Source organism: Mycena indigotica (assembly GCF_014461135.1).
Source record: "Mycena indigotica strain 171206Taipei chromosome Unknown Mind.scaff0005, whole genome shotgun sequence".
Classification (NCBI taxonomy): Eukaryota; Fungi; Basidiomycota; class Agaricomycetes; order Agaricales; family Mycenaceae; genus Mycena; species Mycena indigotica.
The window spans coordinates 792,245-862,961 of NW_023503004.1; the positions used below are offsets into that span (position 1 = coordinate 792,245).

The window sequence follows — 70,717 nt, forward strand, 5'->3', positions numbered from 1 at the left end:
CCGGGTCTGGTACATGGGACCTGGCCAGCGAAATGAGACAGTAAATTGACATGGAAAGCAGAGTCTTACCTGCTTCTTCTTCGTCAATCTCACCAGCAAGTACGCGCTCGATGAGAGTGTTCCGGGCATCGGCAAGTTCGGTCGTGCGAAAGTCGCTGAGGCAGTCGAGGAAGAGAAGTCGGTCGAGGAAACAACAGCCGTCAGAGCCCGCAGCCGCGCAATTGGCGCACGGCACGCCCATGGTGCGGAAGAGGCAAGCCAAGTTGCATTCAGCGCAGTAAGCGCAGCGCTGGAGCTCCTACCACAGAAGTTAGTCCGGAGGACAGCAAAGGCAAAAAGCACGCACGTCAAGTCGATGCTGAGCGGCCCGCGCGGCCTCGGCGCTACTAGCTGGCAGGGGGTGCTCGCTGACTACCGGAAAAATGACATCGCCCTGGCCGTCGAAGATGAACTCGATAGCCTTGGGAGGACGCGGGAAGCGCCATTCGAATGAGGGTAGCAGAGCGTCCGCGGTAGCGAAAGTCGCGGCATCGTCCCAGGTCGAAGACATAGCGCCGGAAGGAGGAGACGAGATAACAGACGGCATGCAATAAGAATGGGGGGCCGTCTCAGCAAGCGTAACCCGGTAAATATACCAGGGTAAGTGGCAGTATAGCGGGGACTGGGGATCTGCAATACACGCGAGCAGCGCGAGAAGCCAGAGAAAGCAAGAAGGACGTCAAAAGCTTAAGTGAAGAGACAGTTCCTGGGTTCTTTTACTCCAGGCGGGCTAGAAGTTTTCACAGGTAAACCGAGTAAGCCGCGGACAAGCAGCGAGGGCACACAGTGGATGGGACGACAAACAACCTCAAGTTGACGATAAATATACACAAATTGTGACACATTCTACACGAACCGGGAGTCGAGAGCGAGACAAACTACACGGGCTAAATGGTCCGAGTCACTGGGCAAGTTTGCAAGATCGTTGTAGCCCTTCACGCGCGAAGCCGCGGAAGGTCGAAGACAAGGTCTGAAGAGTGGGCACGGAATTCAGGACAGGAACAAAAGATCATGAGAAACACGCACCTCGAAAAGCGCGATCGCGCCCTGCGTGGAACGGTCGGCATGCTCCACAGCATGAGTACAGCATATGTCTGCACCAGGAAACAGTCAGCGGCTGCGTTAAGCGAGGAAATAGACAGTACTCACCAAGCTGAGCCTGGTCCGTGATCTGCCGGGCCAACTCGACCCAGATTCCTCGAATTTCGCCGTCGCGCCACTCCCGGAGTGAGCTCAAGAACACAGACGGATTGACGAAGGAGCATGTGTCGATGGCCCCGAAGATGCAGTTGGCGCACGAGACGCCGTTGGATCGAAAACGGCAAGACAGGTTGTTTTCAGAGCAGTAGGCGCACTTTCCAAGGTTCTATAAGCTGGTTAATGGGCCATTCGGACGGGTACATGAGGAAAAACGCACTGGGCCGCGAAAACGAATGGCGCGGAGCACCTCGTTGCTGTTTGGTGGAAAAGGATGCTCGTGGACACGAGGAAGCGTGGTCTCGCCGTTGGGGCCCACTGACGTGGCAAGCGCGACGCGGGTCAGCGGAATCGAGCGTTCGGTGACGGGTGTGTGAACAGGAGTGTCGTAGAAAGTTGGTGGGACGATGGTGAAGCCAGCATGGTCGAAGACGGCGGGATAAGACATGAGTAGCCAGAGGAAAGATGGACGAGCGAACGACGTGGCAGGTCTGGCCTTATAATAGGGCCTCGGCCTGCGGAGTGTCGTAAAGTCAAGACGCCGATCACGAAGAAGGCCTAGATGGAACATTGGCGGCTGTCAGATAATGAGTGAGGACACTCAGGATTTAAAATTGGGGGAGATGTCGTGCCCGCGACACGTACGTGCGTGGAATCGAACGCGCGGGGCCCCGCGGACACTTTTCGCGAGCTGAAACGCGCACCGGAGCGAACCGGCGCCGGCCGGCCCCGGACCGAGGCCGAACCACCTCCAAACGCGCCGAGAGGACGGATTCCGAGGGAGAACTGGTGCGGGTCGAGGCCCTAGGGGTCCGGTAGTGTGTGAAGGGGGTCCAGGGGTATGCTGAGACGCGTCGCAGTGGTGAAACGCGTCAGAAGTAGGCCGCGGAGGGCCGGAGGTCAGGCACGTGACCGCGGAGGTCCCCAGAGCCGCGGACGGGCTGGGGTATATAAGAGCGCTGTATTGTAGCAAGTAGGGCAGAAGAAAGCGCGCCCCCATAGGCGGTTTTGGTTCTCCTGGATTGCTGAACGCGAACGACAACGACAACGATTGGATTTTGAGTACCCGACAACGCTGAACCCGAGAACACGTGACCGCCGCTGCTTCGAACGCAGTACATAACTTCGTTGACCTATACGCCACGCTACCGACCGACTACAACGTTGACCACAAACCCTTCACCCACCTACCTTGGATTGTTGAACTGAGCATCTGGATTGCCACAGCCATATATTTTGGTTGGAACCCCCGTACTTGCGCCGCACAACGTTGGAACGACTACTGGATTGGGACAAGCCTTGACCTAGGGTTAGGGTTCGACTTATTGGAGTGAAGAACTATTGGATTGGTGTTTAGAGAGTGTGTGTGTGAGTGAGTTTTTGAGTTCTGTCTAGTTCCCCTTTTTTTCCACCAGTCCTTCCGACTTCTGCGTTTCACCAGGTCCAGGTTCCCAATACTTGGTTTGAGCTGCAACATGGACAGAAAAGTGCAAGTTGGGTGGTTCATTGATATCTGGGTGTGTGTTTTGGACATACTGTCCATATTTGATAAGCTCCTCTGTGAACATATCCGCTTCACTGTGAGAGACAGAGAATGAGGCATTGATATTAGTTGCTGCTACTAGATGATAGAACCCTGCTTTCATGTTTTGATTCACATTATCCTCTTCAGAAAGATCTGTTTCAGGAATAACAAGTGGCAAGACAGCAGCAAAAAGCACAAGATACTGATCTGCTTTGATTTTCCCATGCTTTTTCTCTCCAAGATTAGTAGGTAGCCTAGGAATATGAGATGGTGAATACATTTCTTGTATACAGGTTCTAATATGTTCAATGGCAGTCAGAAGTCTTGTTTAGTTTGAAGTTGCCAAAGACTGCTCCACCTGTATATTCCTGATCAAAATCATCACTGTTATTATCTTGACCATCATCATTCCTATCAGAGCTATTATCTGTAGAGCTAGATATAGCACTAGGATCAGATGTCATGACAGCTGATTGAGACCAATTATCATCAATGTCCATCTCATCACTATCTGGGGCTGGGGCTTGGGAAACACCCCTCTGCTGTGGTGTATCATCTGTATCTGCTGTTCTGAGAGTATTGCTCTGACTATAATTATCATAGAACTCTGCAAAGTCTTCTGGGTTATCTAAAGGATCATTCAAGAGTGCCTCTACTTCACTAGCAGTCTCAGATTGGGCAAGTTCATTATAGGTCTCTAGATCATTGAACTTTTGAAGTTCTAATTCCTTTTCATCTGATCTTCCCACACCCCATACAGTTCGGAGATGAAACCGTAAGGCCCCCTCAAGCCAGTTATGCATAAAACCTAGTATTGTGTGCTTGATAGGATTCCAGTATGGCAGCCTATAGAATGATGACCAATGTATACCAGTGGCAGTTGCCCTTTCATTACGACCTTTCAGAGTAGTTTCATCTTTCCATAGCTGAGCAGCAATACGTACTGCTTCTGCATTTCGTAGTTCCCAGTTCTGCCAGTCAAGCCTTGCATTTTCATCAGATGTTAGAAGGCAGTACCAACAATAACAGTTAGCTGAGTGTGAAAGAAATCCACTGGCCTCTCTTGCTGCCAACAGATCAGCAACAAGAGGGATAATTCTAGCTCTGACAGTAGTACCCTCTGGATGCAAGTGGGTAATAACTATCTTTCCAGGCTCATAGGAGAGAATTTTCTTGATGATTGGATCCAGGACATGAGGAATTATAGCTGCATCAGGCTTTCCAGGTGAGGGGATAAGAGCTGCCAGAAACATATTTTCTTTGCGATAACGTAGATGAGCAGGAAGATTAAGACAACAGAGGTATATGCCACCACAGGATACTGACTTTCCTATACTCTTAATTAATAATACTCTCAAAAAAAAAAAGGAGAGACTGTATATACCTGCAGTTTTATTTCCAAGAGGGTTAAACCAGTCAATATAAAGGCTAAACACCAGATTGTATCTGTTCTCAAGATATTCACCAAGATCTGCCCAATCTTGACTATCTTGAAGATCATCTATATCACTTCCAGGTGCTGGAAATTCCCTGTTGACTGCAGCTGCTAAAGCTTCTTCAATAGGTCTCTGTGATAAAAAGAACTGGAGCCATTGATCAAAATCCTGAGTATTAAAAGTTGTATGTGCCACATTCTTGGTACCCTTTGCATGACAGCGGGCGGGAACATGTCAGTCGATGCCCGTCATTTTCGGGCCGCGAAGTGTGCTGGGGGAGACGAGTCCTTCGGCGAGGTTTGGCGCGATTTAACCAAGAAATGCGTCCAGGGCGGCTGAGCCAAGTTGGAGACACTTGGAATTGGCAAGTGATGGCGGGCGGGAATGCGTTGGTCGATGCCCGCCGTTTTGGTGCCGTGGAATGCGCTGGGGGAGAGGAGCTTGTAGGCGAGGTTTGGTGCGGTTTGGCCAAAAAACACCCCCAGTGTGGCTGGGCCAAGTCGGGGACACTTGAATTTTGCAAGTGACGACGGGTGGGAACGCGTGGGCCGATGGCAGTCATTTTCGGGCCGCGAGGCGCGTTGGTGGAGGCGAGTGCGCGGGCGACGTCTGGCGCGATTTGGCCTAGAGACGCACTCAGGGTGGCCGGGGTATGCCCCAAGTAGCAAGTGATGGCGGGCGGGAATGCGCCGGTCTATGCCTGCCGTTTTCGTGGCATGGAATGCGTTGGAGGAGACGAGTTCGTGGGCGAGGTTTGGCACGCTTTGGCCCAGAGATGCCCCCAGGGTAGTCGGAGTAGGTCGGGGCAAGCAAGTGAGAACGCATGGGAGGATGTGCGCCGTTTTCATGCTGTAGAGTGTGTTGGCAGAGATGAATTTGAAGGCCAGCTTTGGCGTGATTCGCTCAATGGTGGCTAAAACAAATTTGGATTGTTTGCTCGTCCTCTCTGTAGTTAGCTAAAATAACATGCAATCAACTGATTCTCTAAACATAACAGAAGTGTAATTAGTCTATACTAATCTGAGCAATGAGTCTACTCGTCATCCATCCCTGAACCTGACGAGTCTGGGTCTAGGTTCAGTGCTGGTTCTTGCGAAGTATCAGTCTCACCATCGTCATCCTCACTATCTTGCAAATCAAACTCTTGCTCCTCACCATTCTCTTTCCGCTCCTAGGCAACTGCATGGGTAGGCCAAACCCGCGCGGGTAGGCGGGTTTTACCCGCAGGGGTACGGGTACGGGTCAGCAAGTTGGATACCCGTGGCTTTCTGACTCAGCTGGCTCTCCTCCTCTACATTGTTGCGGAGGTCCCCGGTTTGCCTCTTGCTATAATTGTGTGCTTTTTATCACATATTACGGCTTTGACTCACCTTGGACCTTTGACACAGGTTCATTTGTGACTGGTGACCCATGGGTAAACCTATGCCCGTACCCGCGGGTACGGGTATGGTGGCTGTGCGGGTACGCGTATGAGTACTGCCTCGGATACCCATGGGTTTACCCGTGCAGTTGCCTATCCGCTCCCGCCATTGGCGCTCTGCCTCAACTTCCTCCTCTGTCGGAATGTCGTAGGCCTGGACAATTTCGTCACCATGCTTCCGCATAAATTTCTTGCGGCTAAGGTTCTTCCACCCACTGATTTGGGTCCAGTCCGCGCACAGCTCTGCAGCTGGGAATGCAATGGTGGTGTCCTCCGCATATGCTGCTCGCTCTTGGACATCCATCCGGTTGTAGAAATCAGGCTCAAAATAGTCAAGCGGGAGGCGGACCGGGATTTGTTGTGCACCGGTGTAGTAGACGGGAGGTGGGAGGATACGTGACAGCCGTGATGGTTAGGGATGAGCACGGGTCCGGCTGACCCGCGCGGGTTGGCGGGTTTGACCCGTACGGGTACAGGTACGGGTTAGCTTACGCTTGACCCGTGCCTATTCAGTCTAGCTGGTTTATGCCTGATTTCTGCCGCCCTGCTGGTCTACACTTCGTCAAGAGGTCCTCGTTCAACTCTGCCTGCTCCACCTGTGCAGCCCAGTACCCACTGTCAATTGTCGGGTCCACCCCGGCGGGTTGGAGCAGACAATTCACGGCCGTTTTTCTCTCCACCATAGTAATGAATAATTAATGAAAAGCAGAATGAATAATTACGAGTTCCAAGGCTTTTTCTCTCTAAGTCCATCGGGTATATATAATTATGAATAATTCTGGCACTATAGGACTCGGACAACAAGATGTGACACTGGTATGTGACATCTACAGGCTTGTTATACTCATCTATATTATACTATATATATTGATAATCAAACACTAGTTTCAGCTTCCGGACATGCTGTTACACACTGTTATATGAGGTCACAGGCGTGACACATCTCCCAAAAAGGAAATTTCCGCCGTTTGACTGTATGATCATCAGAAAGTGTCACACATCGTCACAAAATCAAAGTTGTGTGTTTTGACTATATAAACAACTTTCATTAAGTAACCTATGGGAGCAGCTCAATAAGTATGTTAGCACTGACCCATCACTAGCTCATGTATAACTGACAGGCCTCTATATCCATACCTGCTTGAGCTAAAAGCATGAATCAAGTACTAGCAGAAAGGGTCTCAAAAGCACTATTGACTCATAAGGTATTTGGATTACTATCATTTGATATGATGGCAATATTGACTATTCAGTTATGAAAAATTGAATATTTAGTACTTTAAAAATGTAAGGTGACCAACTTGCAAGTTTGGCTACTCTAACATAAAGCTCTGGTATGTCTGCTCCGAAGTCCTAGTGAATATGGCACCAAGAATGTAATGCATTCATTTATCAGTGGCCTTTGATCTCCATCACCTCTGGAAGATAAGCATATATCACCAGCTAGCCTTGGTGGATAAAGCTGGGAGAGAGTTCATTGGGAAGATATACTATCCTACTATCTTCTGAGCTTCCTCAGCTATGTTTTTCTTTATCATTATCTTCGTTTATTCACTCCCAAGAATACCTAAATACTAAGTGGAGCAGTATTTTGCTGATATCTTGGGACTACATGCATGGAATCTCATGATCCAAGTTGATATGGAACCATAGTATGGTCTACCACATCTCTATCCATTTGTAACCACACAGCAACTGTGAGGATCAGTCAAGTCCCTGAGACCTTGGGTGCTATATATTCTATGATGGAGATCAGCTACAAGGGTGAGGACACCATTTTCTGGGAGGTGCATGGGACCCCTACCTGTAGATGTACTCAAATCAATGAGATTTGCAAAGGCCATACTATGGTGAACTCATCATTTTTGGGTTAGATAACACTGATAATGGGACTGTGAGAGATCCACATTAGCTATAAGGTTGATTCAAGTGCTGGACAGGTTCATTTGGGGGTCCATACAATCCTACATTCATATCTTAGATCATACTTGAAATTAATTTCTGACCAGTTGTAATAGCGAAGACACTCTCCTTTGCTCTATGGGTACCTACCCTCTCTTCAGCTACCTTCTGTGACACTTGCCAGAACCACAACTAATTACAGTACAGAGTCTGAGTAGACATCCAAATACCCCCATACATGCATCCAAATGTCCAGTGCTCAGTCTATAGACCCCACTATTCATGTAAACCAGTTCTGCACTCAACTTATCTCGGAATATTCACCCCAATTCAACCTATAAGAGTATATAGAGATCCATCAGAGTATGTGGGTAGATTTATACACTTCATTTGCCAAGTTTTACATATTTGATCTATAATCAACTAGCAGATTACATCTGTATTACTGATATGATGTGCAGTACTATTCATTATTATAATGGTGAATAACAAGATTCTCCATTCATATAATATGGTGTGGGAAATTGAATCTCATAGGGGGACCCCTTGGTTTGTTTCCTACCCTTATACCATTGGGGATCCCTCACTTCTAAGTGAGTTATTGGGATATTAGTGTGATAAGATATATGTCATATATAGAGGTAGATACGACACCTAAAATTATGGGGAGCTGCTATATCTATGATGGACATCCATTATAACATAGCACAACATAGATTATGCTTATCCATGGATTTCCCAGTGAGATATCAAGTGATCATTGAGTTTGATCAAATTTGACACATGAAAACTAGAGAAAAACAGTGTAATATCAGAGTCTCAAGATATAAGACCATGATCACATCAGATCATATGAACACTAGGTTATGATCTACCTACCAGTACAAGAATCATCTGACTTGATGCAGGATTGGTAGAGATACTGCAGCATCAATGTAGGTGATGAAATATCATCAGATGATATAGCTACACTAATGGCATTTGATTGTCCAGGATATTGATCTTATTACTTAGGCACCCTTGGTAGTGCTTCAATCACCTTTATAGGTTGTTTACTCAGTAATATATCACTGTAATAAGTGTAGATCAGCCAATCATTGGTTAATACCAGCACAATTATTCAGCTGCAACTATAGGTCACTTAATGAAAGTTGTTTGTATAGTCAAAATACACAACTTTGTTTTGTGACGATCTGTGACATTCCCTGATGATTGTACAGTCAAACGGCGAAAATTTCCTTGTTGGGACATCTGTCACCCTATGTGACACCTGTAACAGCGTGACTCGGGCGCTGAGTCCAACCCAAGTCTCTAGAGGCTTGAATTATTCATTATTATTCATAACATTGTATACTTGGATGATAGCCTCTTCGTGACATCACATACCGGTGTCACAGCTTATTATCCGAGTCTTACCATGTCAAAATTATTCATAATTCTTCATACCTCTATGGACTTAGAGTGAAAAAACCTTGAAAGTTGAAATTATTCATTTCGCTTTTCAATAATTATTCATTACTATGGCGGAGAAAAAAACGGCCGTGAATTGTCTGCTCCAACCCGCCGGGGTGGACCTGACAATTGACAGTGGGTACTGGGCTGCACAGGTGGCCTGCTCTTCTTTTTTCGCGACATATTTGTGTCGCCCTTCACCTTCTAACCCGGCGGGTGATCCGGAACCGGACCCGCGGGTCACAGGTCAGTGGCTGTGCAGGTCCGGGTCCGAGTCAGCCTCCGGTCACCCGCGGGTTGACCCGTGCTCATCCCTAGTGATGGTACAAGTAGCTCGTCGACCTTGTGCATTGGGGGTCTGCGTAACAGTGAGATTGTTAAACAAATAAATAGAGAAAAATATTACTTGTGTCCGACAGGATTTCGTACCCACTTTGCCTCAATGCAGACATCAAGCCAGCAAAGAAGGCTTGTCATTTTCGGATTGCAACCTGGCTTATCACGTGCCTGTGTGGTGTACTTCTTGGTCGCATCTTGTGATTTGCGCCTCTCAGGTGAGATAGTCTTGTCGTCAGAGTGGGAAGCAGGATGCCCAACCATCCGCAGAATAGGCTTTGGGAGGTCTTCGAGCACGGCTTGGTCAAAGCGGCAATCACAGAGCTGCAGAGTGATAAGCTGGGGAGAAAAATCAAGCTTAGGACGTACCCGCTGACGGCGTTTCTTATCAGCATCAAGCACTGCAGCTTCGGAGATTGAACCAGGGTTAGTCTCTTCAGCACGACTGTCAGGCCCAAGCGTTGATGCGATGAAGACATTGTAGACGTCGGTAAGAAAGACTGAATCAAGTGCAATGTCGAGAGAAACAGAAGACTCGGTAAAGCCAAAGAAGCGAGCAGTTGCCTGGAAAGTGGAGATGGCAATGTGTCGATGGAGCTGGTTGTAGTGGGATTGCGCAGGGCCGAAGACATCTGGATGGAATGCATTCAGACCAGCAAGGGAGATTGCTGTGAAGGCCGAAGCAATATGCTCGGTGTCAGGAACAGGGCCGGCCCGGGCCCACGTGACGGTCTCCTGCCAGTCTGACAAGTGTGGGAAAGATGGTTCAACCCCCATAGCTGGGTGGTTGGCAACCAGGCAGCGTAGATGGTGCCACTGCTGCAATAGAGAGCAGGGTAGGGACAACTCGGGGCGACTCGAGACGCCCCTCTGTCACGTTGTGTGACAGCGGTGTCACAGGATACGAGTAGTCGCCTAGAGTGTCCTACCCCTGCTGAAGGGAACGAGTCCATAGCCAAAGAGTGCTGCCTAGTAGAGTCGGTGCCCAAGACATAGGGCAAGGCATAGGCTGGGCCAGTTGAACAAGCCGTTCGGGCGGGGCGTGACGTAACGCGGTCACGCCCGACGGTTTAGGGGGTCGAGGGGAGTCGCCCCGCAGCAGGGGCTGCGGGCCCGAGACCCCTGGAGCGCGTGAGAAGGGTTGCCAGTCCAAGGGGCGACATATCTCCTTTCCTGGAGAAACAAGTCGCTGTGGCTCCTAGACACCGCGTGACGGCGCGGTGTGACGCGTGACATGCGGGCCCGATCGGGCCCGCATCCTCCCATCGCCCCGTACCAGGGGAACCCAGAGCTTGAGGCCAGAGAGCAAGAAGAAGTGGCTAGGACAAGGGTGAACATAAGAGACAAAAGCCTGGGCTGTCCAGCCCAACCAAGGGCTCAGGTCAATGAGGCAAGCTAGCCTAGAGTGTTGGAAGTCGTCTAGATGCCCCTTTCCTGGGGTATGGTCGCAGCAACCCCGCTCTAGGGGACCAGGCCGGAGTAGGGTTCAAAGGAAGAGACTTCAATGCTAAACCTAAGGTACAGGAGTAATACTGTAGTCTTTATATACTGTGGGCGCTAGGGGCCAATTGGGCCCGCTGAGGGTCGATCAGAATGGAGCAGGGGATGTCTCTGGTTGTCCTTGGTCGCTCCGCTAGGAGCCCAGGGACCATTCCTCTGGAAAGGAGCCATGCCAATGTCGACACTAAGGAGTGTTTGACAATGCAACAGTAAGGAGCTCCCTCCTGGACCCTGTGGTTGTCTAGGGCCGATTGGGCCCGCTATCAAGGGCGTCCGGCGGCGCATCATGATCCCTGATGGCGGGTCATGATGGCTTGATGGCTGACTAAAGCGTGATCCGTGATTATGTCCCTTCTCTGGGATATTAGTGTTGTTGCTCATTGCTTTGAGCTTGTGAATTATGAGGGCTTGTCAAGCCCTAGGGCTCTAAGGGTGGTGAGGGCCCGATGGGCCGTATAGGGCCCGTTGGCCCCTCCTGAACCCTGACACTCGGCTGGAATGTTGTCAATGCAGAGTGCGATAGTGCCCCGACTACCTCTTGCCCCACCCTCCCTATTTGTCTCGGCCGTCACACGGCTGAGGAGCTGGTGGGCATGGGCCAGCGCATCCTGCACTGGCCGCTTGGCTTTGACGATGAGATCATCCACATGCACCTGCAGATTTTCGACATGTGCGTGGCGCTGATCATACCACTCTTTCGCTACATCAGCCCGTCCAAGGACGTCGGTCTGTTTAAACAGACCACTGAGGCAACGAACCCAGGGGCCAGCTTCGGAAAGTTTGCTGTAAAACAAGCAGTAAGATTATTTGCCAGTAGATAGATGGCCCACGCACCGCAGTCGCATTCTCTAAATCTGATGGTACTGCCCGGTATGCATGTCTACGAGCAGCTGGCGCAACAGAAACAGCTGGTGTTGCAGAGGCACCAGTAGCACCGGCCCCAGAAGAAGTTGAGGTGCTGGCATCCGCTGTGGAGGAGGCTTGTGCAGTGTTTGCCGGGCTGCTGACCGTTGCTGTCTGTGCGCTTGCGCTTGTTGGTTGTCTTGACTCCAGGCATGAATGAAGAAGGGAGTAAGATGTTGGATGATCAAATATGCCCACTGGCATAGTATTTAGCATCGTCTTTCATGAAAGACACAAAGAGACTGAAAGACCATGAGGCACACAGCATGTTTGATCGGCCATCAAAGAATAATTGAAACATCTAATTTCATGACAGCGGTATACAAAGAGCTGAAAGAGAACTCCAATCCACCTGCCGCTAGGTCTGCCCTAGCCCTGTCATTTCCCATCTGACGCAAGCGTTGCCCCCGGTGTCACCCGGTGTCTGCCCGAGTGCAAGAGGGCCCGATTGCTGGAGCAATGGAACGAAGAGGACAACGAACCCCTGGGTAAAGGGGATTGCCTCTTTGTTACCCGGATATACGAAGAGGAACCGAACGCACCCGCCCATATCCGGGCCATGCAGAGCGTGGCCACCAAATTGGCCGCCGCCGCCTATGCCGCTGAGAAACCCCGTACCGTGGAAGAGAGCGTACCCGCGCACTATCTGGAGGAGTTCAAGGAGGTCTTCGAAAAACAAGACTTCGACAAACTCCCCGAACGGAGGAAATGGGACCATGCTATCGAATTGCATCGGGACGCCGAACCAGTTAAAGGACGCTGTATTCCCCTATCAGGAGAAGAACAGAAAGAGCTCGACGCATTCATTAAAGAACACCTGGCAACCGGACGGATTCGACCCTCGAAATCCCCATACGCATCCCCGTTCTTCTTTGTCAAGAAGAAGGATGGGAAACTACGACCCGTACAGGATTACCAAAAACTGAATGAAATCACCATAAAAAACCGATACCCGATACCACCCATCTCGGACATCATGCACAAGTTACGTAACGCCCGGTGGTTCACCAAACTCGACGTGCGCTGGGGGTACAACAACACACGCATAAAAGAAGGCGATGAAGAAAAAGCCGCGTTCATCACCAACCGGGGCCTGTTCGAACCACTCGTGATGTTTTTCGGCCTCACAAATTCCCCGGCCACGTTCCAATCTATGATGAACGAACTGTTTTCCAACCTGATTTCCCAGGGTCGCGTGATCGTGTACCTGGACGACATCCTCATATACTCTAGTGACCTCTCCGAACATTGCGCAACGGTGAAGGAGGTCCTATGGATTCTGAAGGACAACCAGCTATACCTGAAACCGGACAAGTGCGACTTCGAGCGAAGTGAAGTTGAGTACCTCGGTGTGATCATCGGGAACGGGCAACTCCGCATGGACCTGATTAAGGTTGCGGGCGTGCGCGAATGGCCCCGACCTCGGAATCTGCGGGAAGTCCAAAGTTTCCTGGGGTTTCTCAATTTCTATCGACGATTCATTAAGGACTTCGGCGCCTACGCCAAGCCACTCACCCGACTGACCCGAAAGGACAACCCATGGAAATGGGGACCGGAGGAGGAAGAAGCCTTCCAAACATTAATAGACCGGGTCACTGATGAACCAGTTCTACACTTCCCTACGGATCACGGGCATGGCAGGTCGAAGCGGACTCCTCCAACTTCGCCACCGGGGCCGTTCTCTCGCAAGAGCAGGACGGGAAGTGGGTGCCGATCGTGTTTCTCTCTCGGGCCATGAACGATACGGAGCGCAACTACGACATCCACGATAAGGAGATGCTGGCGATCATGCGGGCCCTCACCGAGTGGAGGCACTAGCTCCAAAACGGGGGAGAAAAACCTTTTGAAATCTGGACCGATCACAAGAATCTGGAGTACTTCATGACGGCTAAGAAGCTGAACCGGCGACAAGCGCGATGGTCACTTGAACTAAGCGAATACCACTTCTCCTTGTTACATAAACCGGGGAAAATGAACGAGCGCGCCGACGCATTATCCCGAAGAAACGGGAAAGAGGATAACCAGGACATTGTACTACTACCGGCGGGGCTGTTCAAGGAGCACGCGATCCGCGCAATGCTTACATTGGAGCATACTGAGGGCGATGGGCTGATGGATTCGATCCGACGGGCCGAATCGGCCACAGAAGAGAAGGTCCTCAAGCTCTGGGAAGGAGGAGTGCCAGACGGCTGGGAACAACACGATGGCTTTAAGACTTGAAACGGACTTGTGTATGTGCCCCCAGCTATGGGACTGAGGCATCGGGTGCTGCGACAACACCACAACATTCCCATCGTGGGGCACCCAGGCTGGCATCGAACCCTAGAGCTCACAACCCGCAATGAAACATCTCCGGGGAAGGAGTCGGCGCCTCCGACTCCTCAAATCGTGTTTGCTCTCGGGCGCCTTCCCCACTGTTTGCGCTATCGATATTGCCGGTCCAGACGATGCTGACGACGAACTCAGAGCTACTTCGGACCCTCTGAGTCCCTCACCAGATCTCGACGATGACGAGCATCTTGAAGACGGCGACCGCATATTCTACACCTCCTTTTGCCCAATCGAGGAGATTTGCGCCGGGAGCACCGTGTCCCAACGCCTTGCAGAGGCCTTCGCCCGTAACTCGGCCCCCCCCGCCTTCGGAAATTCCGGACTGGGCCAAGGAGTTCCAAGACGTCTTTGACAAGGAGTCCTTCGACACGTTACCAGAGCGGAAGGCTTGGGACCACGCTATCGAACTCGTTCCCAACGCCGAAGCCCGCTAATTGAAAGGTGTATCCGATATCCCCCCTTGAACAGCGCGAACTCGACGAGTTCATCGAGGAGGGACTTGCCACCGGCCGTATCCGCCCTTCGAAATCTCCGATGGCTTCCCCCGTCTTCTTCGTTAAGAAAAAGGACGGAGGACTTCGGTTTGTCCAGGACTACCGCGCCCTCAACGCTATGACGATTAAGAACCGGTACCCCCTCCCGTTGATTAATGACCTTATCAACAGGCTCAAGGGTGCCCGTTATTTCACTAAACTCAACGTTCGTTTGGGGCTAAACACTATAAAGTGTCAAACTGTGACAAGGCGCTGTCGGCACATGGAAGGAGTCGGGGTGGTTGTAAAAGTGACTAGCGTAAGTAGATGTAACGTTTCTAACAGCCAATGAAAATGGAACATGCAGGAGTTGCACCCGCTACCGGTCCGCTAGTCTATCCCATCATTGCTGCAATTTTACACTGTCATCATGCTGTAAGCGGTCACGCGACCCTTACACAAACCCTGCATTCAAGAAACCTTTTTCTTCACCTTTTAAACCCTTTATTTTGGCCCTGGTTGATAAGATAAGACAAGGAGGAGATAAGATGAACGATAAGATGATGATTGGATTATCAGATGTCGATGCTGATGTTGATTGACAGCATGGAGTTGGACATGAGGCAAACAGCACGTAAAGGCATGGCTAAAGTATGATCTCATTGCCTCTCGTATTAGGCATGGTAAACACATGTTAGTAGTGGATATAAGTAGAGTAGATTTCGTCTTGTACCATAGTCTTTGAATTCCATCATCTTGACGATATCCTTTCACGGTGCTTCTTGCTTGTCTTTACTGGCTAACTGGCATCCTCTGAATTGGTGTTGTTTGTGATATGAAGACAAGAATAGAAGGCTTCTATTGAAGGCTTCTATTCTTGTCTTCATAGTGTTTATGACCTGTGAATGTGAGTAAACGCCTGGGTATCAGAGGCCCTACTCATACTTGTACCCGCACAGCCACCAAACCCGTACCCATGGGTATGGGTATGTATTGGTCGTTGATTTGGTGCTGCCGCCCTTTGATTGATACACCGAGCGATGAGTGATATGCGTGGGAACGAGCGATCATGAATTATGAATGGATTACTCATCAATGATACTCATGGTTGACTGACAAACCACATAGCATTGTTGAATCAAATGATGTGAAACTCAATTTTGCAATTTTCCACTGGCATAAATGGGAAAGGGATGATTTGTTTGCTCAGCATGCATATACTGTCCAAGAACTGCTAGCCAAAAGTGCTGCTGGAGATTGTAGGTATTCTACTGCTGGTCAGGAGATGACTGAAAACAGTTATATTTGTATATAAATAGTAGTAGTAGTAGTACATTAATTGCTTAAGACTAATGTGAACTTTCTACAAATGTACTTGAAAGTCTATAGAAACTCATGGCTTTCAATAAATGCATAGTTTAAACCCAATTGCATAAAATAACTGCTTACATACTCATATTGCATGACTACATACCCCTGGGTCCATGGGTAGGTGACCTAAGGTTACATAGGTAGGTCTGACCCATGGGTTAAGCCTAGGGCTTGGTTTATATAGGGGTGTTTGTAAACTGGTTTATAAACACCCCTGTTTTATATGTTTTAAACAGCCTGGCTGGAAACCCCCTGTTTTATGGTTTTATATTAGTAAGCACATCAAAAGGAAAAAAGCTAGCAAATCAGACTTACTTGACACCAATATTGCTTCCATATACTGCTAGTAGGCTTGATCATACCTTATAGGTCTATTATGATATATTGCCTCTTATCAAGTAGGATCTGAACCTACTTTTGCCTGATATTGTCATATTGATCATGATTAATACTAGTATTAGAAGCTTGGCTGTGTGACTATACTATACTAACCATATAGATTTAATTATTATCAAGGTCATTATAATTTTTCAGTGGTATAAAGAATCCATAACAGGGCATCCAAGATCTGCTGATAAGATAACTTCAAATAAATTGTATATGATATATATATATAACTTAGCCATGTTATGCCAACTTACAAGTGATAGTTGATATATCCTGGCTGTTTCAACCCCTACTGTTTATGAATCTTAAAATCATGAAGTTAAAACACTAAAATTTGCTGCAAAATTTCCCAAAAAGGCAATTTTGATCTCTCCCATCATATCAGCTCAGTTGGTTTATAAAACCTAAAAACCGGTTTATAAACAGGGTTTCAGAGGCTATTTTTATCAAACCGTTTGATAACCCTCAAAATCTTTACAAACCAAGCCCTAGTTAAGCCAACCCATGCCATTGAGATGTCTGTATTTCTACAAAGTTTATGACTTTGGGGCTGACATATAAGTTGAGAGAATAATATATTATGCTGGAGCCATCATGATATAATAATAATAATAATCATATCATAATTTAATATAATATGGAATAATATAATATCTGTTCTGGCCCAGGCATAATATAATGGTATTAATAATAAATCAGAAGATAATAATGCTTCCCGATCCAACACCTCTTGTGGAAAACTCTAATTTTCTTGGAAGTCTCAAACAAACAAATCAATTGTTAAAGGTTTTTACTGAGGCAGAAACCAAATATTTCTCTGTTTGAAACTTATGATATTATATATATATATATATATATATTCCTTTGAGGAAACGATTTAGTTTCAACCTGTAAAACCCGTTCTAAAAGTGGTAATCTCCTTTTTGCCAAGTTAATCAAAGAAATTTATTGTTTCCACCACGTCTTTTTGCTGTCAAACACCATCTCTTTTTGGCAAACGGCAATTTACAACTAGTCCTTTTTAAACTAACTTTCCCTGCCTGAATTTTTATAAAACTCTGGTATGCAAGTCTTGGATTGTGAGAGAATTATTTTGCAAGGCAAAAGCTGGTGAGACAACAATAGATTGTGTAATTAACTATGCAAAAAGAAAAAATCTGGTTATTGGAAATAGTTTTTGAACCCAAGAACTCCCCTATATTCATTGTTGAACGAAGATGAAAAGAACTGATCTGGAAAAAAAGACAATTTTGTCAACAACTAGTTCTTTGGTAACTAAATTTCACAGCCTGAATCTGCATAGAACTAAGTCTTGGAGTGGATATAATGACCCTCCAGGTAGAAGACCGTGCAAAGATAGATATCCACTCTTATTTATTTCAGTGCATCTCTCGCATCACCGAATGCCTCGACATTCACGTCAATGCCAAGATCCCCCACCTCATCTAATACTGCCTTCCTCACTGGCCCCCCAATATTCCCAACATATCCGTTTTGAAAGTGGACCCAGATGGACACCGTCGGCATGAAATGCTGGTCCACCCATGAGTGTAAGAGGGGAGCCAGCTGCTCCGCAAAGTGCGCGAGCGATCGAATGAGTGGGAGCTCGGAGTGTCCGCTAAACTCGGAGAGCGCGAGATCGATGATCACATGTCGGACCGGGCCTGGAATCACAATGCAGCGCAAAACAGTCTCCACGACGCTATACACGCTATCGAACACAATGTCGGCGTCGACTGGCACGGTCAGCTTGACAACGTGCAGCTTTTGGAGGTGGCTGATATCGAGGACGCGCGTGTCTGCGAAGTCCAAACACCTCGTAAGCCACGAGCTTGCGATGCGACACACGGGGACTTACCATTTTGGACGTCGAACGTCCGGGCGGTTATGTGGAGATGCTGGAGGTCGACGGTATGATGCACGGCGTGCACCTGCGGCGGGCACTCCCCATATTCGGACTCCGGGTAGGCCACGTGGAGATGCCGCAGCCGCGCAACGTCGATGAAGCGTGCAAAGAAAAGGTCCGCCGCGGGCTCGTGCAGCGAGTCCAACTGGAGCTCGAGTGAGTCAAGTTCGAGCTTGGGTATACTATCCTCGCGCCCGGAATACTGGGCATCAAGTGCAAGCCCAATATTGACGTCAAAACACGGACGGTACAGGACCAAGCGACGGACTCGTGGTGGGAAGAGCTGCAAGGCAACATCGAGGTCGACAGCGTACAGCAATAGCGTGCGCATAGAGGGTAGCGCGGCTATTGATCGCAAGGCGGTGACGGTGTCCGGGTAGAAGGACTCCCAGCTGTGAGTGTCTTTGGAGAGGTAGCGGCAGTCGATGAGGAGGCTTGTCAGGCGCGTGAACAGCGCAAGACATTGCAGGATGGCGCCGACCCAGTTCTCGTAGTGGGGGCAGACGATATGCAGACGGCGGACGTGAAAGGGGATATGCGGGGAGTTCACCAGAAAGGTTGCAAGGTCCTGCGGAGGTGGAGCCACATGGGGGAGAGAAGGCGGCAGGAGGGTGAACGACGAAAAGAGTCTCTTCTGCGCGAGTGCACAAAAGCTGCGGCAAACCACAGTGCATGCCTTGAGTGTCCTGCGGTCGTCAACGTAGTTAAGAACGGTGTCTATCAGCTCCGGGGGTATGGGCTCTGTGGATTCATAAGTGGTTCCCCGGATGGAGCGCAAAAAAGCGAGAGTACTTGCCTGGAGGCATCGGACGAAATGCGCGTGGTGGTGGTTGAGGACAAAGAGGAAATGACTATGACGGGCGTGACGTGATGTCATGATCCGTCGGGCCACGGGGCTGATTCCCATTTGCGTCCAAGTTCCCGGTGCTTCTACATGGCGGCTCTTTGGGAGTTAAGGGACGTATCCACCATATAGATGATGTCGAGATCAACGAGGAATACTTGTCGTCGGAAGAGCATCGTGCCTTACACGGAACCAAGGGCTGTGCTCTGATCGCGTATCGATCGAATTTCACAAGCCCCTTGACGACCGTCACGTGTGACATCCTTCCTCAGCACCAAGCACCTCACTTTTTCACCACGACGACTGCATGGGCCTATTGCGTTGGCATCCGCGGGGGTCAGGCACGCCGATTTGTCCTCGCTGCGGAGGCGCTAGTCCAGGAGCGCCGGTCTAGGCGGGCTCGCCATGTGCTGGTATCGACGGTGTGTTCGACGAAGGGTACGCCAGGGAGACGGAAACCGCGAGAAAAGGGCTATATAAGGTGCGTTAGCAGTGCCTTCGTCTTCAGCAATATCCGAACGTCATCCCCAGGCGATGTACTACGACGCGCGACATTCCCAGACGCGGTCGCCGCCGACGTCACAATACTACGACTACGCGATGTACCCCGCGCACGGCCTCTCCTCACCTCCGTACGCTTACGCGCCATCGCCCCACTACTCCCAGCACGCGCCTCATATCCAAGAACACTCCCTCCCCCCGTCGTTCTCGCTCGCATTCGCGCCGATACGACGACAGAGGGTACAAGAGCAGCGGTTATGAGCTGGAGAAGGCCCGGGAGCGGGACCGTGACGACCACCATCGCAGTAGGAGTCGCCGTCGCTCTTCGAGTCATGGCCGGCATGTCCCCAAAGCATACCCTGAATACTCCCCCGAGCGCAAACGCGAGGCGTACACTAAATCATCTGTCTCCCGCTCGCGTTCCCGCCGCGCTACCATCAACCTCCCCTACGGCGACTACATCGTCCCGCTCTACCTCAGCATCTCCGTTGGCCAACCGGTCCTACGTTCTCCCGGGCCGAGCCAACAACACTCCCCGAGCTTGAGCCACAGCCGCGCGGCCAGTGCCCCGTCCGCACTGGTTGAGTACATCCGGCCCCATCGACAGTCGCTCCCCTCCGCTTCGGTGCTACACCTCCCCTCGCCCCCTGTGGTCAGTGCTGGATATGGGTATGGGTATGCGCCGCGACAGCGCAGGGTGTCGTTCGCTAGCGCGCCGACGTATATTCCGCACGGCGTTTATGGAGACAGGCACACGGGAACCTACTGGCGATAGCTCGGTGAGGAGAACTGAAAGTAAGAAGTCGGCAGTCCTAATTAATGTATTTGTACCATCAAAAAATAATGCCATGCTCGCGGAAAGCTCCACGAGGAGAGCAAGCCTGCTTCGAACAGACGTCGATCGACGATGGGGTACAAATTCCGTGTCTGTCGATTTGAGGTGCGTGGTCCCTTTGAAGACAAAGCACCGTTATCTGACTTTAACCCTCCATGATCAATCAGCTTTGTGTGCTTTGAACTCGGTCCTCCGAGTATATAAGACTCATCGTCTGGCCCTCTTTCCCTTCATCTGCTGGGCAGCATCCCTCCACAAACGAATCTTCCTCTCCTTATTGTGCCGCTCTTCCCCTTCACCACACTCGTTATGTTTTCACTCAAAGCCCCCTCGACTCCAGACCTATACTTTGTCCCTCCGTCCGTAGACCCGCACGCTCCCCGGCGCCATCGCGCCTTCCGCCGGGGGCCACGCCAATTCGTGCCCCACCTGTTCTTCCACTCGGTGCCACTTTCGGCCACCCTCGCCACTCCGCCAGGCCCATGGACGCACGTGCTCCGGGTGGCACCCGCGCCCGCGACGGGCGAGCACCCTAGCGGCACCTTCGCCGTCGCCCAGTCCGCACAGAGCCGGCACTTTCTGACGCTCTATGTCCCGGACGAGTCGGACGAAACGGGGCTCCTGCTCGGCCCGAGCCACCTGATGGCCGCGCGCGACTTCCTCGCGCTGGCGCTGCCCTACGAGTTCGCTGCCGGAGCCCAAGCTGTGCCCGCGGACCCGCCACGCGTCGTGCTTGTCGGCCCGCCACGGACGCTGCTCGTCATCGCCATGGTCTACCTCGCATTTGCCGCCCGTTGCTCGGTCAGGAAAGTCATGCAGGCTGTGGTGGAGGAGGACGAGGATAGAGAGGCGTGTGAGCTGCTGAAGGACGGCCTGGGCGGCCTGGGCTTGAGCGTGCACGACATGCAAGTTCTGGAGTATTTCGCCGCGGGGGCCATGGTATGATGCGAGCACTGTCATTATTATGAGGTATAATGTACTACCATATTGACCATAAAACCTCAGCCGATACTGTACGAGTAGACCTGGACTAATCACACGTTGAACTCTCATTCTTGATCAAATCCGAGTCCTCTTTTCATTCTAAAAATAATGGGTCAAAGACAAGACAAATTCTCTGTTTACTTATTTGTTGATTTTTTGCACATGCATAGAGATAAATAGCAAGTTTTGACTTACTCTTCCCTTTCTCCTAGACGTTTTCAAAGGGGGAAATGTCTCCATCAGTGGGAAACAAATGCAAGAGTAAATCCTACTGGCAGATTTATCGAGGGGGCATCAAGATGCTTATCAGGCAATGAGGTGAGGGTGATTTTTTTTTTTTTGATATTTAGAAAAACTACAGAGAGATCTTCAATATTTTTGCGCTTTTTTTTTTTTTTTTTTTTTTTTTCCTTTTTTTTTTTTTTGAGCGTTTGGAGTAATGAACTTCAGTCTGCAGAAGCATTCCAAAGAACATCCGCTGGGTGCACTGGGAATAGCCAGTAAAAATGCCGGGAAGTAAGCTCAGGGGGAAAATGCCTTTACACACGTTTTAAAACCAGTGTGGGACTCCTACTGTTAGTGTGGTTCATCCAACACCTTTCTTCAAAGGTAGAATACCCACTAAAACCCCCTTTTCATTTATCCAGTTATCCAGCAAGGAGTCTTCATCCAGCAGAAGTCCACTCCAAGTATTTAGAACTACTTGGTGATCAATAGCTAATTTATCAAATTTATATTTATTAGTCAAGATTCTATCTCGTTGCAGTATTGAATTTATCATTGTAAGCCATCGATTATGTATTTCATTAACTTGGAAAATCTTACGAGGATTTTTTAGACGTCTTTCATTTCGTATATTCCAAATCATATACCATGCAGCTGATACTAAAATGCTGAACAGTCGATCTTTATGAGGCTGAGGAGTACCTTTATTATTATGAAACTTAGTTAGATTATTTTTGCGCTTTGATCTGCAAGAGAAACCTATGGTTTCCTGACAGATAAAGTTGTCTTGGTGTTTCCAAATGGTTGAACAGTTTCTCTTCATTCAGGAGAAAAAAACCCAGGTCTTGCTTGATAAAGGTCCAGATGCTTATACCAATCTGAGATTTGTCTCCAGATTCTTCTTTTATCTAGATGTCAACCTCAACTAATACTGTCCCATTTCAATCAAGTGTCCGGCACTTTTTCAAAATTTGGGACCAAAAAATTTGCTTTTGATTTATGGTGATTTTTCACAAGGACTTTTTTGGTCAATGTAACGCGTAACGCAGACAGTTGACCTAAATAGGACAGTAGATAAATGTGACATTTATCTGACAGTTTGATCTGGCTTTTCCTATTCTCTCTCTCTCTCTCTCTCTGTGTGTGTGTGTGTGTGTTATATTTGAATTCAAATCCTATCTTGCCATGTTACCGGAGCGAAGTGGAGGCCTGCCTTGTTATAGATATATTGATATATCTCTTTTAAATTTCCTTCAGAGTCAAACTCTCCACTCCTCCCCTTTGGTTCTTGCACTGGCACAGCACCCAATATGGTGATATAAGTATGAACACGTGCCTATACCAGAAGCTTGAAGGAGTAATCATTATATATATGGCTGGGCTAACTGGGAAAAAGATGTCATATTGCATTCATGATATCGAAAAGGCCGATGCTCTCTGCTTTGAACAGACTATTAGACAAACAGCAAATCCATGTGCTCGCTAGGAGGCTGGGACCCTGTCAGTGGTCATAAAGGCAGCGGTGTTACTGTAAGGGCAACCCCAGAGGCTCCAACAAGAGTCCTAGCAGGGGAGGATCCAAAGGCGTGAATAAAACTCCAGGAAATACACGGAGGAGGGTAATATGTCTCCACAATTGGCATTATGTGATCAAAATGTGGCATAACGAATTCAATCTTTGTAAAACTTTTTCTTTGTTTAAAAAAAATTATGTATGTATTGACATGACAGGCCATATTAGCTCTTCAATATGTTTACCTCATATCAATCACCTGATCATGGGCCTGAAGTTAGAGGATCAATGGAGGAATAAATGCAAAAATTTATCTGTAAATTCTTTGTATAATGAAATCACTGTATAAGTGGTAATTTCTGACCCAAAGAAAATCTGTGGGCAAACCTATCCTTTTCCAGCAGAAAAACTTGAAATAAAACTATGTGATGCATGTCTCAATTATTCACTAATTTGACCTGTGATTTTTACAAAGAAAAAGACTGGAAATAAAATTTACATCTAAGTGGCCATCGATCTGTAGGAAAAACCTGGGTTTTCTGTTTCAACAGATTAAGCAACACATCAACTTGTCTTTGTCTTTTGTATTGCCTATTTTTCTGTACCTTCATCGAGCAGAAAAACCCCATGTTTTTGGAACAGATAAATGTCTAGATTTATCCTGGATTTTTCTGGAGTTTTTTCCTTTGTAGAAATGCCAGGGTAATTTGGTAAATGGATATAACAAGTTTTACCCTGGGTTTCTGTCCTGGAAAAAGGCAAGCTTTGTCCCTGAATTTCCTTGCGTCAAAAACTACGCTGTATAAGTACAACTGTTTTATGAGACAAAAAAAATCTAGCGACAAATTTGGGATTTCCATTTATTATCCTTTAACCTTCCTGGGGGGGGGGATTCCTAAATCAGCCCAGCAAATATTGTGCTGCTATCAAAAATCTTTTTAACTGAGATCTGAAAAGGACCTTTCTTTTGATCCCCCATACATCATCATAGTGTGAGGTTTTTTGGAGTGTTGAAGATTTGACGGATATCAGGTACAAACAAGAATTGTGAAAAACAAAAAAAAGTTTGGGTTGTTTGAAACTTGTTTCTGGACAGGAAAATTTTACGCTTTCCAGCTATACACTGTTTTGCTATATATATATACTAGGCGACAGCAATGTATTGCGACGGAGACAACTGTATTACTATGGACTGCTGCACTGCCAGTCTGTGACATGTACAACAACGGACATGATACTGACTGCACCAAGATTGCATTATTCAGATGGTGTATGACTTACACAGAACCGTGTCAGTGGAATTGGAGAGGCCACGCAGCATCTACAGCACGTCCATCGATTGGCCCCCGTCCGGCCAATAACGGTAAGATCGGCATCGCCACGCGTCTCAGCACAAGCCACGTCTTCCCACGCGCCGAACCATGCGGGAGCGCAACGAGATCGAGCATCAGCCGGCCCCCGCTAGCGCTGACCCGCCGGAACAGGTGTTTGTACGCTGCCGCTGCCGCCGCCTGCTGCGCCGACGAGTATATGCCGCGCGTGAAGCCCGCGAAATCTGCCGCATCGCGCAAGACCGTTACGCGGTTCGTCTGCTCTGGGGTGCCGGTCGAGCTGTAGTATACGAAATACGTGAGCGGGATGGAAGCGGGATGGCTGCGTAGCAACGCGGACGTGTCGTCGACCAGCATGGGGCGATTGCGCTGCAGCTCGACGTCCATCAGTGCGCGCATGAAGTCGCGGTCCACTGGCGTCAAGTCAAGGCTTTGCTCGTCTAACGAGGCAGTGCGTGAGTTCATACGCATCGGTGCGAGGGACGGGGATACTGACCTGTGTGAAGAAAGAGCAGAGATTTACACGCCTTCTTGTGTTCGCCCTCTCTCCAATCGGTCTGCTGGCATTTGGCGGAGCAGTAGTTGACCGCACGACAGCCGGAGCAGCGTTTGAACTCGGCTTCGCGGCCGATGAGAGCGCACTGCGCTCTGGTTAGACTAACCCCAACAGTGGAGGTGACCGGCGGACCTGCATATTATCACACATCTTCCTTGCAGGGAACTCCCCTGCGTCATACCGCGACAATAGCTCGAAACGGTCCACCATAAGGCTGTCCAGCTCCTCCCACGAGGCTAGAGCCGAGGACTGCCGAAACCCCGGGGCGCTGGCCAGCCGCTTGAGCTCTGGATAGCCCTTTTTCAATGCACGAATGAGGTCGACGCGAACACGGGCGTCGGGAAGGATGGTTTCGATCAGGCCCTCCCCACGAAACGGAATTCCGCGACAAGCTGAAAAACGCAGACTGGCGTGAAGCAAGCCGTTGGATACTGCGCGCGCCATGGAAAGGTGGCCAGGGGGGATCGTGAACAGAAGGTTTAGCATGCTAGACGTCTGGTGAATCAGCTCCTTCAATGCGGAGATCGTAGCAGGACGTGCGGAGGATATGTATCCCAACGCCGTCGTTGTAAGGCCCACGAATCCGCCGTCGAGCAGTGCCATAGCAAGTGGGTTGTGCCACTCAGGCGTAATATCCGTGTCGATGTCGAAGACGGTCTCGGTGATGCTGAGGAAGAAAATCGCCGAGCGGAAAAGCTCCGTGGCGTCGTATGCGTCGGCAGGAAGCGCAGCGACCGAAAAGTCGTATGGTTGAAGCCAGGAAAGCGAGAGCCGCATGTGCGAAAGGAGAAGTCGAGCGAGTCCCGCGTTCCCGTCATCGACCTGTGAGAGGAGCGCCTCGACCCAGCCTGCATCGTCACCAAAGCGCGTATCGGTCAGGACACAGCGCACGAGCTCCATTGCGTCAGATAAGAGGCTGGGATCCGTGATGAGGTACACGTATGGCCAGGCACGTGCGAAGAGATTGAGAAGGGCATCGTCGGAGAAGATAACATCGAAGAAGGCAACCGCTTGGGAGGTCACGCGTGCTGCGATGGAGATAAACGCGCTGTCCAAAGCCGCGCGTGAATAATTAGGTAGACGTGTAGTTAGCTCGCTTGGATCGTAGCGGCACTCGTCAAGAAAGGTAAGCCAAGGCCATACACGAATCCATAGGCCAAGTCCCGACCCTTCCTCCACGACCCAGACAAGAATGTCGGTGTCAGCGAGAAGACAGATAATTGTCCAGGCGTGTCGCAGGCTCCGGTCGTTTTGGGTGTTTTCAAGGGTCAGTGGGATCAAGGTCAGGTCCAAAAGTTCGTGAAGGACACAAGCAAGAGGGAGTGATGCGTCTTTAGTGGGCTTTGAGTGTAAAAAGCTGGCAATGGGCTCTATCGAGCCATCGCCAGCCAAAAGCGCGTTCGCAGTGTTCTAGCCGGTAGAAAGTAGGGTGAGTAGAAGGCAGGTCCATATGCGACACCCACGCGTAGGTCCACCGGAAGTTGCTCGATATTCTCGATGTCGAGCAGCGAGTCCATGGAGGCAGAAGCCAAGGGATTGATGGAGCACGTGTGTGCTGTCAAGTCGGTGACGCAATCACGTCACACCTGATGAGTCATATTCCGTTTCTTCCGCAACCACGATCATCGTACACAAACGTGCTATTCGCTGGCTATATCCGCAACGTGGACGACTGTGGGCGATAAGCACGGCGTCTATCTCCCGAGTCGCCGCCACCAAAGCCGTAAATCTGACAGCTTGACAGAGAAGGCTACCCACTCCTGATCCCATCGCGCACAGACGCCCACGGCGCTTACCCTCGCGCCCTCGCTCCTCCCGCGACAGCATCACTCCATCCAATCTACCCCACGTCCGTCTGTCGCTTGTATGTCTCTCGTCAATTGGGTGTAATGCTGGAATTTCCCGCACCGCCTGTGTTCCATCCGGAACGTCGGTCCACAGCTTCCTCCCCCGGATTAGTACCTTCCGCCGCTCTCACTGATTGTCCGCGACCACGAGGCGTGGGGTGACGGCCCCATATTAATACGCCCCCGGCTGCCGCTGCTCCTTCTCTCCTGCCTTCACGCGTCCACAATGCAGCACCAACTCCCCGCGGGATTCCATGCCACTGCATACGCGCCGACGTATGGCGCGCCACAGGTGGGATATGGCCAGCCCATGCAGCCCAATGCACCTATATACGGCAGCTATCCCAGTCAGCAGCCAGCGATGATTCCGTATATCCCACCTGTCGAAAGCAAGACCGAGCGGCGGTATCGCAACAGCAGCGCCACTGAGGGCGACTCTACGAGCTCCGTTTACGGCGGCTCCACTACACGCGACTCGTACGAAGATTGGACGGATGACAGCGACGACGACGAAGAGACGATTCTCTACGGTGGGCCTCGGCCACGTCATCACCGCCGCGCACGTGTCCTCGCGCCTGACCGCGGAAACGCCCGGACTCCAGCGCCGATCGCACGGCCGAAGACGCCGATGATCGCGCGGATGCGGACACCCGTGCCTGCGCCGCGGCATGCGAAACGTGTGGCCGACTGGGTCATTGATGCGCAGGCGCAGGTGGACAGTCACGACTATTCACGGCCATCGTCCCGCTCAGGCAAGCACCATTCGAGCTCGCATTCGCACGGCCATTCGCACTCGTCCCACTCACACTCGCATTCGAAGCACGGCAGCCATCATCATCACGACGACAAGCATTCTTCGTCCAAGGACAAGCACCACGAGAGCGAGAAAAAGCATGGCAAGTCCAGCAGCCATCACAGCAGCTCGAGCCACAGCAAGTTGAAGAAGGACGACAAGTCGCACAGCTCTAGCACGAGCGCCAAAACGGTGTGGGTCCCCCGGCCAAGCACAAGTGCGCATGTCAGCCGTAGCCTACCAGGGTATACGCCCCAGTCCGCGCACGTGCAGGTCAGCTACCTCAACCAACCTGTTGCGGCCCCGCAGATGCAGCACTCGATGTCGATGCCGATCTACCAACAGCCCATTTATACCCAAGGCCAGCTATACCAGCAGCCGCAGGCGTACCAGCAAGTGCAGGCGTATCCGCAGCAACAGCAACAGGTAGCATTTGCGCCAGAGCCCCCCGCCTACACAACCGTTGCGCGGTATTCTGAAGAACAAGACTAAACCGGCGTTCGTTCCACCGCCGAAGACGGCATATCCTGGGCGGGAGGCACCATCCGTAAGTGGACATCATCGTAGAATCGGTTCACTGCTAACCGCGTCTCAGCTCTATGCATCCGGACGGCGGGGAAGCTCTTGAGGCCGATGACCAGATTCAGATTCAGATTCAGATTCAGATTCAGATTGATGATATGCTATAGCGCTCATTTGTTATGATCCAGTATTTGCCAGTAATATTGTCTCGCTGTACTTGTAGGTCATGTGGAAACCATGCAAATCATTACTAGTATTTTTCTGTTTATTACTTAGTACCCTGACCGGATGTTTGGAAGCCAGTCCAGCGGGAATCCACGCCACTGCAAAGCGATATCCACGATTGCCTCCTGCTCCATGATTTCGATGTCCAGGGTGTCCTCGTCCAACTCCCGCTCGTCGGTGCCAGTGGAGTCGTCGGTAGAGTCAACAGAATGCAACTCTATGAGCTTCTTGTCTTCCTTGCCCAGGGATAAATGCCTCAGCCGTTCATATCCCGCGTACGCCGGTGGGTTTGCGCGTTTGATGATCATGCTCCGGAAAGCTTTCCGCACGCTATTGGATGGCGTCCTCGATTGTGATCCATAGCCGTTGTAGTAGGAGCTGGACCGCCGGGCTTGCTTTCCGCAACCGAAGAGGAAGTGTGTGAGGCGTGGGCACAACCCCTGCTCGCCCTCCAGTGCCTCATATAGTAACTTGAGCGTGTACTCGTCCGGCCCGGTGTCGCGGTCCCTCGCGGGGCTTGTATAGAGGAGGAGGTACTCGAGCGCCGGGCACAGACGGAGGGTCGGTGGGAGGTCTTGAGGAACAAATACTTCTTTGTCGCGGGTCCCCCAACGCCTTATACCCTGCGACCAGATGCCCATTTCGAGAACGAGCGTGGTCAGAGGGGGCGAGGAGCGCTCGAGAAAGTCGTTAATAATCGACAGTCCGTTGTTCGTGCTGCCGGCCCAGGGGAGGACGGCCATAACTTGCAGCGTCGGGGCAACTAGAAGCCGTAATATCTTGGTATACGACCTCGAGAGAAAAATGCTCCGCAGGTGCGCCATCCTGATCGTTGACTTGTCCAGCTCCGAGTCCATGCTTTCGAACGGGCTCCCGTCGACCGCAAAATGAACAAGATTTGGCGCGTTTTTGAGAACGTAGACAGGGTCGATGTTAGAGATATGACTGGCGAAATGCGTCAGCTGGCGCCAGGGAAATATTGTCGCGACTGGGGATGTGAAGATTCTGTACATGCTCAACCGCCGCAGAGCAGGAAACATAGCTTGGACGGAATACTCTTCCCAGGGAAAGATGTCCGAGTAGAGGATAAGTTCGGAAACCTTTCCAAACGTCACGGCGGGAGGCACAATCTCCTTGATGAATACGGGGTCGAAGGTGTGGCTAGTGTTGTTGAACTCTGCGTAGTCCGGGGAGCCAATGAGAAGTGTACCCCAACGCGCTGCATGGGGAAGGAGGTGCTCGAGGTGGGCGTCGACTTCCTCATCCGTGCGAGGGGTGATCTGAACTCGAAGCAGCGCATTGCCGCTCCGCGCCAGCTGTGTCGCCGTCGACACGCCCGGCGTCCCAATCGTCGTCCACAGCGATGAAAAGCGAATGAGCGCGTCCCGCCAGCCTGCGCAGACTTGTGCCATCTCCCACGGTGGCACAATAGCACCCCCTCCCCTGGCGTATATGCCCCGCAATCTCGCCCAAAATCTCCGGCGGAAGGCGGCGCACCGGAGAGAGCGCCCGTCGCCACTTCGTCATCGTCAGCTGAAGCGCCTCTTGTCGCTCTCGAAGTAGCTCCATCGCATCCTCCATAGCGCAACTGCGCTCCTCGCACTCCTCCAGGAACACGTGCATCGCTTGCGCCTGTGCTTCGCTCGGCACGTTGTTGGACCGGCGCAACGTGTTGAGTGCGCGCGAAACCACTGGGAGCGGCGCAGTGAGCAACCTACATAGCAATCAATTGACGGTGTTAGCGGGAGTGGGTCGTGCGCACTGGTTCCAGTCCAGTTCCAACTCTGAGTCGGACATGACGGGCAGAAGCAAGTTGTTGACAGACACGTGCTCCGCATAGCAACGATCAAGTCCCCTTGCATCATAAATTGATGGACGAGGGTTCGACGCACAAACCTGGTTCATAAGCAGATATAATATAGATGAAGTACAATATTTTCCTCAGTTTGCATGCCAATATTGTGCTGATTTTCTTTCATATATTACACCATTTTACTAAAAGTTCAGAGTTCTTGTGCCAAAATGGCAATTTATGAGATCTAGTTACATTTTATTCATTGCAATCCATGACTCTATAAAATGAAATACTATGAATGGTGTATACTGATGCTCAGCCTACTAGATAAAGAGCCTACATATCTTGCCCAGACTCATTCAGCTGTCAGGTTTTCTAGACAATGCCTCAAGGGGGGTTCAAGATTTGAAACATGGATATAGGGTCCAAGGGTACCGCGCAAAAAAAATCCTAGACATTGGGTCGAAAAAGTGAATTAAGCACTAGCCAGCCCTCCCTACCCTATTGACGTAAGCATGACTAAGCTATGTGACTTCCCAAAAAGGAAATTGTTTGTCATCAGTATCTGTAAAAGACACAGCACTGGGCTCATTGGATTCTCTGCCAGGGCTATTTAAGACATACCATATGGGAAGGAAAGAAGAAAATGTAAATGACATGCTTGCATGTCATTATTTAGGACTGTACTTATTATCAAAATCCCGATTGGGATATAGGCCCTCAAACATTCCATATTCTTTGGCAACGAGTCCTCAAAACATATAACTGTGCATTTCTGGTCCTCCTGGATGTGTATGCACCTTCCCCAGACACAAGTCCAAAAAGTGAATTTTCACCCCAGTGACCCCCCCTACCCTATGTGACATGTGTGACTTAATGTCACCAGCTGATGATCTGCAGTACCCTTGATAGGGTCGGAAAGTTTTTTTCTGACTGATGTGATCAAAAATCAATCTTTGTGAAACTTTTTTTTTGCAAAAAATCTTATACATGTGTATGTGTATATTGAAACGCGTGAAATCGGAAGGGGAGGGGAAAGGAAAGGACAGGGAACAATGGATGGGAAGGGAAGGGGAAGGAACTGCTAACTGACACTCACTCACACACACACACTCAAACCAAACCAAACCAAACCAAACCCAACCAATGTAGTAGTCCAGCCAATACAAGTGTTCGATGACTAATCGCCCGCGTGTTCGGGGGTTCCACTTGAAGTATACGAGTGTGGCAACCCAGAGAGTATATACGATGTAGGTAGGGGTTGAATTAATAGGTTGAAAGCCTTTCCGCGCAGCGGCAAAGGTCGTGGGAACGTTTCGGCTGGCGTTGGTCCGATCTCGGGTTTCAAATGAACAACGTGGTCGACGGCGACGGCGTTAACAGCAACGGAACAACGTAGATAGCTTCTCAATATAGTACCCCACACGGGGGTCGTTCGATTGTTCGTATACGGCAATAGAAAACCCCACCCCTTTGGACGCAGGCCTGATTCCAACTCCGGGTAAGAGTTCAATGACTATCTAGTACACTCGCGCCTAATATATACTCCTCTCATTGCCGCGGACAGCCTCCGCATTGCCCTCCATCACTAGCATTGCCTCCCTCGTTGCCTAGCGCCTCACTGACTCGCTCTGACTCGCGCTGAGTCATAGCGGCTCCGTCAGCATCGCCCCGCTCCGCCTCTGACTCGAGCCGGCTTTGCGCTGGCTATGCGCCCGGCTGTGTGCGTCCCGCGTGCTCGCGCGCCTCCCAATACCCTAGCTAGTGCCACTTCTAGCTTTTGTTGCTTGTTCTGGGTGGTTTATGGCACCCTACGCGTCGCCGGTGCGTCATGTCCCCATTTCAAAAATTCTGAGTGTCCTCACTCAGGCTTAAAATAGCGCTGCAGATCTCTCTTCTTACGTGTCCTGATCCGGCCTGTCATTATCGTAGCAACCCATTCCTGTGCGTTGTCCAGTGCACATCCTATATTATGCGTGCGTCATGCCTCTCAATCGTATGGAGATGGCTTATCCCACATATCATGCTTCGGGGCGTTACGAACGCGGTCTACTGAAAGGACACACTCCCCGATAACTACGAGGCCTGGAAGGCAGAGGCCATCAAGCAAGACGGGGCACTCCGCCGCTACCGCATCTTCGACGAAAGCCACAAAGTCAACCACCCACGGGCCAAAACCCCCCCGACAGCGCCTGCCCCCGCCAAGAGCGGGTTCAGCAACCGCAACTCATTCACCGCCATGTATGATCCTGGAGGCTTCGATCGGTCCGAATGGCGAGACGATTCTCCTATGCTTCCACGAACATCCTGCAGCGGCCAATTCTCTCAAAGTCCAACGCGCTATCCGCTGGCGTACCACTGTCCGTGATATTCGTCCTTGTTTCTCATTCCTCAACCCTCTACAGGTCCTCGCCAAATGCGCCTACTGCATCACGTACGACTTGCCTTGTTGTTTTCACATCAACGGCGTATCTTGCCCAAATTGTCTCCTAGTCGCTCATGACAACTGCTCCTTTACCAACGTCAACTTCTTCATGGAGTCCATTCGGGACTGGCGCAAGGACGAGATAACCAGTGTTTGCCGTGAGTTGGCCAGTCAGGTTGAAGACCCAGCTCAACTTGGTGAGTTTGTTAATATTCCCATTCTTCCTGTTCCTCATGGCCAGCAATATGCTTTAACCACGCCGTAGAGCACACCGATCGCGTGGTCCAGGGAGCAATCACGCTGTTTGAAGTAAGGCCTTTCTGCCAATGTTCTGAATTCTTCTTTAATTCTCCGCTCAGGCTACGACTCTCTCACTCCGAGGAATCACCGCCACCGGCTATATCGACCTCGCTTCTCTTCCCAACGAATCAGACCATTTGGGACGGGTCATTGCGCTGACTCTGGAGTCACGCTATCTTGATTAGCCTAGTATCTCTCATGTCGTAGATCGTGTCATGTCAATCTTTTTCTCGGCTGGTCCGATTTTCCGTTTATAAAGAGTCCGAACATCTGTCCACTTGTCTGATATGCCTGTCTCGCGAAGTTTCTCCAGCACGCGCGTGCGTCTTTCACTTCCCAAGCCTGCCATGACCAACTCTTCTGAAGCAACATCTGAATCTTCTGACCGTGCCGCCACTTTTGTTACCGCCGAGCCTCCTTTGCCGTGTTGGGAACCACAGCTCACATCTGAAGACCTCAGTCTCTTCATCGACTCTTCTGGTCGTGTGGCATTCTCTCAAGTCAGTCCTCAACCATACCCAGCTACGGCTTCCGATGTTTCTCGTGCATTAGCCCTTTGTCCCCCGGTGCGTAACCTGTATTTTCAAGACTATATCTGTTATTGATCTTGTGTCTAGATGCTGCACCGTTGTTCTAGTTGTGCGGAGCGCAGTCTTGCTTGCAGCTTCCGTTTTATGGGCATCCCATGTGGTCCTTGTGCAGCTGCCGGAAATGGCCTATGCTGTTTCGTAGATCCTTCCCTATTCTTGGAGGCGCTCAAGATTTTTCACGACTTGGAGCTTCATGATGTCCAACAAGACCTCACCAGTCATCTGTCAGACGATAGTGTTGACCGCGAAGATGTAGGTATGTGCTCCACATCCTTTGTTATCTTTCTCCTTCATTGTCAGATTCCTATTACCAACACGCGGTCCGTCGCGTTAACCGCATCGTTCAGGGTGTCATCATTCATTTTCAAGTGCGTCTTTGCTTCTTCTATTTCCTTTCGTTGACTCTCATCAGGTGACTTCCTCCGCGACCAGGGATCTCGTCCTTGACGGCTACCGCGCGTTCATCTCAGCTTGTGAACATCCCACCGTTCTCGGGCAATTCATTGCCTTGGCGGAAGAGTCCAGCGTCATCTTTCCTGAAATCACCGTTGTTGCCGCCAATCGTGTCGCCGAGCTAGCACAGTCACAAATCGAGTAGTCTCCCTGTTGTTTTAGTCTCTTCATAGTGTTATTTTGTCAAAGGAATATTATTCCGTGGAAACAACAAGGTGCGTGGCCTCATTTATTATAAGATGACCTCTTATCGTTCCACTTCTAGTCCAAAGCGGGAGTCTCTTCTCATGGCAGCCTTCTGCCGCCATCGACTCGTCACCTCCAACTGAAGAAGACTCCATCAACTGCCTCCTCGTCCTTGAAGCACGAATCCGCCAGCTCGAGCAGCAGCGCGACTGCGTTGCCTGGCAGCTCGACACGTTCTGCCATGGCTGCGCGCCCAGCTCCACGTCCTCAAGCCCAGAAGCGTCGCCTTGCCGCTCCACTGAAGGCCACGTAAGTGTTCCGCTCTGTCTGATGTTTTGCTGACAGCTTCTGCAGGCCGCGTAAGTGTTGCGCGTACTGCGACTCTCTCGAGCACCTTGTCCGGGGTTGCTCCTTGTTGAACTGAACCCTAGTTTATTGCCTGTAATGCTATCTTGTTGTGAATGAATCCATTGCACCTGGTGCGCGGGTTTTCATTATATTGTGCTCCCTTGCTTGCTTCAAGTCTGCTTCTTGCTTAGTCAGCGGTCCAGATGCGCCCCCTTTGCGGACTCATAAATTTGCTGTCCCAGCAAATATCAGGCTATTCTTTCTTTTCCCCCTTCATCCATTCACCCAACGACACGATATTCTCCAGTATTTACGCGCTATGGCGGCTCCAGCGCCTACCCCTCGACGCTTTCTATGCCACTTATGCCCTTGTTCAGCTGTATTCGGTTGATCACTCGCCTGCTCCTTCTAACACTTCCACTTCTCGTCCCGGTGTGTGTCCTTTATTATCTTTTCTTTCTTCTAACCGTGTTTTCAGCTTTGTCTCCAGCTGCAAACGTCTTTGTTCCCCGTGGACAGCATTACTCTCCCCACGGCACCCCTTCGCGCTTCCCGCAAAACGACTCTTCATCTTCGCCTGCCTCCTCTATTCTTTCTGGCTCTCACTCTGCTCCGGCTGCTTTCGCTCCATTCCACCAACTTCCTTGTGGTAATCCTTCCGGTGCTCATGCTGCTGTCGGTCCTCCCCTCTATGATGTCCATCCTGGATGGATCTCTGGTTCGCGGGTGCGCATCGTTATGATGCCAATCCTGGTTGGATCTCGGGCTCGCTTGACGATAATACGAGTTTGCCTGAACATAACCGCCACGGTAAACGCCCTATCCATCAAGTCGCCGACCCCACGTCCGGTCCTTCTCCTCGTATGCGTGGTCCCAATCTTTCTGGCCCGGGAGTATCTGGCCCTCATGGTTTTGTTCCACACTCGTCGCCTCCCAGTACGTATTCTGTCCTTGCTTGTTCTTCATCTACTGACCCTTTTCGTTCAGTTGCTGGTCCTTCTGGCCACGTCTCTCCGCCTATCAACTTCCATGTCATGCCCCGCATTTACTCGAACGCGCAACAGCAATGGGGCGAGCAGATCCTTGCTCAGATTGCCACCATCGACCTTGCATATTGTAATTTCTTGCTGCAACGGGCTCAGCTCGTTATTGAATATGCCCAGTTATATGGCATTCCAGCAGTTATTCCGCTGTATTCCACCGTTCCCCTTCATCTGGTGGGTGTCGTTCTTCCTCCTTTATTGTTTCTTGTTGCTAACCTTTCGACAGCGTCCAGTCGGCACTCATGACTATGTCTTCGACATCCATAACCAAGAACCCTCTTATCGCTAATCGTGCTCATCGCTCATTGCATCTCAAATCTCGAATCCACTTGTATCGCTCTAGTCGCTGATTATTCTGCTGTGTTTGCTGCATATCTCACCACATATCTCCTCGCATATCATCTCGCAGTGCCCCGAATGTGCCCGCATGTATTTTAGTCCTGATCTGTACCCAGTTTGTCCTGCATTTAGTGTACCGTTGTGTTACTGCCTGTATTGTGCTCCGAATATGGCCGGGATGGCCCAATATATCGTACTTTGCTGTTTTCCTAGCCTGATTTGTAAGTTTTCGGCCCAATTCAGTGTGATGCTTTCCGAATGTTTAAGTCCAAGTGTGCACATAAGCTGCTACCCGTAGATAGTCCTCTCCAGATGTTTCGCACACCTACTACACATGTCGTATGATCCTTGTTGATGCAATCGATGATACCATTGCCTTTCTCGCGGCTTCGGAGGCCTTCGCGAGCGTTGCAGGCCATCTTCGGGCCACTCCTCTTCCAGCTCTTCCGGCTCGTGATCTTAGTGATCCAGCCTTTGTTCCTCATCATCTGAGTCTGATAGAGGTGTTAATGGTGATCCCAACTCCTCGGCATCTCCGGCATCCTCGGCATCGTTGATGCGAACCTTGATTCCATCAAATTGAATATCTGGACCATGATACTCCAGCTCTTTCTCAGATTCTGTCTCAGATCCAAGTGTCCTCTTTCTATGATTCCATTGGCTTGTGAATTGTATGGCGCAATCTTGACTCCTTTGATGCCATATTTGGACTCTAACCATTTGATGGCTGTTACAAATGGAGTTCCATTGTCAGAGACAATTTCTTTAGGACAGCCCCATCTGCAGATAACATCTTCCAGCAAAAACAGCCCAATAGTCCTAGCATTTTGCTCCCTTATAGCCCTTCCCTCTACATATCTGGAAAGAGCACATCTGGCATTTACCACAAAATGACATCCATGTGACTTTTCAGACATGTACATCATATCTGTGTGAATCTTCTGACATATTCCTGGAATGGCAGCTACCACTGGTGGTGCTCTGATCAAATTGAGTCTTCTCTTCTGGCAGAGGGTGCAGGTCTTGATATACCACCTGACATCTCCCTCTAAATCAGGCCACCAAAACCTTAACTCCAACAGAGACTTTGTTGCAAATGCTCCCCTGTGACCTAGAGCATCATGAGCAGCTCTCATCATATACATCCTGTATGGTTTCTCCACCACCAACTGATGCATAGATTCTTCTCCACGTTTATAGAGAGTTTTCCCTCCTTAGTCAGGAAGAACTTTGAAGCTAGCTTGACAAATCTCTTGTACTTGAGGTTGTCATTCATTCCAGAGGGTCTCTTCAAGGTGTCCTGTAGCCATTCCTTCACCAAAGGTATCCTATCATCCAAAACCTTCACACTCTTGCTCCTATGCTCCTCATCATATGGCTCCCTTTCTGATTCATCTTTCTTGAGAATTTCATCTGGTAAGAGCTTGTCTTCCTGCAGGTCTGCCTGTAAATATGCTGGCATCTCCAACTCTTCTGCTTGATAAGCTTGTTGAACACAAATCCTATATGCTTTGTCATCCTCCTGAGCTTGTTCAATTTCCAACCTAAAGTCCTTAACAGATTTTGCCAGATTTGAGACTTCCTGAACATATCCACCTCTTGTGTCAATATCAGCTTTGAAGTCTTCAGAGTCCAGTAGCTGTTCTGCAAAATAGTCCCAGTCATCATGTACCTCAGGTGGGTTGCTAGGTTCAAACCCATCTAGATCTGGTGGCCAAACTTCATCTCCTGGTTGAGGTTCTCTCCTAGACAGTCCATCTGGTGGGAAAGCAGCTCCCTTGACATGCTTGAGTTTGAACTTGAACATCAAAATCTGTTCGATCCATCTGTTGATGGTCGCGTTCGGGCCCATGCCTGGATTGTTCAACATGCCCTGGATATACTTGGCGTCTGTCTCAATGACCAGTCTCCTACAACCCAACAACCAGTACTTCATAGCTTCCAAAGATCTCTTGAGACCATAAAGCTCCCTCTTGATACTCCAGCTCTTTCTCAGATTCTGCCTCCAAATCATCTAGAACTTGTTTTGATGCATCAACCAGCTCTTCAATTCGTGTTCCCACGGTCCGTTTTCTCCTCTGATGGAAGGGAATTACTCTGAATTTCCCTATCTTCTTCTGCCACACTGCTCCATTCATATCACACACAATGTAGGCTCCACCCTTGGTCCTTCTGATGACCACAACAGGTCCAGCCCAACAGCCTCTGTTGCGTGCGCTAGGAGAATCTTCATCTTCAGAGTTCCTGACTAGAACAATGTCCCCAGGTTCAAATTTGTAGTCCTTGATGCTCTTCTTGTACTTTTCTGCATATTCCTGAGCAGATAGAGCTCTCTCCTTGAACATCCTGATTTTCATATCCTCCACATGAGTGACATGTTTTAGAATGAAAAGGAATAGATGTAATATAAGCACGTACAGGGTGAATTAGTGTGCGTGAGGGCTCATACGGGGGCTGTGTTGTTGACTAAGCCTATCGTACAAATAGATCCTTGTCTTGGGCCTCCAAATATGAATCATTATATGATATATATGATATGATTCTCATATATCATTGTAGACGATACCTTAGTCATGGTGGTGAATGACTGAAATAGCTACCTACTAATAAGGCATGAGCTTCATTATTGATGAAATTGCATACAACCTACCGTCCTTGTCCTTACATATATATATATAAATATTTGGCTACAAAGGGTGAAGCTGGAACATAACATCTACACAAACATCATATCTGCCACATATATAGTACAGAAGTGTTAGTCTGTGTGTTCTGGGCCCTGGGTGGCCCTGTCAGGGGAACCCCCACTTTGGCTTCCTTCGAACCGTCCGAGCGCATACGACCGGTGCCCCCCTCGGACGCTCCGACCCATCCCGACCATCGTCCACAGCCTCCTTCACCCGCACAATCACCGATCCATCAAGGCCCTCCCAACAATCACCTTGGGACAGAGCCTGCAACACTGCTCAGGCTTCTGCGCTCTACATCGGCAGTTACAGACAACCAGTATATAGTTGGCACCATAGCAGGCGGACCTTTAGAGTTTCTTCTCTGTGGATCCTCCCCTGCTAGGCTTTCGTCAGAGTCTCCAGTAGGGTGCTGTGAGTAATTCAAAAAGAATTACTCACCGCTGTTTCGAAACCGGTTTCGAAACAGGCCCGTTTCGAAACAGTTTCGAAACCCAGCGGCTTGATGAGGTAAGTCACCGCCGGTCGGTGACAGCCTGACGGGTCCGATGACAGAGAGGCCGGCCCAGGGAGCGAGCCCGCGCATAAATGCCGTCCCGCATATCAGAACACATGCTCATAGGCCGCACATGTGTCTGTGGTTACTGCTGCAGTCCCGGGAGACCGATTCACGTGCCAGACACGTGTCCGGGCATCCCGGATATGTCACATGCCTGTTTCGAAACCGCGGTTGGGCCGCGGACATTTCAAAACTCACACCTGTTTCAAAACCGTTTCGAAACGGGTTTCGAAACAGGTTCAACTCACAGCACCCTAGTCTCCAGGGTTGCCCGTACAGGCCCGGCCTTATCTGTGACAAGAGTTTGGTGATTATATATATATATATATATATATATCAATTCCCTGATACTACTGGTACTTGTAACTTGCCTCACATGTTGAAAAAAATTATCTTTTCACAATGAAATTTTGGGCAAAACAGTGTGACATGCAAAAGAAATTCAAATTTTAAAGTCAGTGTGAACAGTACACACAAAGTAATAAAATACTACAGAATTACAAGCCCTGTGCAAACAGGACAAATTATTTGACCCAAAAATTTGCTAGTCTTACCTAATTCTGCCAGAATAGTATTATTATCTGCCCTGTGAGACCTCTGCTTTTTCACTAACTATTGTGACTTGTCAGGCTACAGGTCAGGCTGTGCAAGGCTCTTCTATAAAACATGCACTCAGAAGGGCCAGAACAGAAGTCAGTTCTGGCAGTAGTTACCAGACTAAGGATAAAACAAAGGGGAAGTAGGCTGAAAAAAGTGTCTCTAAATACTGTGCACTATTGTCATGGCACTTAAATCCTGTTCCTTTGCCTTTTAAACCTTTAGCAAGATATTTGAGAATTATTGCAGCATAGCTATTTTTCAGTCATCTCTTCTAAGTAATTACTAGTAGAGGTGAGACCCCAGTGTAGCCTCACTTCTAATTAGAAGAGATATGTGGGATTAACAGGTGACCAAGGGCATAATATATCATAATAGTCTGAATATATTCAATATTTGATCAACCATCGTATGATTCTGGCTGGCCTATATGCGGGTGCGGCTATACCCGATTTAGACCGCCACCAATCATGATTAATTATTAATTTATACCTTCAGGGGTTTTAACGACAGTGTACCAGTAATAAGAATAACATGGCTCATTGAATACATGACACCCAGCTGGCAGGGATCAGGAACCAAGCATTCTGGGTGCCGCTATTGGAGATTTAACTATAACAGCCATGGCCAGCGATGCTTCCCCTCACAGCAGCCCCCGTCGCCATGGTCAGCGGTCTTCAAATGGTGTCCCGGCTTCTTTCCCTGTGTGCTCTGTCGGCCGTCAGCTCCGGGAGCATGAGTGTGGTGCGTTGTACCGGTATTTCTGTCGGCGCTGACTCGTCTTCTTGTTTAGGATGCTCAATCCCAAACCCCATTACCACCGGATTGTCCCGCTTGCGCCACAGGAATTGTACCCCTGCACCGCGTCTACAACCCGACGACCGGCGACCACGCATACACGTCCGAGTTTCCCCTTTTCCGTATTGATGCGGGCCCTGATGTACCCCGCAGAGTCAACGCGACGGAAGCGGTCGCGATGCCGGGATATGTCCTGGAGGGCAGCGCGGCAGGCGTGTTTCTCGTGCAGCAGCCTAACACCTACCCGCTACTGAGGCTGTGGGCGGAGGGCCTGGACGACCACTTCTACACGTGCGTCCCTTTAGCTTTTTCTTAGAAAAGTCGTGTGCTGAACCGGCCATCGCGTCGTTCACAGGATCTTCGAAAGTCAGGCGCGCACGGCGATGCGCAACGGCTACGTCATGCAGGGCAACGCGGGCTACGTATTTGACTTCCCCGCGTGTCAGACGACGGGCATCCCGCTCTACGAGCTCTACCTCGCGCGCACGCACGACCACTTTTACACCAGTGCGTACACTCAGAGGCGTCACCGGCGGTGTGGTTTGCTGACTTTTGCTCCTACAGCGTCGGCAGCGGAACGCGCGAGCGCGATCAAGTACGGGTATCAGGATTTAAAGATCGCGGCGTATGTTCCCGTGGCGGGCGTCGTTGCGGAGAATCCGTGGTGTTGAACAGGTTGCAATTAGAAATAGCGTCAAAATATAACATCTACGAGAGACGTGCCGGTGGTTGGATAGAATTATCCCCCGTTAGCCTCCGTCGAGCAATCACCGTATCTACATGCGTCCAGAATTCCTCAGCGGGGTAAAGGCGCGCCATTGCCCAGTGAGAGAAGTACTCCGAGAGGCGCATTGCGACGAAGCGCACGTCATCGGAGGCGGAAATGAACTGCTCAGTCGGCTCATACGGTGTGAGCACCACAAGAGCGAGTAGTTTTTGGGCCACGTCGTCCCGCAGAAGCTCGGCGTAGATGTTGGACTGTGACATTTCATCGAAGTCAGCCTCGCTGTCGCCGTTCAGCGCAAAGTGGGTGAGCGACGGGATGGATAGTACGGCCTTGCACACCGCGATTGCAGTCTCGAATCCGAACGGGAGGTCGAGGAGCTCCAGATGCGTCAACTGTTGGAAGGTGCGATGCGTGCGGAAGTTGGGGAGGGTTGCATCAAACATTGCGAGGACGGGAGCGTGTAAATGGCGCAGCGATGCCGATGTCATCTCGAGGGTACCCAGTAGCCTGTTGCCCCAGATGATGTATAAATTCTCCACCCGCGAGCATACTTCCAGGATAGCCCGGACGTCCGGTCCGGATATTTCCACCGCCATCACGTTCTTGACGGCGCGCCGCAGGAATTCGTGCCCCTTGCGCGCTGCGACCTCGAGGAAGACCTCCATCGGACACGTCGGCAGCACGGCCGCGGCTCTGGTGGTGCCGAAGATCAATGTGTGGTACAGAATCGGCTCCACCCTGCATTCAAGTTGTAGTGGTGAGTCTGGCGGTATTGAGTGAGGTTTGGGACACACCACTCTCTGACGCGCTTCGATACGAGCATCAGGGTCGGGACGAACGGCGGGCATGCGCGGGCGGCAGTCTCGAAGATGGCCAGTTCTAGTTCAGGGGGGAGCACGGGCGGCGGCGCGGAGCGAGCTTCCGACATGTGTGCTCTTTCCTGTTGTCAACGATGGTAGCGGAAGAGAAGCTGTGGCTGCTTACGTGTTGCCGGCACGCAGAGGCGATTGACATCAATCTCTGACGTCAGCACATCCTTCTTGTCACCTTCCCTCATCCACGCCTCGGATGTCACGGTTTCACCGCAATGTGTCTTGTCGCTCCGTGCCAGTGCTTGTTGCGGCGGCTTCCCCCACCGATCTATAGTGGCGATGACTCGGACGCCTCCCTGTCGATAGAACCCAGTATCTCAATCGGAAGGGCCCGGGTTCAGGGAGGACATACGTGCGTCCGCAAGCTTCTTTCAAGTATGTCCAGCTAACATCATCTTCCAACATCTTTCAGAGTGTTCTCCTATGTAACCTACTATTAGAGCAGAAAAATGGCAGAAATGGTGAGTTTTCGCGAGGGTGACATTCATTTGACGCTCATTTGTTTCCTGAATCTCTCTCGCCTCACGACAAATGGTACTTAGTGGCGCATATGACAGCGGGACGTGCTAATGAACCGGCAACGTAGGCTAATCACCACCCGCGCGCCGTCTATAGTGACATTCCGGTCCCTGGAATCAATGCTTATAAGCGGCAGTGGCGGAATCTACGAATCCCAGAGATCCCCACGTTCCTCTGAATCCGGTCTCTATTCGTGCATCTTTGTCCAAGTCGAGCATGGCCGCCAGCAGCTACCGCTTCGAAGAGCCGCTCCCTTTCCGCGGTCGGGACGGGCCCTCACTCTCCGTGCGTCCCCCTCCACTGGTACTCTCACTCCTTGTTCCCTACTGATACTTCCCAGCTGAAGGGCACCGTTTCCCGGACCACCCTCGACGCGCACCTCTTCGGGGAGTTCCCTGTGATCGGCCGCGTGGACCTCGCGGCGCTACGTGGCAACCTCGCGGACGACGTCTTCGCTGACTTCGCTGTGGGGTCGTTCGTCGGCACGGTGGCGTGCTCCGTCCGAGACGACTGGCTGTGCGTGTCCCTGAGGGGCGGGGGGATGGCGGGGATGGCGCGGTTGTTTTGCATCTCGTGAGTTGATGGCTCTAGTGCGGGTCTGGAGCTGATGGTCCGCGGCAGGGAGAAGATCCAGGCAAAGCTGTGACCGGCGTAGCCTACTTTGTTTCCGCATATCTGGACTTCCGGCTCACCTGGAGTTCTTGTTTGGACAACTGCTTGTGGGGGACATCTTTTCAGTTCGTTTCATTAATAGTAGTATCAAAACATGGAGAGCATCTGCTCTCGAGAGGGAAGAGATTGATGTCAATATGATCGCCGAGCCTAACACGTGTGACGTAAGCACCACAGCTTCTCTTCCACTTCCATCTCTGTGGCAACCACCAGCGCAAAACAGCCTGGATATGTCGGAAACTCCCTCCACGCAGCCACCCGTCCTTCCTCCTGAACTAGAACTGGTCATTTTCGAGACCGCCGCCCACGGATGCCCGCCGTTCATCCCGACCCTGATGCTCGTATCGAGTCGCGTCAGAGAGTGGTGTGTGTCCCAAACCTCACTCGGCACTGCCGGACTCAGCACTCAGAGGCAGGGTGGAGCCGCTTCTGTACCGCACGCTGATCTTCACGGCGAACAAAGTCTCGAAGATCGTGTCGGCCTCCCTGCTACCAACCTGTCGGGTGGAGATCTTCCTCGGGGTCGCCGAGCGCAGGGGGAGCGAATTCATGCGGCGGGCCGTCAAGAACGTGATGGCGGTGGCGATGTCCGGCGCGGACATTAGGGCCATCCTCGACATATGCTCGCAGGTGGAGAATCTGTACGTCATCTGGGGCAGCGAGCTGCTCGGTGCGCTCGAAAGGCCGGACGGGTCGACTGTGGCCTTAACATCGCTGCGTCATCTGCATGCTCCCATTCTGGAGCTGCTGGACGTGGAGTCCATTAACTTCAGCACGCATCCCACCTTCCGACAGCTGACGCATTTGGAGCTGTTTGACGGCCCATTCGAGCTACCGAAGGCGCTCGAGACCTATCGAGCTGTCTTATGCATCCCATCGCTGACGCACCTCGCGCTCAACGGCGACGGCGAAGCCGACTTTGACTCCTCCCAATCCAATATCTACGCTGAGCTCCTACGGGACGACGCCGGCCGCAAACTCCATGCGCTGGTGCTGCTCACCCTGGATGGGCCGACCCCGCAGCTCACGTCCGCCTCTGACGACCTGCGCTTTGTTGTAATGCTCCTCTCAGAATACTTCCCCGACTGGGCCGCTGCGCGTCTATACCCTTCCGAGGAATTCTGGACCCGCGTGGACGCGGTGATCGCTGAACGGAGGCTGACGGGGGACAGTTCCATCCAGTCACATCTCTCGTAGATCGCCCATACTTATTCAAACAGCTGCTAGTCAAATATGAATGAGAATAGACATGTACTATAGTGTGTACTGCTGAGAAGCCCTCATGGTATCTTCTGTTAGCTATATTCTACTGTACATAAACGGACACTATATATACATTCCTTTCTTTTCCTTTCTTCATTCCGATACCCAAACGGCGCACACTCATTACCGATACGCTTGGCAACGGGGTGTGACACGTCAGTTCCTTCTTGCTCCGGAACTGACGCGTACGTCCCGCTGCCTTCCTCTCACTCGTTACTTACAGTTTGTAGACCTTCGCTAACAGGTCAATATAAAGAGTTCCTTCTTGCTCCGGAACTGACGCACCTTCGCTAACATCTTCAATCTGGATTGGAGGTCGTTCAACTCGGCCACACACCCGGCTAGTACTCCATAAACTCGCGCGCAGCATCCCACTCCCACCCGTCCACAGTCCGTGAAACCACCTTGCCCGTGTCGGAGTCTCGCGTAAAAACATAGCTCACCGGCGTCCGAGTCCCCACGGCCACACCAACCTCGAGCCGCGCGAGCGGAGGCAACAACCGCTGCATGACGGAGTTTCCGAATTTACGCGCCTGCGCGGGCTTATTCAGGGCGTACATGTCGAAATTGTCGGCGACGATCATCGTGAGCGGGCCCGCTGGCCGTTGGAATTGGAGGACGAGGGACTCAAGATGGACGAGTTGGTGGAGGTTCCTCAGCATCTGCTGCGCCTCTGCGACATGCTGTAGGTGACGGTCCCAATAAGCCATGGATGGGTAGGAGTTAGAAAGTACGCTTACCGTCCCAGGGGTGCCACACGGCGCATGCGTGATGGCGAGGTGGCGCAGCGTCGGAATGAGACCAGCGACGAGGGGGATGTAGCTCGCCCGCCGGCGCGAGGGAGAGCCTAGGCCATGATCAATGATCACGAGACGCTCGAGGGTCAAGTCGTGGATAGCCACATGGGAAAACGCGTGAAGAAGGTCCTCTTCCAAATGAGAGTCGCTGACATGGAGATGCAAAGTGCGCAGCGCGGGGAGGATGTAGCCTAGGTTGAATGCCGTGGCAGTGGTTTCCAGAACCTCCAATGTTGCGAGATACGCGGGCTGCTCGCTGAGCGTGTCCGTGTCGATAGGGAATTGCCATTGGTCGGGGATCGACAGGATACGCAACGCCGTTTGATTCTTCCAGAAATCAACGTCAGGTCGCGAGGGGGTGGCCTTCTCGTTCAGGAAATCAAGCTGCAACCCAGTGCAGTGGAAGCGATCCAGACGAAACGGGGCCGCCGCGATGAGCCAGGACCAGTAGCACACGCTCTCCCAGCTGCTATTTTGGCGAGATTCGATGCCGGCGGTGGGGAAGCGGCGCGTAGGGTGGAGGATAGAAAGATCCTTGAGGTTGACGCACAATGTCAATATACGCGCAAGGTTCACGCCATCTTCCGTCTCCAAGTCGCGAAGCAGTCGAATGGATAGCTTTCCCACCAGCGACGGAAGATGGACTCGCCGCTTCATCACTTTGCACCACGCCCGAAGAACACGTCGCGTACACTCAGTCAAGTCGATAGCACGATAGAGAACACGCTCGGCTTCGAAGCGGGTTGCGTGCGAGACACGGCAGAGGGCGCTGAGAGCCGAGGTGGCGGCAGAGGTCGCGATGATGTGGATGAGCTCTGGTGGACATGGAGGCATGAGAGAAGCCAAGGTGATGTGGCGGTACGGTGACGGTCACCTTGATCCGATGGTGCGGACCGTGCGGTGAGACATGTGGGCATCACATCGTCAAATATATATAACACTAGAAGTTGATGTAAATTCAAGCGGCAAAAGTTAGTCAAGAAGTACAAGTTTTTGAACCAATTTTCTTCTGCCATAAACAAATAGTTTTTGAAGAGTAAACAGTAGATTTTCTTGAGATTTTCTATCAAACTTTCAGCAAGAGGAAATTACTCTAGCAATGTATTCAGTTTGTCTGTCACATGTCACAGTAGTTATAAAATTCGAAAAATCTTTGCATGTCACACCATTTTGCTCCAAGTCCTCTCCCAAAAAGGCAATTTTGGGCATTTCCGGGCGCCGGAGGTGCCAAGAACTTCTTAATCAGGAAATATTTCGAATTCATATTTTCATATTAAATGTCACACTACTTTTGGCATCTGAATTGAATAAAATGCGACAATACTTACTTCTTTTGAATTGATTCTTGCAATTCAAAGACCAATGGGTTTCTTTCCAGTTTTTCTGTCAGAAACCAAAGGAATTCTTTAATAAACCTTTGATTTTCATCACTAAACAAATTGTTTGCTTTATGAAAAAATAGACAACCTATTTGCTTTTTTTATCTCCGAAACCCCTTCCAAAATCAGCAATTTCCCTTTGGAGAGTTACTCTATAAAATCTTATGTTTTCTTACTATGCAAAAACAAGTTGTTTTTGGCAGAAGAAAATTTATTCAAAGAGTAGTATTTTTTAACTTACTTTGACAGCCTGAATCAAGGGGGATGTCACATGTCAGAAAGTGACAACAGGGATGGTTGGTCAGTCCCCCCTCTGGAACCTTAAAATTCTTTTTTAGAAACTTTTTAGCTAAATGGCATGAGTAAACCCCTGGGTATTACAGGCCTACTCATACCCGTACCTGCACAGCCACCATATCCATACCCCATGGATATGGGTATGGGTATGCTACTTTAATTGGTTAAGACTAATATGAAATTTCTGCAAATGCACTTGAAATCCTATAGAAACTCTGGGCTTTCAATAAATGCATAGTTTAAAACCAATTACATAAGATAACTGCTTACTTATATTGCATGACTACATAACCTGGGTCCACGGGTAGGTGACCCAAGGGTACATGGGTAGGTCTGACCCATGGGTTGGGCCAACCCATACCATTTCCCACTCTCTATCCAAGTCCAATCTAAGGCTATTTGTGTACTGTAGTATTTTACTCAGCTTACATGTCACGTGTCACACTTGCCTAAAAAATTCGATTTTTTTTTTTTTGCATGTCACACTGTTTTGCTCAAATTTGTGTCCCAAAAGGGCAATTTATGACGTTTCCAGGCACCTCCGGCGCCAAGAGCTTCCCAATTAGGCTGTAAGGGCAACCCCGGAGGCCTGAGATCAAGGTCCTAGTAGGGGAGGATCCAAAGCGTGAGCATTGGTAAGCGAATACAAACGAAGCTGACCTAGCAGGGGAGGATCCAAAGAGAAGAAACTCTAAGGGTCCGCCTGCTAGGGAGCTGACTATATACTGCTTGTCCGTAGCTGCCGCTGTCGGGCACAGAAGGCTTGGGCGGCATCGCAGGCGAGGTCCCAGGGCGACCGTCGAGAGGGCGTTGACGGATCGGTGATTGTGCGGGCGAGATGGAGGGCCGGACCGGAGTTGGAACCGGAATCGGACGCGTCTCCGGGCCGAAAGGGAGGTTCCCCTGACATAGGCAATAATTCGAATTCAAATTTTCATTTCAAATGTCACGCCATTTTTGGCATTCAAATTGAGTAAAATACTAACTACAGTACTGTTCTTGGTTAATCTACAACTGTAGTATAACAGTATAAGTGAGTGAACTATCATTGCACATGTGAAGATATAATATTAGTGTCATTGTATAGGGCATGTCGACTTTGAGATTTCATAACTTATTTGCATAGCCCCAGCCAGTTACTCTAGTAGGAAATGAAAGTTCTGAATTTACAGTGTGAAGGCCACTATCCATGGAATGAGTATATAGTTTCTCTGTATATATATTTTCCACATAGCAATACTATCTGTATTTATATGCTGTAGTATGGTATACAATTTACATGCTACAAATGGCACAATATTTGATGTGAAATTTGGAATTATTTCCTTATGAGGAAGTTCTTGGAGACGGCGGAAATGCACAAATTGCCTTTTTAGGATAAGCTTTCAATTAAACCCGTGTGATATTATCAAGTGAACCAAGTTCCAAAAATCTAGATATACAAGATCAAGCGTAGGTACCACAGTTACAGGACTATACATCGGTTTGTACAAGAAAAAAAGCATAGACAAAGAAAGCAACCGCACTATATTGTTGAGGAGCGGCCCGCTTCGTATAACTATCATCAATTCAGCATTTCCCTCCGGCAGACATCTAAACGAAAGACTCACCGACGGGCGGTCCGACTCCGGCGGTCTGCCCGGCTCGAAGCGCGAGTAGTCCAAGTAGACACCACCGGGCGGTGGTGGCGGCCCGCTGCGGTACGGCGGGTACGACGGTGGCTGCCCCTGGGCCTGTGGTGGCAGGAAGGGAATCGCCAACGGTGCCTTAGGCTGCGGAACCGGTCGTTGTCGGGGTGGAAATTCAATCAACACGGCCGGTGCAGACTGCGCTGTCTTCATCGGTGGCGCCACGGCTGGTCGCGGCCCATCGGCCCGATTCGCCGACACCGGGGGCCGGCCGATGAAGCTGAGTTGCAGGCCACCCCCGGGCCCGGCGCCGGCACCCAATGATGACGCGGGCTTCTTGCCTGGCTTCGGCCGCCTGTGGGGGCTGGGATCGCGGTCGTCGACAAGCGGCCTGTCTCTGAGAGAGAACGAGCGGAACGCGGCCTGCGCAAGCAGCTCCGCCGATTCGCGATCTTCGTCCTCGCGTGGGTCGTACTTCCGCACTGGGCGAGGCTCGCTTAGTTTGCCGGAAGGCTGAAATCGCGCGCTCGGCCCTGGATAGCGGTCATCACGGTCGTACGCTGACGGTGCTGCGGCGCCCCGCCGACCCCTGTAGTCATTCTTCGGCGGCGAATAATTATCCTCCCCATATGCTCCCTCCTTGGCACTGGACTTTGCGTGCTTTTGTGGATAGTCGCCGGGGAAATCGCGATAGGATGGGTTTTGTGGCGATTCAGGTGGATAGGATGAGTAATGCGCTGTCGCCTGGGCGCCGGGATGCAGATACCCCTCACCTTTCGACGGTGCGGCGGGCATTGGTCGGGTACCGGCCCGGCCCACCGGTGTCCGAGGCCGGGCTGGGCGCTCCGCTCCGGAACCGCCCGGTCGGCGCATGCGTTGGCCGATGGGCGTTTTCGAGCGCTCGATTGCAGGCGAGCGCGCGCGATCGATCAGGCTTCCGAGCTGGCCCTGGCGCGGGCGGGGAAACACCGGCGGTGGCGGCGCGCGTGACTGGGGGCTGACGTACTCGCGATGCTCGTCCGCCCAATCCTCCTTGTCCTCCGCATCCTCGTCGACGACGTCCACCTCCCGCCAGTCCGTTGGCCCTGCGAGTCGGGGGGCGTGTGGCATTCTGGAGCCCGATGGCCCGGGATATGAAGGGCCCGCCTGAGGATAAGAGTAGGAGTAGGATGCGGCGGGAGGCGCTTGGGCCGTGCTATGGTAGCCGCTGGAGTAGGGCCCGCTGGAACGCGGCTGGTGCGGCTGCCCCTGACCTCCGAACGCATTCCAGTCGTAATTGCCATGCGGGCCACGCGGGGGCTGGTAGGCCATGAAGGGAGAGGACAATGTGTGTAGCCAGCGGGGATCGCAGAAGAGTCTCAAAAGCAGACGCCCAGGCGCCCGTAGCGCGGGGCTAATACTTACACGCCTGTCGCATGTACGTGCCGAGCTAAGACCGCCTCTCAAGTCAAGAAGGTGTGATGCTGCATGGAAACTATGCATCTGCCTTGTGTTGTGGCTCACAGTAGTTTGAACTTGAAGCATAAAGCGGTCTGGAAGTGTTCCACCAAGTATTTGGGCAAGATGTGCGGGGAGCCATCAGATGTCAACCGGTGTGGCACAAGTGTGGCGTCCCTGAGATTCCGATAAGCGCCGGATCCACACTGGCATTGTGTGGACATGTGGGAGCCGGGCTAGAAGGCAAGAAGCATCTGGATTTGGCATAAGCGCATAAAATGAATGGACTGATCATGAACCAGTACACTTATCATGTTGCCGGGATAGTGCTGGCCAAATATGATCATATTATTCTGAGGACCTAATATATTATAATCATATCATATTCCGGGATAATATATTTGTAGTATAGTATAAATACTGTATGGTCATATTCACCTGCAAAATATGAATATATTATGAATATATTCCACTATAATCAAGTATGCTAGTCTCGACTCTCCAGGGTAACTTTATGGTCTTTTTAGGGTCTCTAACTCCACATCAGTACACCCCAAACTTGTGATGATGTCAAGATTATATCACTATTAAATGTTCTGAGATATTAGTGTGAAATGTCAGAATGACTTTCCGAAAATATACCAGGCAAATCCAAATACCATGTCAATTGACAGTCATTTGATACAATCTGATGATGTCTACTTGATATCCCAGACAATATAACTGTCACCTTTGCCCTAATATACTGGTAAAGTATTCATATATATTTAAATTTTATAATCATTGATAAATATTATTCATTTTTAATTATATCTTATATATGTCTTATTCCCACTATCAAATTCCAAATGAAGCGACCACAGACTTAGAATTGTTGTATTGAAAATACAGTTTATGCTTATTGACCTCCGTTATTCTCCTTCTCTGCCCCATCATCCTCATCATCCGACAGTTGAGCATGTGTACGCTTGCGTCCAGTGGCCGTTGGGTTAGTCACTTTGATATTCTCAACATGTGGAGCCAGTTTACGAACCCGCTGAAGCCACGCTGGGCTGTGCGGACCAATATCTGTATCCAGCTTGACCTCCGGATTAAGTTTCCCATAGTTCTTTACATCATCTTCAAAATTATCCTGCAGCGCACTAAAAACCAAATCAGAACCAATCATCAAGGATGGTAAGAACACACTAAACATAGACACCGGCGTCATCATCCGAGCGAAGCCCATGCAGCTTGGCATCGAGGTGCTCCCAGAAGTCTCGGCCATTTTTCTCGACAAGCTTGGTCCGCTAAACTGTGTTGAAGGTGTATTCAGATGCATGAAGAGATTCCACACACCATAAGAGCAAGACGCCAAAGAAGTGGAAGTGTAATCGGGGCCTCGATGCCCCAACCTCCAACGATACGACTTGCAACGCTGGCCAAATCCCTGGAATCAGCACCCGATTTTAGCGTGCTCTCGAGCTACAAATAGTCAGCGTGATTGCCAGAGACAAGCAATCGATCGCGCACCTCAGACTTGATGTGGTTGCGATCCACAGAGAGTTGGTGACCGACAGCGGCCTCAAGGGCCTTTTTCGCCGCGAGTGTTGCATCTTTGGCAGGAATCTTAGGAACTTTTTGCATCCTGGATGTTGGGTTTTAATCGAAAAAGGGGAGTAAAGGACAGACTGTTAACGCACGATAACAATTAACTTGATGTTCCCCTTGTAAAACTGGACGTTGGGGTCAAGAAAGAAGGCGCAGCAGTAATTCCGAATCTCGGTCTGTGCAAGTCATTCAGGTAAAGTCAAAGAAAGCTCGAGGGCACGCACAGCAACATCACCGTTCTTTTTGAACTCCTCTGCCTGAGATTGCTGCAGGAGCTCTGTCATCTCGGTGACCTTGTTGAGAAGTTGAAAGACGGCGAAAGTTTCAAGATTCTGTCGCTCATGAACATTTGTTGCCTGGAGAAAAGGACCAGTCAAGACAGTATCAATGTATGCCACTGTCTCCGCACCTCACAGATTGCCATGTAATCACGCTCGAGCTGAGGCATCAGTTTCTGGCGCTTGAGGTTGCGTTCACCAAAGCTGGCAAGGCTGGGGACCCGAAAGGTATGTTGGGCAAGTGCAGAAGAGTCTCCCCTGGACCACGAGATGTCTGACTTTCGGTTTGTTGCCCAAGACCTTGCCCAGCGCGATGCAGAGCAACGTGAAAACCCAGCTCATATGGCTGCATCTATGCAAAAGATGTGGGTAGCATCCTAGGGGGGTAATGCAAAAGATGAGGGCAACTACTTAGAAATTAAATTAAATAACACTGTTTTCTTGTTTGTGGCTGCTATATCAAGGTATCAGTGATGGGATCAATGGCATATAGGTATGTTGATCAATGTGGAACGATTTTTGATTGCCATCAGAGCTTTTGATGACTGCATCTTGCTACATCAACCTTACTTAATCGATTATTAATTTTTTGGTCCCTGGGCTTATAAGTACCAAATATAATATTACGAATATTCGGCCCAAAGAAAAGGTGATTTATCTTCCTATATGTATTTTTATATTAGTCATATCTCTTGATTCCAGTGAGAAATTCATGAAATCCATCTGTCACAACATCTTTTGCATTACCCCCTTGGGATGGTACCCACATCTTTTGCATAGATGCAGCTATATGTACTGGAAAACCGGGACCCAGGAATGACAGCCGAAGATCTCCGCCGAGAGTTTCAGTGGATACTTGCAAGAGCGTTGGAGGGGGGAACGGCCGTTGGAGGATGACGATGGACTTGGAGAGGAGATCGAGCAGGAACTGACCGAAGAAGATGCAGAAATTATTGAACCAGAGCCGTGATACTTCCCATACCCAAACCGGACGGTCAGTGATTACAGACGCTTGAATTGGTGAACTTATATTGTCCAGGTAATGCTGTTAGATACAGTGGATAATTTACCTCGATGTCGATTTACTGGAACCCAGATGTCACTCATCCTTCATTTGCTGAAGCATCTTGGTGCCCGCAATGTACCAACACTGAAATCCCTGCGAAAAATTCCAAAGAAAGTACACGAAGAATTCTCTGACAAACCTGTCAAGATTACCGGCAGCCTTGGCAATATCTTCTATATGAACGACATTCGCCATGCCATTGCCCGTGATTTCAGTAACCCACTTGTGGTGCCACATCTGCATCTATACCCCGAAGAGGTGGATAGGATGCGCATCTCTGAGCGTTGGCAGGCCGGGCGGCTATTTGAATATACAGCTGAAGAACTGACACCCATGTATTCCAACGGCCGTCGAAGATGGTGGATCAATGAGCTCGCTCAGCTTCAAAACGGGGACTTCGTTATTCCGACGACGTGGATTATGCGCAAAGGCAGGCTCACCTCTGATGCCCTCTCCGTTGTCCGAACGGGCGGAGGGCCTGTGGGATTGTACTGGTGTTGAGGTCCAAATTAATGCGGATAATCTCGACGCCGACTTCGACGATCTAATGGGCATGTTTGACAGCAACATTGTCTGGACGCAACGCTCACATGAACACTTGACTCAGATGCCAAGCGACTTTCGCAAGCTGAGTGGAAATCGCGACCTATACGTTGTTAGCGTCTCAATCTGGATCGACGACGTCTCTGGAAATAAATCAAAACAGTACAACAAGTTCATGATGATGCTGGGGCAAAATACCTCGATTCCCGGACGAATTCTGAAGCAGGAGTTCCATGTTAACTTCATGGCCGCTTCACAAAATGCATCCACCGCGGAATTTTCGGCGGCATTGAGGGACTCGATACGAGCGACTGAAACCGATCCGATGATCTGTTATAACGCAGGGACTCATCGAGAGGCTGCAATCATTTTGCGGGTTGTAGACGAGGATGGGGATAATCCACAACAGTCTGAGGAAGCAAGCCATATGGGCTGCAACTCAAACCATCCCTGTCGAAAATGTAAATGGGGCGGAACAAGAAAGGAAAAGGAATCCGGACCAATATACCATGAATGCCATACGCCGGGTATGCCGCGAACAGCAGCCGAAATACAGAGTGAGTTGTTAGAGCAACTCCACATGGCAACGAGCGGGAGCACCCTTGCCATGATTGCGAAACGCCAAACAGAGACTGGTACCAAGGATAAGCTCACCCAGTATTGGATTGAGCAAGTTCTTAAGCAAGGTGCCATGAAAAAGGCCGCCAACCCGGGACGAAGCAAGTCTGTCATTGCTCTTGAAGTCCAACAATGGCTTGATTCGCAGCCTGGAGACAAAGTTAATCCATTACTCGATATCAAAGGTCTTGATCCTGCACGCGACACACCTGTCGAAATTCTCCATACCATCCTGCTCGGCGCTGTTCGATATGTGTGGCACCATTTACACACAAAGCAATGGTCCGATGAGGACCGACACCTGCTTGCAATCCGCCTGGAATCGACTGATATCAGCGCAATGAACATGCCCCCGATGCGGGCTGCTTACAAGATTCAGTACCGCAACAACCTGATTGGCAAGGATTACAAGGCCATAATGCAGGCGTTGGTGTTCCATGTCCATGGCATCTGCACGCCCGAGCAATTTCGGCTTGTGAAAGCGACAGCCGACCTGGGTGCTTGGGTCTGGGTTCCGGAAATTGACAACATGTCCAACTATATCGCGCAGCTCAAGACGGCAGTGGCGAATGTGCTCGATGCATGGGACGCTGTCGATCCACTTAGCATCATTGTCAAAATCAAACTGCATCTATTGGCTCACCTACCTGAAGATGTCGAGCGGTATGGGCCTCCCATCCGTTTCTCGACTGAGACACATAAAGGATACAATGCCATCTTTCGCATGTGTTCCGTCAACGGGAACAACCAGGTGCCAAGTCGAGATGTTGCAGCTAAGTTCGCGTCAATGGCAACCGTCAAGCACATTCTTTGCGGAGGGTACCAGCGGTCTACACTCGGGGAATGGATTCAATCGGGTCCAGAGACACGAAGGTTATTACTCACCCAACCCTGTCTTTCAGCGACATCTGGGATGGGCCCCAAATCCAGCTCCAACACCTGGTTTTGTCCGTTTTTTGGGTGTCAAGACTGCTCCAGCTCTTACATGGTCGGAGACAATGGCCAAACGATATTGGACTGTGGAGACAGAACCGACACATGCGAGCTGGCGACGGGGTCAGTATGTCATCGCCCAAAGTGGAGACCGCGTAAAAGAACATACTTGGGTCTTTACGAGGGACATGGACCGTAACCCTGTCCTTGGGCGCGTGAAGGAGATTGTCGGGGCTGCTAACTCGGCAATCGTAACACTCGAACAGTTTGTGTGCACCGAAACCCGGCATCCAGACTTCCAATGGCCAGTTGTCCGCCGCCCAAACGGCTCAGAAATCACGGCAGGGAAAACATCATTCTTCGTTGTGGATGGGTTGGACCTGTTGTTCTCCTGCTCCGTCCAGCACGACTGCAAGAAAGCAGGCTGTCGTCCATCAGTTGTTGGGAAGCAGAGGCAGGAGCGGTGATAAGCCGCAGTCTGGGACAGACCAGGAAACGACTATTTTTGTCGATTTTGTTGCTCAGCGCACGTCTCAGAGTTGACATGAGTCCCGAATGGTCAACTAGGGAATTACCTGCACAGGAACCAGTCAAACTCCAGTCAAAATCTATCAAATCGCTCTCAGTGATTCCAAAATATTGACTAGGAAAAGTTCGCAGAGCCCGTTCTACGCTAGAATCTATCCAATTCTACGCAAAATACCCAAAGGGAGTGTATTCTAAAAGGCATATTCGATTTGGCGCTCGGTGGAGACTCGAGATCGACTTCTCCTAGATAAGGGACACCCCTATCTCTGTTGGTATCGACGACTGACATCATTGGAACGTGGTTTCGGATCATGCTGGAGGGTCGAGAGTGCCAAGGGACGGTTAAACGGCGAAAACCTACTCAATTGACTGGGGCCTGGACCTGTGATCAACGGCGACTCTAAAACACTGTCGAGGAACAGATCATCTGAACATTGGAAATGCGCCAGGAGAGTTGGGAGAACCACCGCTGAGGCCATATGCACAAGATACGAGTTATGGGTGTCAATCGAAAGCTGGGAAGCAGAGCTATCCACTTATCCTACTCAAGATCGAGGGATTCTTCACAAGCAAAACTAGATGGTCGCGAACACGGAAGATTTACACAGGTCATTGACTCCAATACACGCGATACCAGTCATCTGGACCTGGATTTTCGACTCTGGGCCGTATGGCGAAACGATACCTATACAATTATGCACATGGACTACTTTTCTTACTCGAGATTTTCCCTGATTCTATCAATTTCTGTTTAGTATTTATATCTCTGTTTTGTATTTGGCAGGTTCACGGATTGCCCCGCTCTACTAGGTGCATCTGGGGATCTAGCTCGTCAATCTATCTTGCTAGCTCTTTCGAAATAGTATCATCGCGTCGGAAGGATTATTGGTTGAGGGTTTCGGTTGCTGAATACAAGAGTTCCCGGTTGCTGTTTATTGGGTTTCGGTTGCTGGTCGAGAGTTTAAGGCAGTTAGTTCCTGACTCGAGACAACTCAGAGGGTTTAAGGCAGTTAGTCCTGATCCAACGAGTATAAACTCTCCGGGCATCGTATTGGCGCTTCTCTATTGCTGAGTTTCGTCGATAGTACGCTTTGGGGCACGACAAATCAACGTTTTTCGCAAGAAACTCGTATCTACCCTACAACCTTACACATCTGTGCCAAGGCTCTGTTCACAGGGGCCTGTACTCGCACAAGGAGTTGACGATTTTTTTGGGTTTTGTGACTTTTCCTACTCGACATTATACATCTTTCTCTCTACGACAAGTGGAGTTTTGGTTGTTTTTGTTGGTTTGGTTAGTTAGAGAGCTCATTTGCAGTCCCCACTCCGCACTCATCATCTGGAGCCCACCGCGAGGGGTGATCGAGTATTGCTGAAACTTGGTTTCGTGCAATTTGTGACAAGCAAGAAGAAAAGCAAGCGCCCACACGCTTGGATCGAACGTCAAAATACCACCAAAAGGGAAACAGCGAGATCTAACTGATTCCCAACCGAACGATTTTCCGAATTTACTACGCGGAGTTGGAGAACTGAGACCGACACCGTTATTCGCACCAAAACTATCTGCGAACGCGAAACCGAGGACTACCCGTAACTCGCAAGGCGATCGAAATCGGACAATCCCGACAAAATCGACAAAAACTCAAGCATCTTCGTCGAAAAGACCGACTCAAGCATCAACACAAAAGCGCGTTCAATCGAAATCTACAACAAAGCGCAAAACCAACACAAATTCAGCGACTGTCGAAGAAGAACAACAATCTCCGACACCATCTTCGCCTCTAACCGACTTATCAGAGAGCGAAATCAACACGAATCGGCTTAACGAACCTCCGATTCAACAAAACAACGAAAACATGGACGATGGAAATGGTGGAAATGGCGGGAACGGAGGCGGCGCGGGTGGCGCAGGTGGAAATGGAGGTGGTGGAGGAAGAAATGTTCAAGGAGGAGCAGCGGTGCGGTTCAAGGTGCCTGAAACATGGGATTCCGGTCGTCCTAGCTTCGATGGAAAGACTCCTGCCAAGTTGGAGAAGTTCCTAGAGGAGTGCGAGCGAATCATCGTGCAGGGAGGCATCGACAACGACGGAAAAGAAGGAGACGGTGCTGAGGTATCTCGATACTAAACATGTGAAGGAAGCGTGGCGGAATCTGACAGCGTTTGCTGGAGGAGACTTCGATGGATGGAAGGCGGAGATACTGAAGATGTATCCGGAGTTGGAGGAGGTCAACGAAGGATCGAGGAGACGCTTGAAGGAAATTTGCGCCGAGGCACGGGGTGCTAGTCGTGAAGATCTGGGTCTAGTGATTCGATTTTGTGCATTCTTTTTGGCAGAATCCGAAAAACTGCTCAGACCACCATCGCAAATCACCAACAAAGAGTTGGTATCGTCGATTCTTGGTACGCGCAGCGATGATTTTGCTTCGGCAGTCGAAGTTGTGTTGAACCAACCGAATGTGGCAAATATCTTGGGTCTGAATGCGAATGCGGGAAACCAAAACGCGGGAAATACTCGAAGAGGCGATAAGTGGAACTACAAGGACGTCTTGAAGGTGGTGGAATGGTTGGCGAACAATTGGTCTGGACGGGAGGCAGATGCGATGATGAGAAACGACTCGAAACCCTCGAATTTGCTCTCGAGCTCGAAAGCGGAAACTCTACGAACGATATTAGAGTGAAAAACGAGTTTCGCGATCAAATGGAGAGTTTCGCCTTAGAGATAAACCGTTAAAGGACGTTATGGCCGTTAGGGATAAGCAACTCATCGAGACGATGAAGCAGTTCCATCAGGCTACCGAAAGTAAGTCCAAGGAGCATGCGCACCCTCAATCGGGACCGCCACACAGCGAGTATCAACAAGGAGGAAGTCGTGGATATGGAGGACAACAGAGTGGAGGGGACCAGTGTCATTTCTGTGAAGAGACTGGACACATGGTGCGGGATTGCCCAAAGAAGAGGATGTTGTTGGACCAAGGGAAGATCGTTATGGAGAATGGAGGCTTGCGTCTACCAGGAGGTCAATATATTCAAGTATCCTGAGAATGTCTCGAGATATCAACGAATTCTCGACTGGTATGGCAAAGGCGGAGGGAATATTGTGTCAGGAAATGCGCAGACGAACCTTCAGTCGTCGTTCTACAATGAATATACTCCCAGCGAGCAGTATAATTTGCTGTATGACACGAATGAGGATGAAATCCGTTCATTGAGGGCGCAAATGGCTGCTATGACTAGACAATATCAATCGAATAATGTCTCAGCTCATGAACCAGCAAGATTCTCGAACCAGCCGGGGGCGATCCAATCGTTTCCACAAATCCTACAACGAGATTCAGCGTCGCAGCAAGGGATAGGAGGTAGACAACAGCAGAGAATGGGGGAAACGGGGCAAAAGAGTGAAGCGTACCCTGCGTACCTTCAAGGGCCTGCTCAACCAGGCCTGCCCCCGGTCGATCCGAACTTTCAACAGTTCATGACGATGTACAATATGGTTCAGGCCATGCAGAACCAATCTGGATCCAGTTCGCAGTCCGCGAATCAATCGATGGAGTCCCAATTTGCGAATACGCGTTCGGGAAAAGACTCTAACGCTGGGGAGGGACGAAATTTTTAGATAGTTCGAGGAAGGAGACAGGGAGCTGGCGAAAGAAAGCTCCTGAGGCAACGAAATCTCCTGAGAACTGATCGAAAGTTGCGAATAAGGAAAAGGAATCGTCGAAGAAGAAGGAAGATCGAAGGAAAAAGGATGATCCTGTCGAGTCTTCGAGTGAGGAGGAAGAATCTGAGCCGGAGGTGCTGGAGAAAGAGGATGTGCCAAAGAAGAAACGCAAAGCTCGATTCAGAGGGGAAGATTCTGAGGACGAAAAGTTGGAATATGCTGCCAGGATGGTACCCAACTCGGAATCGCCCAAGTGCGAGACGAACAAGAAGCGAGATGTAGGTTCATGGAAGATGAGAACGTTGAAGTTCGACTCCAAAATGACGCGGTAGACATCGACGAACTGCCAATGGTGGACTCGTTCTACATCTCTACTGAAGAGGATAAGCAATACGGAATACAGGAAGGCTCATACGTGAGTACCGACCCATATCTCCAGTATGTGGCATCCCTCCCACCGGGAGAACCGCCCAAGCAAGTCTTCTCAGGGAAAGATTCGGCGTCGTTGAGGGTTGTGTGGCCGTTAGTCGCTGCACGAGAGCGTGTAGAGTGTGTTATTGACAGTGGATCGCAAATTGTGTCGATGGCATTGTCGGTAGCGGAAAGATTGGGGATTCCTTGGGATCCTGACTTGCAAATCTACATGCAAAGTGCGAATGGGCAACTGAAGAAGTCTGCTGGGTTAGCGCGAAACGTATGCTTCTTGTTTGGAGACATACCCGTCTATCTGCAAGTGCATATCATCGACCAAGTGGCTTATGAAGTTCTGCTCGGACGACCATTCGATCTCGTGAACGGAATCCAAGTTAGAAAACTTCGGAAATGGGAACCAAATGCTCACTATTCGCGATCCTAACCGAGAGCGAAGGTGTGTGATACCGACTCAGGCAAGGGGAACCTATTCTGTGGTGTCGAACTCGAAACGGGTCGAAGAACCTGGGAAGGATCCGCCTGCTCAGAAGGAAAACCGAGAGCATAGGGCCAAGGTCGAGGTGGAATCGGATTTTCAGAACTCGTCGAGGAACTAGTGGGAGACTGGGGAGGCGAAGAGCTGTGTGTGTGGATGGGAATTGATGAAAAGGGCGAGTTGCGAGTGGAGGGATACATCGAACCTGAGGATGGGTGTCGATTTGAGGATGAAGAACTGCAATTGGCGTACCTAACAGCCAGTAAAGAGTCGAAATCCATGTCCAAGGACCGAAAGGCAAGGGAGCTGCTCGAGGAGTTTGTCCAACAGCGAGTCGACAACTCTGCGCAGAGTAGGAAAAGTGGGCGAGTGGTAAAATTCGAGTCTGAATTGGGTGTCCGTCAAGGGCCGGATGAGGAAGTTAGAGCGGCTGTAGAAGCATCTTATCTGGGGAACGTACATCAGCATGAATCGTTGATTCCGTGTCTGAAATGCGCCGACCTTGGGTTCGATCGAGAGAGAAATGGTTCGTCTGTGGAAGTTGGAGTTGAGATTATGGATACGTTCGCTGGAAAGAAGTATAAACCGGTTGCGTTGAAAACGAGGCCAGTTTATGGTGAGCTTCCAGAGAAATATCGCATAAAGAGGGAAATCATCGGGGATCCTTTGGCTGAAATGCCTAAGTTATCACCAAATCCGAGTGAATTCGTACCTACCGAGAGGTATACACAAGAGAGGATGGAAATTATCGATAAAGTTCACAACACTGGGTTCTTGAGGAGCGAGGAAATGAAGGTTATTCATAATTTCATGATGCTTCATTGGCCTGCGTTCGCTTGGAATGACGAGGAGCGAGGAACTTTGCGACATGATTTCTTTCCACCTGTTGAAATACCGACAGTCGAGCACAAAGTATGGATAGAGAAGAGTATTCCGATCCCGAGAGGACAACTAGAGGAGTTTTGTAAAGTGATTAAGAAGAAAATCGACGCGGGCGTGTACGAACCGTCGAACGCTTCATATCGCTCAAAGTTCTTTGGCGTTCTCAAGAAGGATGGAAAGAGTATTCGACTCGTTCATGCCTTGGAGCCGTTAAACGCGGTTACGATTGCGCATTCAGGAATTCCACCTGCGACGGAAGAGTTGGCAGACCACTTTTCGGGTCGAGCGTGTGGAGGAGTTTTGGATCTGTACTCGGGATATGATCATAGAGACCTTGCGGAGACCTCGCGGGACTACACAACGTTTCAGTCGCCCTTCGGAGCGTTGAGATTAGTGAAACTTCCTCAAGGATGGACGAATTCTGTACCGATTTTCCATGACGATGTCAATTTCGTCTTGAGAGAAGAGGTTCCCCATGTCTCGATGCCATATATCGATGATGTACCTATTCGAGGACCAGCAACGCGGTACGAGGATGAGAACGGAGAAGACGAAACGATACCTGAGAATAAGGGGATTCGTAGATTCTTCTGGGAGCATATGCAGAACGTGAATCGAGTAGTTCAGAGACTGAAATACTCAGGTTTGACGGTTTCTGGCATGAAGGCGGTGTTGTGTGCGGATGAATTTGTGGTCGTAGGCCATACGTGCTCGTACGAAGGAAGAAGGCCGTCGACGGATCGAGTAGGAGTCATTACACGATGGCCTCCTTTGAAGAATGTCTCTGAGATAAGACAATTCTTAGGAGTCTTGACGTATATCAAGCACTTCATTCAAGATTTCCATATTATGAGCAAACCGATGACGGATATGCTGAAGAAAGGGGTGGAATTCGAGTGGGGAGAGCTTCAAGAGGCTTCTATGGCATTGATCAAGAAGGCAGTGGCGGAGTGTCCAGCGATTCGACCGTTGAATTACTCAGAAGGATGGACGACAGTGATTCAGATCGATAGTTCGTACAAGGGAATCGGAATCGTGATCTACCAGTATCATGAGAACAGTCCCAAGAAACGATATTACTCAAGATTTTCATCAATACCGCTCGACGAGAGACAGGCGAACTTTTCTCAGGCGAAAGAGAGCTGTTTGGTATAAAGCGAGGCTTGGAGCACATGCAATATTGGATTTTGGGCTGTAGAAATCTGGTGCTTGAAACGGATGCGTCGTATATTAAGGGAATGCTGGATAATCCTGGCATGGGCCCGAATGCAACGATAAATCGGTGGATTGAACGGATTCTCATGTTCCATTTCGAGTTGAAACATGTAATCGGCAAGACCTTTACGCCAGATGGACTCTCTAGACGAGACAAAGTACCGGGAGATGAAGAGTATGAGAATACCGATGATGGACCCGAGTTGGTGAAGCCAGGTGTGCATAAAGATTGGGATTATTCGATTCCTCAACCGAAGGAGTATGATGATTTCAAGTCGGAAATTGACACGAGAGGTGGATTCTACTTCGGAGCGTTGGATCTCGATGAGCACGACACAATGGAGAACGAAGCCTGGAGGGAGCATGGTCAACTTTGCTTGGATACCTATGTGGAATCAATGGATGAGGCAGAAATTATCAGGGACACTTATCGCAGAGAAGGAATTGAGATGCCACAGTACATTTCATCGTTCGTGCGAGAGCCTGAGAAACTCCTACCGAATTCAGTGTTCAAATGGGATGCTAAGAAGAGGGAACCATATCCTGAAGAGCATCGGACGACAGAAGGAGTACGCGCGGATGAAAAACTCGAGTTGGTTGAGAAGTGGCTTCGAAATACCAAGAAGAGACCGACTGGATTCACGGATCGGGCGTTCGAAGCGTTGATAAAATACTCGGAAGTTCTTTCTGAGTGAGAAAGGAAGGCTTTTCCGTCGAGATAAGGATGGGATGCACAAAATCGTTGTTAAGAAGGAGCATAGGATGTACGCGATGCGTTCTGCACACGATAGTTTGGGTCATCGAGGAGCGTATGCAACGAAATCCTTGATTGAAGTCAGATTATGGTGGCCTCAGATGGATCGAGACGTATCTTGGTATGTGAAAACGTGCCATATGTGTCAAGTTCGTCAGAGTACGATGATTCGAATACCGCCTATACCTACGAAGACTCCGAGCTTGTTCCAGAAAATCCATACCGATGTGATGGTCATGGGAGCGACTTCAAACGGACACAAGTTGGTCATTGCGGCGAGGGATTCATTGAGTAGATGGCTGGAAGCTAAGGGCTTGAGATCAGACACGGCGTCGGCGATTGGGATGTTCTTACTCGAGAATATCATCTGTCGTTGGGGTTGTCCTGCTGAATTGGTGACGGATAATGCGCCCCAGTTTCTCGCGGCTCTTGAGTGGCTCGGAAACAAGTATGGCATTACTGGAATCAAGATTTCACCCTATAATTCGAAGGCAAATGGACCTGTGGAGAGTGGACATCGAGATGTTCGACAGTCGATTGTGAAAGCGTGCGCTGGTAACCCTAACAAATGGTTTTATTTCTTGCCTCAAGTTACTTGGGCGGACAGAATCACCATTCGGAGAGGATTAGGCTGCTCACCCTATTACGCTGCGACTGGTTGTCATCCGATTTTGCCATTCGACATCGTGGAATCGACATGGCTGGTCGAATACCCAGGGAAAATCATCAGTACCGCTGAGTTGGTTGGATATCGAGCGAGAGCGTTGGTGAAACATCAAGTCATGTTCAGGAGATGAGAGATCGAGTCTCAAAGGAGAAGTTAGAAGCTGTTCGACGATATGAGCGCATCCATGCTGCTACTATCAAAGATTATGACTTCAAACCTGGGGATATTGTCTTGATTCGCAACACTCGCATCGAGAAAAGTCTGGACAAGAAGGCAAAACTTGTTATCTTGGACCAATGGTGGTTGTTAGACGGACAATGGGTGGATCTTATCTAGTATGCGAGCTAAATGGAGCTATGGTACCAGGAAAGATTGGCGCATTCCGAGTAATACCCTATGAAGCCAGGGAGAAGATTTCTTTCTCAAAAGACATCGAAAAGATGATCGACATGTTAAAGGAGGAACTGGATGAGCTCGCAGAAGGCCAAGAGGATGTGGAAGGAACGGATTTGCAGTTTGGAGACATGGATCTTGACGACGAAGAGTCAGAATCTGAGAGCGAAAAGTCAGATGACGACGCTTAAGGATGAGGATTGCTTCGAATCGGAGAAGGAAAAGTGTCACAACGCAAGAATACATTCGTTCGAGGTGTGAAGACATAGTACAGTTCAAGTAACGACCGGAACGGCTGATCTGGAAAGCCTTGGAAACGAGTGTGGGGGTATATAGTACTAGGGGAGAAGGGATTTCGATGGGCAGTAATGAATTTACTTGCGGCCTGGGAAGGACCGTTGGGAGTTGCGAGACGAGCATTTCCGCGGATGATGGCCAAATACTGAGATGGATCGCTGACGAGGAGAAGTCAGAAATCGAGCACTATGACGAGACTGAGAGGGACGGACGGATGTTTGCTATCAACCTTCATGTTGCGGTCCTTCGCGAGGTCGAAGAGTGTTTGGTAGCGACGAGCGACTACTTCGTACGAGTCACGGGCATATGCCATACGCTGGACAGCGATGAGCACTTGCTGCTGAGCGAGTTCGAGGCAGGCGGTCAGCTGCTTATTGGTGATCCGGACTTCGGTTCCTTGTGCGAATTGATCGAGAAGTTCTTGAATGGTCTTGTACTCGAGATCAGCAGGAGCGGAATCGTCAACCGGATAAGGATTGGTCAAAATCTGGGAAATTCAAGTCAGAAACTTGAAATCTTGTCAAGGAAAAGTTACAATTCCGGCTACGGCAGCCGCGGGGATCTGCGAAGATGCGAATCAGCGATAGAAGGGACATCGGACAGAGTTTACAGACGGTTGGGAGGTCCTTGGGGTCTTTCTTCTTGAAAGATAAAGAAGAGATCGGCGCAGGGGTTTTGGTGGACTCGTCTATGAGCTCGGGAGAACTGGCCTTGTTGCGCTTCTTCTTAGAGGGACTCTTGTCGGTATCGCCAGAGCCTTCCTAGATAAGAACGCACCGAGTCAGGGAGATTGACGATGATAACGTTCGACTCAGAGTCGAAGAAGAGAAAACGAACCTCTTCTTCTTCATCTTCGGGTTCAGGGGAACGCTGTCGCTGGAGTAAATCAACGTTGGAAGGAATATTCGGCAAGGATAATACCTTGTGAGACTGGTTACCGGTCGAAGAACGAGTGTTCTGGAGTGATGATGAGTTGCGGAGGAAATCCTCGACGGAGAAAAGTGAAACCGGAGTGTTCTTGGACGAAGATGTCTGTCACTGATAAGATAGTGTCGCTTCCGCTTTGGGAAATGATATTATCTTTTTTGGTCTCAGGGGTCTTTTTCTTGGATTCGTCCGCTTTGTTGCGATGAGCCGCGAATGTGCGTGCAGACGCGTCGATATGCTGCATATGGGCGATACAAGTGTTGGTGTCGCGGAGATGTTGATCGATTTTGGCGGTCCACTTGCCGTCGTTGCGAATATTGTTCTGAATCGCATGGAGTTTTTGAAGCGCATGGGGAAGGTCTTGATAGATCAACTGGCTTGCAGCCAAACGGTCGCGGACCTCTTCCTCCTTGAGCTGAGGAAGCTACGAACGATGATGAGTACCATTATTCCGACTAGGAAAAGTGACGATGCACCAAATACCGATACAACAAGTGAATTTTACGGACATTCTCGTCGTTGGTACGAATGCGCAAGTCGGAAACGGTGGTTATGAACTCGTGAACGTCGGCTTCGAGTTCTTCTGGAACTCCTTCCTCGGGTTCGAGGGGCATACATCGAGTCTGCCATTTGGGGATCAACTGGAGACGTCTGAGGGTTCATATCGTCAGTACTTGAAGGAGACTGTGGAGGAAATGCTCGTACTGGTCGAGATTGGAAAGGAGCGAATGTCTTTGGATAGAGATGCGAGAGAAACTGGAATGGGTTATCGAACCAGGACATCTTTTATAGGCGATGGCTTATTGCTGGGACAGCAAGATCTTAAAAATGGGGAGATGGGCTCAACGTGGTGCACGTTTTGGCACAACATGGAGAACATGGAGCGCAGCATGGTTGTGGACCGCAAAAGCATGGTTCTCTCGAAAGAGCGAAACACTTTGGCGATCTGGATCATGTTTCCACCCTCAAAGATATGCTATTACCGTCGAGATTGCCACCTTCTTATGAAATGCAAGCATGGAGAAGGATATACCCGGACCTGGATCTTAGGCAGGACTGCCAAGGCAGCCTGATCGCAGTTTCTGGAAACGAGATTTTCGGTATCAACCAAATCTTCGAGTAGGAAAAGTGCCGAAACAGAGGAAATCAAGGAACAACACGCCCTTTGTGATTCAAAACGCTACTGTAACGACAGGAATGATTGTAAACGACGGTAACGACAGACGAGAAGTTGGATTAGGGGTTTGCTATGCTGAGATTGTCAGGCGACATGATCAGTAGGGCAAGGGCGGAAAGTGTGAGCCTGCGTGGAAGGGCAGGTGGAGCAAGCAGGAGCGTCAGGAATACCCATTGGGATGGAATGGATCACCGGGGAATGATCTCCATGCTCAGGGATCGTTTCCAGTGCGGGCATATCAGTGAGAGAGGATGCAGAGGACACGGGAGAGTCGATCGGGACGTTCATGATCGTAGTATGGCCATATTCGTTCATGAAATCGTTATCTTGGGTAAAACCAAAGAGCGATGCCTGAGGGAATCGGTCAGATGGATGAGAATGGACGGTCGCAGAGGAAAATGACCTGGGAGTGAGCAGATTCGAGTCGAGCGAGCAGCTCAGACGCGGAATTGTACTCGTTCTTGAGGGATTCGACCTTTTTACGAACCTGCTCACGACGAATCTCGGCCTTGTCTTCGAGTTGGATGCGGGAGTAATGAGCAAGCTTCGAGAGATGCATGGTACTGGGGTTCTCGTCGAAAATGGCTTCAGCCTGATGGAGTTCGTCATGGTTGAGTGTGGAAAACAAGCTTTGGATGCCACATTCGAGGAGTTTTTGGGTTTTCACGCGCATAGCGTCGAGGAACGTTTTGAGATGACCGTTGGTGCGGAGTTCCTCCCACTTGCGAAGTAGGACGAGGGTCTTGGCCATCTCTTCCTGCTCGTTGGTCGTCTTCTTATGATCTTTGTTGACAAGGGAAAGTCAGAAATGACTTGTCTCTGTCAAGGAAAAGTCAAACACACCAAGAAATGCCAAATGAGAGTCACGATTGAGACTATAAATGACATGGAAACCTTCGAGGGTGGAGAAATCGCAGGTGTCGTCGCGATTTAGACCACAGGGGATGCAAGGGAGACCAGCCATGAGATGGACACAGTCGCGATTGAGGACCTTACAACTGTTGCATGGGCCGATGAGCTTTTCCTAGTCAGAAAACTGCAAGATTTCGAGTAGGGGAAGTGACATACTTCAAGACTCGCACACATTTTGAAGATGGAACGATAGACTTCGTCCACGAAGATGCCGCTATAGAGGATAGGGATCATGGGCTCGTTGACGTACCGGAATACTGTTGTCGGACATGGTAGAGGGTCAAGGCAGACTTTTCTTAGAGAAGGAAAAGCTTTTATTCGACAAAACCATTACAAATTCGACCACACAACATCAAGAACGTTATCTAGGCGACCGATCGGCACTGTAACTGCTGGATTGCTGAAAAGAAGACATGTGGGGAGTTGGATGCGATGGAAAATCTGCAGATCTTGGACAAAGATTGTTGATTTGATGAGTTGGAAGGAAGCTCAAGGTCAGGATCGAGTCGAAATACTCAAAATCTCTCACTGCGGACTCTTCTCAGATGAATTTTACTTAAGATTCGGACGAAAAGGGAAAGCAATGTGATGTATTGATTATTTTGCCGGTCGTAGAGTACAAGCAAATTACTCTACGCCGGCCGCGCACTGTGAAAATACAAAATTTTTATAGTCCGTAGACTTTCGACCCGCCAACGAGCTCCCAACCGTCGAGAAAACGACACCGGAGACCAGACCGAAGGGGTCTCACCCAGAACTGGATGGACCCGCAGCGTTGGCATCGGGTGGAGCGTTGACCATCGTCTCGTCGCCTTCGCTCTCGTCGACTTTGTCCTTCTTGTCGTTGGTATCTGGGTCCAATCTGTCTCTACGATCGATGGACTTCGACGAATAGTCAGCGCCTAGAGGAAGAAAGGGTTAGAAAGTGAGATTTAGAGGAGAAAAGGTGGACGTACGCTTGGTGGAGTTGGCCAAGAGAAGCTGGTTGAGAAGCGCGGTCGCAGATTCATCACCAGGCTCGAGGAGGAAGCGTTGCTCGAGTCCCTCGAGCGTTGCTCGAGTCCCTCGGTTGCGAAGTGCTGAACAACCGCATCGAGATGACGCTGGAAAGTCTCCATCGAGTACTTGACGGAGTTCATCGCCAGACGATGGGCCTCGCGAGTCTGCGCAGCAAGATCGAAAGCCTGCTTCAACTGGACCATCGTCGTGTGAGTTTCGTGAGTCGAAGCTTCGATGAGCGGAGTCAAATGCTCGATGATCTTGAGCATCTCGCCCGAGGAGCGGACGTGGTCGCAGAGGTGGCCTTTCTTGTTGTCCTGCGTGCAGTGATCGCAAGGAACACCGTAACCCAGAGGAGTGCAGTCGCGGCGGAACATCATGCAGATGAAGCATGGCCACGCTGGGAGAGGCGAGTCCTGGGGAAGGACCTGCTTGAGGAAAGCAACAGGGACCGGGAGGAGACGACACATAGTACGGCTCGAAGGCCTTCGACTGGATTGTCGACTTGCCAGGGTTGGTCGTGACGGGGGAAGAGTAGTGTGCCACCATGGCCGACCACGAATGGACAAGCTTTTCCGTCACGCGGGACACCACAATGCGAACGCGATTGTTGGGAGTGAAGGAAATAATGTCGCGTATGAAGGCGAGACGAGGGTGGAAGATCCGAACAAGCGTTTGGTTGAGCTTGTGGGTGTGAGCGGGTCGGAAGCGTCGAAAGGAGCGTTTTCATCAGCCGGGCGGTAGCGAAAGTACCCCTCGCGTCTGGAGTCAACGCCTCGTTCTTCTCTTCCTCGATTTTGCTGACGAACTCGAGCACCGTGTTCTTCTCCGCAGCGAGTTTGGTCTTTTTGGCGGCGGGTTTTTCTGGGAAACAGCGGTTAGTGGAAAGAAAAAGAGTGTAAAGTGAAGATACGTACTCGGCGATTTGGAGACAGGCTCCTGAGTGACCGTCTCGTCCTCAGAAGACTCTGCTCGTCCCGTTTACGAGTCGAAGCCTTGCGCTTCCCTTCTTTCTTGATGGAAACTGGATTTGGGTTAGCGATGCAGGAGATTGGGAGAAAGAAAAAGACGAACCAGACTCGTTCTGGTCATCTTCTTCTTCCTCCTCTTCCTCTTGATTGTCGTCGTCATCGTCACCAGAGCCGGAGTCGTCGCTGGAAGCAATGTGGATGGGACTGGGAGACTTGGGTGGAGGTTGCTGTTTCGACTTGGGAGTAGCGGTGGTCTTCTTAGGCTTCGGTCTAGGAGCTGCGGCAGGCAGGGACTCCTCCAAAGTGGGCGTGTTGGAAGGAACTTCGAGGGGGCGGAAACCCAGGACGAAATCAGGGTTGGAAAGGTCCAAGACGTAGCCGGAACGGTCGAAGTTCTACAAACAAAGTTAGCCGATGAAAGAAAAAGGGAATTGAAAGGGATACGTACGAATTCCGCCTTGACATGGGCGAGAGTCAGGAGAGAGAGCTCGCGGTTGACTTGGTTGGAAGGGAGATGGTCGCGGAATTGGATAACGAGCTCGAGGAACAAGACGAGGTCGAGGGACACCTTCGCTCCACCGTTGTCTTCCGACAGGCACTTGGTTTTGTGGAAAATATAGCGCTACAGAGGAGGAGTTAGAGAAATTGGGCAAAAAGGGGATGACGAACCAAGTAGGGGATGATCAGGTTAATGGTGGAGACCGCCTTGGGGATGTTACTCGGAGCTTCGACGACGGCAGGGTTCTTCTTCACGGTTTTCGAAAGGGCCTGGATGAATTTGATGCCGTTCGGGGTGTTGAAGACCGAAAAACAATTGTTGGGGACGAGAGGATTGATAGGGGCAGGAGAGGAGTCGCGGGCAGAAGCGCGTTTCGACGAGGAGGCCTTTTTGCTGGACATGGTGGGCGAAAGGAAAGAAAGAATGAGCGAAAAAGGAGGGGCGCCAGGCTTAAATATCGAGAGGAAGAAGCCGTGAAGAAGCGTGAAGAACAAAACGTGACAGTGAAGACGCTTCTGAAGCTTAAACTGTATACACCAGCTCAGGGAAATTAAACGTCTTTGTGCGCAGTCGCGGAACCGCTCGAAATGGTTAGCAGCCCAAGGGTCTGGGTGATTTGGAAACCCGCGGTGGAATTAAGGAAGCTTGCGAGACGGAAAGGGCCGACCGGGCGCCTGAACGGAAGCATTTCTTTGTCCGAGGGCAAATCGGTGATCACGGCAACGCCTTTGCTTGGCAGAACCGAAGATCCGACAGAGAATGTCAAAAATTTGAGTCCGAAGTGTCGATCCATGATCTTCGCTGACGGCGAGAAGTGAAAGATGGAGAGAATTCATT

At 50.1% G+C, this 70,717-nt stretch overlaps 10 protein-coding genes across 10 annotated transcripts; 4 read left to right on the forward strand and 6 right to left on the reverse strand.

The window, feature by feature from the left end:
- Positions 1-17,646: 17,646 nt before the first annotated feature.
- Positions 17,647-19,085, reverse strand: MIND_00568000 (uncharacterized protein; the record flags this gene model as incomplete). The annotated part of the gene is made up of 3 exons (XM_037362448.1): positions 17,647-18,071; positions 18,131-18,919; positions 18,975-18,984. 3 exons carry the CDS (start codon positions 18,982-18,984, stop codon positions 17,647-17,649), a joined length of 1,224 nt encoding a protein of 407 aa, XP_037220369.1.
- A 5,287-nt stretch (positions 19,086-24,372) lies between these two features.
- MIND_00568200 (uncharacterized protein) lies at positions 24,373-26,484 on the reverse strand (the record flags this gene model as incomplete). Its single annotated transcript, XM_037362449.1, has 4 exons — positions 24,373-24,851; positions 24,908-25,052; positions 25,100-26,377; positions 26,431-26,484. 4 exons carry the CDS (start codon positions 26,482-26,484, stop codon positions 24,373-24,375), a joined length of 1,956 nt encoding a protein of 651 aa, XP_037220370.1.
- Positions 26,485-27,031: 547 nt separating this feature from the next.
- MIND_00568300 (uncharacterized protein) lies at positions 27,032-28,099 on the forward strand (the record flags this gene model as incomplete). The annotated part of the gene is made up of 1 exon (XM_037362450.1): positions 27,032-28,099. Exon 1 carries the CDS (start codon positions 27,041-27,043, stop codon positions 28,097-28,099), a length of 1,059 nt encoding a protein of 352 aa, XP_037220371.1. The 5' UTR covers positions 27,032-27,040.
- Positions 28,100-28,401: 302 nt separating this feature from the next.
- On the reverse strand, positions 28,402-30,151 carry MIND_00568400 (uncharacterized protein; the record flags this gene model as incomplete). Its single annotated transcript, XM_037362451.1, has 3 exons — positions 28,402-29,766; positions 29,852-30,068; positions 30,117-30,151. The coding sequence occupies 3 exons, from the start codon at positions 30,149-30,151 to the stop codon at positions 28,402-28,404; spliced, it is 1,617 nt and encodes a 538-aa protein (XP_037220372.1).
- Positions 30,152-40,309: 10,158 nt separating this feature from the next.
- Positions 40,310-41,145, forward strand: MIND_00568500 (uncharacterized protein; the record flags this gene model as incomplete). Its single annotated transcript, XM_037362452.1, has 4 exons — positions 40,310-40,420; positions 40,470-40,765; positions 40,830-40,981; positions 41,039-41,145. 4 exons carry the CDS (start codon positions 40,310-40,312, stop codon positions 41,143-41,145), a joined length of 666 nt encoding a protein of 221 aa, XP_037220373.1.
- Positions 41,146-41,182: 37 nt separating this feature from the next.
- Positions 41,183-42,129, reverse strand: MIND_00568600 (uncharacterized protein; the record flags this gene model as incomplete). Its single annotated transcript, XM_037362453.1, has 2 exons — positions 41,183-41,939; positions 41,996-42,129. The coding sequence occupies 2 exons, from the start codon at positions 42,127-42,129 to the stop codon at positions 41,183-41,185; spliced, it is 891 nt and encodes a 296-aa protein (XP_037220374.1).
- Positions 42,130-43,401: 1,272 nt separating this feature from the next.
- On the forward strand, positions 43,402-44,461 carry MIND_00568700 (uncharacterized protein; the record flags this gene model as incomplete). Its single annotated transcript, XM_037362454.1, has 2 exons — positions 43,402-43,628; positions 43,681-44,461. 2 exons carry the CDS (start codon positions 43,402-43,404, stop codon positions 44,459-44,461), a joined length of 1,008 nt encoding a protein of 335 aa, XP_037220375.1.
- Positions 44,462-44,868: 407 nt separating this feature from the next.
- On the reverse strand, positions 44,869-46,158 carry MIND_00568800 (uncharacterized protein; the record flags this gene model as incomplete). Its single annotated transcript, XM_037362455.1, has 2 exons — positions 44,869-45,210; positions 45,268-46,158. 2 exons carry the CDS (start codon positions 46,156-46,158, stop codon positions 44,869-44,871), a joined length of 1,233 nt encoding a protein of 410 aa, XP_037220376.1.
- Positions 46,159-48,525: 2,367 nt separating this feature from the next.
- On the reverse strand, positions 48,526-49,939 carry MIND_00568900 (uncharacterized protein; the record flags this gene model as incomplete). The annotated part of the gene is made up of 2 exons (XM_037362456.1): positions 48,526-48,558; positions 48,611-49,939. The coding sequence occupies 2 exons, from the start codon at positions 49,937-49,939 to the stop codon at positions 48,526-48,528; spliced, it is 1,362 nt and encodes a 453-aa protein (XP_037220377.1).
- Positions 49,940-53,029: 3,090 nt separating this feature from the next.
- Positions 53,030-55,560, forward strand: MIND_00569000 (uncharacterized protein; the record flags this gene model as incomplete). Its single annotated transcript, XM_037362457.1, has 3 exons — positions 53,030-53,334; positions 53,381-54,911; positions 55,063-55,560. The coding sequence occupies 3 exons, from the start codon at positions 53,030-53,032 to the stop codon at positions 55,558-55,560; spliced, it is 2,334 nt and encodes a 777-aa protein (XP_037220378.1).
- Between the last annotated feature and the right edge of the window lie 15,157 nt (positions 55,561-70,717).